The sequence below is a fragment of the Trichoplax adhaerens genome, genomic scaffold (assembly GCF_000150275.1).
Source record: "Trichoplax adhaerens TRIADscaffold_2 genomic scaffold, whole genome shotgun sequence".
NCBI classification, from domain to species: Eukaryota; Metazoa; Placozoa; class Uniplacotomia; order Trichoplacea; family Trichoplacidae; genus Trichoplax; species Trichoplax adhaerens.
In genome coordinates this window covers 2,447,116-2,519,204 of record NW_002060944.1, presented here as the reverse complement: position 1 = coordinate 2,519,204, position 72,089 = coordinate 2,447,116, and the positions used below count along the sequence as shown (strand labels likewise).

Genomic DNA, 72,089 nt, shown 5'->3' with positions numbered 1-72,089 from the left:
GACCTTTCTCCTTAGTGTCTCTCAAAACTACCAAAATAAAAATGCAAAAAACATGACACTATTTTAGTCACAGATTTAAGTACGGATGGTTGATTTATGAACCCAGAACTGTAGGGTCGATGCACCTAACAATTTATTAAACCACATTAATTTTCAACATAAATTATGCGTCCATTATACAAAGTCCCATTCCAAATCCGCGAATTAACTATCATAACAGTACTAGTACGAATATTGTAAAGTTAAATATACATAACGGGCAACGGAGTTAAATATCTGTTAGATGTATGTATAAAACTGCAAATAAAATAAAGTTAACGTAACTGCAATAAAGATATAGACAATCTGATTACTGCAATTACTAATAGACTAACCTCGCCTGGATAGTCTCGTATCGCTATCAGTATCAACGAAGACCTTCATGTGCATAATATTTCTAAGATCTTTATCGTAAAGGACTAGGATCCCCTCGAAAATAACCACATCAGCCGGTTCGATATGAATAACTTCCCGTTCTCTAACAAATAAGATCGTAATAGGGTACTTATTAGAGCAGTAAATATCTAAAAGTCATGAACTACTAACGATTTTTTTCAGTCAATACCAATTCTTAATAATAATAGTATCAGCGCCGTTAACATATAATTGTACCTTCGACACATCACAGCAATATAGCCAAATAACATCAAAAAAATCAGTGAACATATAAACTGCTAAATACCTGCTTTATAGTAAATGTAATAAATTTACCTTGACAAGAGCAGCAATTATTTCTATAGCTGTATTGCCTTATAAAACTACTTTAAGTAAATAGTATAATTACCAATTCCTGTTGTGATAAAGTGTCTTTTCAAAAATATAACAAGAACTACAGTTTCTTGTAAACTACAATTTATTGCATAAGATTAGGTTCGTCTCACAACTACTCCTGTTCACGGTTTATCTAACTGCAATCAGACTATCTCTGGACTATCTGAATTATTACAGCAATATTCACGATTTATATATACAATTCGTCACACAATGATTTCCCTTCAAATACAATCATATCTTACCAATTAAGTTGCAAGATCATATCTAAATTTACTATCGCGCTATCAATTCATAATTTAACCTATTCTCGTACAATCTTGGATCGTAATCTAAGTTATACTTGGGGCTGCACTACAGCTGTATAATATACAGTATATGACATTACATAATCACTTACCGTTTAAAATTAATTCTATCGTAAATAGGTAAATTGACAGGTTTACCACTAGCAATTTTCAGCATAGTTTCTTTCATCAAATCCTCATCAAAAGCATCTATCCAAGAATAGTACCAAGAATATACTTCTGTTAGACAACAATAGGGAAAATGTAACTACCGTCATAGATACATATTGAAACGAAGGTTAAAGGTCTAAAGCACGCGAGGTACAGTAGCACTGTCGTAGTGAAGATAACATCGCCGGACATTAATTAGTAGGCAGTACAAAGTATTCCAATAACATTCTTTACGCATTAAATCATATTCATCTTGCAAGATTTGATTTTAATGATGGTTTTTTGTAGTGTTGTAACGTTCATTTCAGTAAAGCATCGTACTACCTTCACGAAGTTTGTATACTTGCTAAGTCTACAAATTAATAAACTCTCAAAATGGTACATAGTGTTGCAATCTCACCCGGATGATCGAAGTTATATTCGCCTACTTTAGCCAAGTCTTTCTCATGTGGAGATAAATCTTTATAAAATGAATCCTGGGAAACAGCCACTACTGCATTACGATTTGAACTATTCTCGGCCAGATCTAGTTCTTCAATTACTTTCTTGCATACTGACGTCTAACAAACAGCCATAAACGAAGAATAATGAAGTTCAATAAACACTTAATAGTAATTAATTACAGTATTCCAACCAAGACAATTGATAAATAAATTTAAGTTATTGGCGCCACAAGTACATGATGCAAGCTGCTGTACAGTATCAAGGGTAATGAAATTTGTTCGACTAAACTATACACTACTGTGTTGAGCTAAATGAATAGCATTTCAAGGATCACTACCAAACTATAAATGTCCTGCATGTTGATGTACCTTAAAATTTTAGATAATAAAACAGACTATCTACGCTTTCGCTGTTAGATTGAAATCAAAGTCATGTAACAATTTCACCCAGATAAAAAGCAAAATGTAAGCCACAGCTACTGATGTGACTGGTTTAGTAAGTAATCCTGAGTTGATGAATTGACTATAATCACCGATGCCGCCAAATAAGCATCCAAAGCATCGAGCTAGTAGACAACATGATAATGCAGTTGCGCAAGCACACTGCTATTCAGCACACAACAACAGTAAAGTTTAGCAAGCCTTCCCTAGCTTAATCATATCCAACAAATCAATAATGCCTTTGGCTGGATTCATACCTTGCCAGACGCTGTTCCTCCTGCTATACCAATGATAAATGGTCTTTTCATATCCATGTGATTACTAGAATTGCGACTAGAATCGCTAGCATCGTTTTTCTCCACTGATTTTTGAATTTCCATCAATTAATTAGTTCTATCTACAGTACACTCGTATATATTATTATCACTGAGCAGTGAACAGTTTGAAATGAGAACCCAATTTAATGCTTAAATTATATATAATGTGCCTTATCTCAGGCTGTGTACTCACTCGTACTCGTACCGTATACGGTCAAGTGACTGTACTGTTCTGTACTGTACAGTAGTATTGTACTGTACTTTACCAGATACAGTACTGTACTGTACACTAGAGTGTACAGTACAGTGTACAGGTGCCATCGTGATCGCCATACCTAGCCATACAGTGTACAGTATACTGTACTGTACGGCTAAGGGTCTCTATTCTTCATCATACTGTACAGTACACAGTGTACAGTACAGTAGTTTGATCAGGTCTAGTCCGGACGTAATCTGCAGAATACTGTACAGTACAGTACAGTACACTTCGCTTTCCATCGTACTGTACTTTCCAGTACAATGTACTGTACTGAGGTAAAGAGTCAAAGCCTAAACAGTACCGTACAGTGTACTGTACATTACTGTACATTGTACCGTATTGTACTGTACACTGTACTGTACTGTACAGTATAGTACCGTATGGCTAATGGTCATGAACTCACAATGTACACTGGTGTACTGTACTTTGTGTCAGTACAGTACAGTATACAGTAGAACAGTACAGTGTAGCAACGTGTCCAGTGAACAGATATTTTCCACATTTCCCAATACTACTCTTCCCTTCCAGTTTGTACTGCAATTACAGACTACTGTACCCAGTATACAGGCAATGTGGAAAATATGTGTCCTGTACTATATAGGGTGTACACTGCGCTGTAGTGAAAAGTCTTCTGCTCACAGTATTGCGAACCAACAGTAGATACCTTTTTTACATACTGTAAGACTGAACACCTACACGAGTACAGGATACTCTACTCTATCGCTTTTAGGATACCTGAAAGATCTGTATCTTTATCACCCTTGATCGCCATGTTGTCAGATGCAATCACAATTTTGGTTATTTCGCTGCTAACTGCGTTGGCGTCGGAAGGTAGCTGCTAAATTTTTGGATGCAATAATACATATTAGATAATTATAATTGGAACTAGTACTGTACTGTAAGATAAAATTCAATTTATTGTTTATCAATTCAAATGAACGAGCATAAAACCCAGAGTTAAACTGTAAGCCATTAATGTATTACTAGTAGATCAACTTTACTTGTTAATACAGTTCTACTTTACTGAACTTCAGTATGAATTGTGAAATTAAAGCATAAATAGTGTCTACTGTATATTGTGATTTAATATCTATCTTGATAATTATATATAATGATTTTCGTTATAGGCTTAACTTGGCTCTTGGTATATCGAACTGACCAGTATAAAAAGTTAAAGGCGTCTGTGGAAAGACAATGCAAACGATGTTCGTATTCAAAATACATGCAATCGAAATACTGTACAATATAATACCAGTACAACGAGCCACTTCAGCTACAAACTTATCATATGCGCGTACAAAATACTCACTTCGTTAAATCAGCAAGTAGTTTTATTATACAAAATACTAAATTCAGAGTACCGTATTTACAAATAACGTGTAGTCTATGCAACAATTATCCAAGCTCTTTTATCATCAATTTATTTTTCTGTATTTTCTTAAAATATTGATTTTGATCATACAGTAGAAAAGAAGAAGGAATCAATGACCACTGATATCAATAAGCAAATCGGCCAAAAGAAAAAGATAGGTATTGTTTTTTGACAGTAATTTGTGCTATGCGATTCCATCAACCAAGTTGCTAATTGACATCAAGTAAACACTTAAATTTGAATGTTTGCCTGTTCACTGACCGATCACTTTGTTACCTACATGTGCAGGCGAAAAGCAATTAAAGTGCTTAAAATCTCTTGATAAATATTACACCAACAGCTTTCTTTACTTACAGTTCGTGTTTCTTAATCTAATCCCTGAATAACTCATTATTGCTATTGAAAGCACTAATGCACCGAGTATAGCAATGATACTCGGTACACTGTATATGAAGTACAGTAAATCTAGTACTACAGGACTGTGTAGTCATGTTGTTCATTTTTGGTGGCTTTTACTCTGCATGCTTGTTAGTTCATCTTAATACTTTTTTTTATCATAGAAAAATTCGAGGAAAAGCTAAAGGGAGATAACCGAGATTTGTCATTTGTAAGTAGCTTATATACGTGTAATTATGTAATTATTACGGTTTAGATTTAAACTTGTAATGTAAATGCATCATGATGCACCACCTTAATCTTGCACATTTCAGCGAATCTCGTTTTATTCATTGTACGCTTTGTATAGGTGAAAATGAAGAGCATGTTTTTTATTGGTTTTACCTTTACTGCGCTTCTTGGAATGTTTAATACTGTGTAAGTGGAATTGGAGTAATACTTCGCGCTAGTCTTAATATGTATGATGCAATGGCCATCTATATAAATTCGTAAACTATCTATTCCATTTATTGCATTTACATTAGCTTTGATGGTCGTGTCGTTGCCAAGTTACCTTTCGTACCGCACTCTTTCTTTCAAGGAATTTCTCATAGAAATCTTATGGGTCAAGATATGACTGATTGCTCGTTTATCTTTCTCTATATACTATGTACGATGTCAATTAGACAGGTAGGTTATTAAACCAAAAGTAACCAGAAGTTTGTTTATTTCTTGAAAATGTTATTCGCAAAAAAATAACTGATTGGAAGCATTGGACAAATATGTTCAGGCTGATTCGATCTTCACAATTTCATATTTATACCATTAAAAGAAAAAATACACGTCTAAGTTCCTTTACCTATATTTACAGAATTTGCAAAAGCTGCTTGGTTTTGCACCTTCAAGAGCAGCTAGTAGGGTTGGAGGTGGACTGTTCCCTACTGAACAACAATCTAAATGATTACCTTCAAATGCATTCGTTGCTCTCACTAATTCTGATATACGGCGTGCAACAAAATGTAAAGTCCTGTCCGATTATCTGAATTTGGTCACTAAAGTAGTAACTATTCGTCATTATGATTTTATATTATCGTACATGTAATTTTCTTTCAGTTTTTAACCACAATATTTCATATATTGAAGCATATCCATGGCAAGGATATGAGGTACAATAAATTTATTTATGCATTAGAGTATAGCTAAGAGAGTAAAGTATTTCATTAATTTTTAAGAATCAATTTTGGAGATTGTATGCATAGTGCGATCTTCATTTATAGAATTATGTTGGCAAAACGTTAAACCAGTTGCGGTATACTTTGAATAAAAAATTAAAATTCTAGGTATATAGTAAACTGAATTCAATGGAATAAGTTCAAAATCACTGCTTTCCGCACTTGATGCTGCTAGAGTAAAACACGCAGATCATATAGTTAAGTGCGAATAACATTAATAGCATCATATCAATAATGTGCAATATTAATTCTATTAGTGAAGATGTGCCATATGACATCGCATAAACGTTAATAGCCTTTTTTAAGTCATATGCGTTTTGGATACTGAAATTAAACTGACGTCATTACCATGTTAAGGCAACTATTCCAGTACCTATTAGGCTATTACATCCATAGTACTGCACAACCCAAATTTATCAGTAAATTACACGCTACAGATTGACTACAGAAAAGTGCTGTCCTATCTGGATGTCTGTTCAAGTCCATAGGCAATAGAAATAAAGCTGTTTAGCTATGGGCAAATTGAAATACGTATAAGATTTTAATATTCAAATTTATATTAGTACGTATCATTATATCATGCAATAGCTTTGTAAAGAAATGATACGCATTGCAACTACAGTCTTAAACTGATGTCCGCATAAATAAGTGAAAAATAGACAGCCACTCACATATAAAATCCAGTAAATTAATCGACAGTAATCGAAATTGCACTACTCGGCAACTGAGGCATGTTCATGTACTAGTATAAACAATGCGATATGTTATTAGAGTTCTAACAAAAAAGAAAGACTCTATGGTACATATTAAAAGCTATAAATAGATTTAAAAGGTCCATAACCAAAATGGGAAGCAATGATACTCGAAATAATTAAAATTTACTATCTTCACTAAGGATTATGATGGCATATTTCCGTAAATACCAAAATTTGTCTATACGATCTGCTCGTATACTTAAACGTACAATACAGTAATTAGAATCTATCAAGAATATCATGATACATACGTATGCAGGTTGAAAAATAAACTGGTAATAAAGTCCTCAAGGTGAGAAATCATCGAGGATGAATACAAGTTCATAACTTAATTAATCTACTAAGAAACAGAAACGCTGGAAGCCGAAATTTTATTCGCGGAAAATTAAGGTTTACTTTTTCGCATCCCCCTTTTGACTTTCAACATCATTTAATGGATCCAATTCTTGCTGATCAGGTTGCTTCTGACGAGCCCCGCCCCTGTTTAATGATGTAATGGTGTAATTATATACCTAACTTTCACGTAACAATATTATGCCAATCTGAAACATTTTAGGAAACCAGAGTTATACATAAGCCTAAAATAAGCTAATCACCTTTTTCCAATTGCCATTAGGCCATAAAATACGCCGGTAATAAAGACCATGCCACATCCTATTAACGTAGTAATTCCAAAGCAAACAAGGATTGGAACAAGAGATAATCTACGAGTCATCAAGATGTAAAAGTATGAGAAACATTAAATAAAAGTAGGAAACTTCCGAATTCAGTTCTCAAAACAAAGTTACTCACAAAATATAGATAGCAGCTTTTTCAATAAATCGACGGTTAGAAATAAATTCATGGAAGGTGCGAGCACTTTCTGCTTGCTTACACAAAAGCGGAGCTTCAAATATGAATATTCCAACTCCCAGTAATCTGATCGATACAAAATATAAAAATACAAAAAGGGAACCATTATACGACTATTCTAATACCTCCTTACTTCACTTATAAGGTATATGAATTAGCCTAAGGATTGATATACTACTCACATCATATATGCCCCCATAGCTATGCACAGTGGACTTACGGTGATGACTGTGATGATACCATTAATTATGCAAACTGCAACAGTAAGTTATAAAAAATTTAGACAACGAAAAGTATATACGGCTAATAAGCATACTCAATTAAGCTAGAATGCTTATAAACTTTGCTTTTACTAGACAGCATAAAAATTAGATATGGTAATGTTGAACAACATCATAACATCGATGTTATTAAGTTCTGAATACAAGTAAAAATGATTGCAATGCCTTGCCTGTAATAGGTATACAGTAAGAAAAATTTGAAACTAAAATTAATAATTTTTACAGATTGCACTTGTCACATGTCAATTAACCCTAACCTTGAAATCAGTCTATATTTCAATTTATGTAAAATGAGCAGTAAATGATACGAACGCACTGATTCATTATTATAAAAGGATAAGTTCACATACGGTAGCAATGTTCTTTTAATTAACAATTAATTTTTCGATCTAGACAACTCTACTATCAAACATGCTCTTATAAGCAAGTTTTACATTGCGTTGTATTTTCGATTAGCAGCAGGACTACTATGATTATCACTCTAAACTGATCCAAGGATAATATTGAACTAAGATAAAGGCTTAATTTATCATCACTTTGGTAATGAATATAAAAGGAGAGATACGTTGAATATGATATTGTTACCTATAATTGTAAACTGCCTAAACAGACATCAGCAGTTTACTTAAATCTTGATAATATATAATTCATTCAATATTGCTATAATAGGCTATTAATTCAGTAACTGCACTAGTACAAAGCTCGCAATATAATAATAAAAATACCATCTTTTATCAGTGCGATCTAATAACTAATTAGCAGGCATACATGCGAATTACTACAATAAGCTTTAGATCTATAATTTAATGCAATAAGCTACCATGACATTTACGAAGACTTGAAGTACGAATTTACTGCGCTTAACGCATACGAGCATGAAAGTCATAGCCGCAGATAGATTTGTTCTCAGATAGCATGTATTGCTGATTGTCTACCCATCATGCCTTACCCATAAGATATTCTAAAAATGGTGTCCTACACTGATTAATATCTAGATAAACTCTTAGTTTGACAAACATAGCATGATATTAAGTAATACGTCCTCGCCATAAAAGTATAAGAAAGAAATTTACCTTTATGGTCCTCGAATATGAATATGCTACATGCCGAACATACCAAACCTACATACTCGTGTACTTGAACTTAAAGTGCTAGTAATTACAATGATATAGGAGTCTGATAGTTCCCATCAACCCCCAACGGGATTAACCACGTACCGTACATAAGAATTTGAAACAAGCAGAAATATACTAGATCTTACAGAATTAGTGAGCCAGCACCATGTTTAATACAAATCATTACTTGTTGTGCTAATAAATTTTTCGTTTGTTATGATCACTAAAGTATAGTATGTAAAATGTCAAATAACTGACACATTAGCATCAAGGTTTATAGCTCGATGAAATGGATAAAAGATTAAACTATAACTACCGGAAGTACGGGTATATGCAAATCTCTCTATACCCGCACTTCTTTCCAAATGGATATTATGTAAATTAATTACAACTAGCATCGATATGCACTAAATACCGTACGTGTATATTAGGAATAATTTAAGGAGTAGTACGACACATATGCAATAAGATTTATCGATGTTTAGTAGATGACTGCCTTTAAAACAGGTCAAAGAATTCAGAAAGCGCATGAGAAACAGTCATTTGATATTAGCAAGTGTTCTAAGGAAAAGGAACTATAAAAGTTTTACAAATTATTTAACAAAATACACACAACTTTTAAAACAAAATTCGGCTTATGAAAATGGCCTTTCAATGAATGTGACAGTAGAAAGTAAGCTGAGTCGAAGCTTCTTAGCAATGATGATGCGTGGACATACGAGTACAAAGCAGTATTAATCAGGGCTCTTCGGAAATTGATTCTTTAGTAAGGCAACAACTGTAAACAGCTAGATCCTAGTATATGCGATTCAATTATCATTAGGAAATAATATTACGACCATGATTAGAGCTCTTCTATACAGTATACGATAATAAAATATCCGATTTCTCCATTAAATGTACACGAATGAGCATACTGTACTGTACTACTATTATCGATAAATGAAACTATTGCATATGCGCGTACATCACTCGTATTTCACACGTACACTTACAAATGTAAGTTACAACACAATACATGGAATACTTCAATTTTCCCTTATCTAGTTTCGCTGAAAATAAAAGCTGTTTACTGAAAAAAATTTGTCTTAAGGGATATAGTGATACGTTGATTATACCATTAAAAAATACCCTCTAACTCGATTTCTTATTTTAGCCAATGCATTAATATTACATCTCGAAGACACACTTAACGATATGATTTTACTCATTCTATTTATGCAAATCGTCTTAAAAATTAGCAATCTTCTCCGCCTTTTCACCTACAAGGTAAATTGGTATTTATACTGTACAGTATATACAGTATATTACCGATTTTCTTATCCAAAATGATTGACTCCAACGTATAAGTACTTACCCACAGCTGCAAGTGTACCAAAGCATCGAGCGCCACACTTATACGTCTTGTTGAATTCATCCTCGTTATTCGGTAAGCTACCAAGTACCCGCTTCATTTTATAGAAATTTTATTGATCTGATTTTCAATGAAGTTCTACAATGATAATTTTACATACGCAATTTTTGCTTTTTCGCGTGCTATTTCTTTGTACACCGTCTGTTACTATACTGTACTTGCTGATGCAAATTTACAGTCATTACCGTATACTGTACAATGTATGATGCTTCTGTATTACGAAAGGACCGCTAATACCAACAACATGCGGTGAATTAAGTGAACGTTATGTAAAACTTAATTCGTCATCTGGTCTCTTCGAAAAAGCAAGGAACATCTGTGACTGCAAGGATTGCGCATGCCGATGGTGTGCAGATATCCATATTTGCTGTCACCTTGTTAATGGTTTAATGGAGATAGCTTGTTTAATTATAATCAATCAATCAATATTGTGCAAGCCGAATCTCGATACACACTCGCATATACCTATGGACAGTATTGCGCTAACACATTTTTTCTTTTGTACCGTAGCTCTTGGGTGCAATTTACTGTACGATAACTAATATTCAAGCTTATTTCATTCATTTTCTGTCAGTATTGTTTTAGCAGTACATCGGTGTCTACACGGCACCAAGGACTACTAAAAAACAACCAGGCCCCTTACGGTGTATCAGAGCTAATGCGTTGCTATAAGTTTGCCTTCTTATTCTGTGAACTTATGAATCTATTTCTAATAAAAATTATTTTAAGTTGATTATGATATAAATTTAATTAAAACAATATTTATTACTAGACATATTCCACTGTATAAATGCAATTAATATTAAGATACACTTTTTCTCACATATTCTTTTGCTTTTACAACATACGTTTATGACAATATGAAAGATAGGTATTAATAAATTACAAATATCGCGTAATTTTATCGCTCGGTGATGTAGTAATATCATTTTAAATTGAATATTAGGAAGTGCACATAGTATCTGTAGTTCGTTAAGGTCATAAAGGAATTATGCTGGTATAATGCATTTTCAGAGCATTCCTGATTTTATAATGAACTGGCACGCGCTACACAGTAGTGACTATGTAATGAAAATACTAGCAACTATGATACTCTTGCGGACGCTTCCTGTTTTCTGATTAAAAAATGTATAGGTACGTTGCATGCTTAATGACTCGGCTGACTTCTATAAACAGCCCGTTTGAACCATAATCCTTTAAATCTTATTTAATTAATATAATTTAATAGGTTTCTCTATGAAATTCGTATTTATAATTTTCGATCTAAACTAGTGATATTATCCAATATACATTACTAGCGTTAGATCAAAATCAATTCAAGTACCATGCAACTTACTATTTTAAATTGAGTAAGCTCGAATCTAGGAATTAACCAAATAACACCACAACATGGATTACTACGGCTTCAGTAAAATTGCAACGTTGACATCTTTACAGCGTAGTGTGCAATAGCTGCTCTATGACGTATTCCGTACAACACTTACAGCACTGTGTGGTGCAGTGTACTCTCACAGTTGCTGTACTTATCTCGTTTAATAGTAAAAATTACGGCATAGGCCATTATATTCTATTCTCGTATACAAATTTAACGTACTTACCTGGGTAACTAATACTTCACATTCTACACTACGTTGCTTATCATCTTCAAAAGTCTGCAATTTCTGAACTACGTCTTCATTTATTGGTTGGTACAAAAATGCGAATAGTTGATTAGTTTTCATCTATTAACAATCTACTTGAAAGCAATAGCCTTGCGAGCAGGCAGTAAAATAACTGAAGTATACTTGAAGGTGTAAGCTTAAAATGAATTCAAAGGGAATTAAAGATAAAATCTGGAGTATGCGCGTACGTAATATGATCAGCACAGCAGTAATACTTGTAGAATAATGAATATGTATTCCCGAAGAGTTAGAACAAAGATAAAATACAATAGAAGAAAACGGTAAAATAGTATGGAATTATATATCATCTTTCTATATTTCTTACTCGTTCGAAAATTTCGACAAGTTAATTATTGTAATAATACTGTAATCGAAGATATCGTAATTTATAGTTAGTTACATATAATCTTAGATTTTATGCAACATAAAATTTAATGTACTGTACATATTTAAATTTGACGGAATTGCTTACGTATATAAATTAATTAAGACAAGCATTTTTTAATTAGTGGCCGCCTTCTTAAATAAAAATATTACTATTATCCTTGGTTTTGCAGTTATTACTGATTGATTCAGTGAATAAAATATGCTCTATTTAGCATTGAGGAGTAAAACTTTAAGTTTTCCAGTAATTGCAGCTTAAGATTTGTCAAATCGTAATGGTACTCTGTGTATTGATACTGCAGGATTTGAAGATACAAGATGCTTGTAAAGTTTAGTTCAAGAACAAGTAAAATGTTAAAGTAAATGAGTCAAATTATTGTAATTTGTTTGTTAAAGGAACTATCACTAAATAAATAATTCAACGGCGTACAAGTACTTACTACTAAACAGCGATGTAAGACAGTCTGAACAACTCCAGCAAATGAGCCCACATGAAATGAACATGACAAGAAATAGTTATTTCGAATGGTAGAGTACGCATATATCGTATAACCGTTATGTTACGTACACAAATAAGGCGAATGGATAAAACAGATTCATACATAAATAATATAAAAGCATAAAGAAATTTTTAACTAATAAAATTATACTTTAATTTTCAGTTACTCTTAAAATGAAAAAGAAAGACTGGGCGAACTTATAATTTCAATAGCATAAATTAATCAGTAATACAGTTTTCTTTTGAAGTAAAAGTTAATATTTACAATTTTAATCATAGTCATGCTAGCGATGTAACTTACGGTTGGCAAAATTAATAACTGCACCCAATGAATAACAATAAGTAAGCGTAGCCAACATGATAAAACTTTTGATTATGAATACTATAAGATACGACAACCGCCATAATATAAAGATCTAGATCTTTTGCATCAACATATAATCAGAATCGAAATTAAAACTGTATAAGTTCACATGACATATTTAACAAGATTTCTCATCTGTACTGATACCCTTCAAAGGATTAGTTAACTATTTACAATAAAATTAATCGTCAAGTTGTTAATGTAATCGTCAAATAATTTCATTCGGGGATAAGAATTAGAAATGGTTGACAAGTATCTAAATGCCACAAAGAGCTACGAATATAATAAAGAAATATAACAAAATATTTCAACTAAAGCCAGCACACAGCATGATAACTTCATGATTTCTATCTCTCATAAATAAAGCGCTTATAATTAATTATATTAATTTTTCAATGTAAAATGTGACGAACACATCAAATATTAAACTATAGCACGTAGTCAATTGTGAGCTGAAATCAATGATTTTATGATTTTATATCCATATTGAATCACGAAAACAAAATATATAATAATTGTGCATTATTGTGAGTTTACTTATTGGCAGCAGCTTTTAGTTAAATGTAATCAGCAAAATGATAAATCATAATAGCAATAATTAACTATTGACAGTTTTCTGAACATAAATTTATTATCTAATACATTTGCATCCGTATATTATGCAGCAACTCAGAAAGTCGAATTTTATGTAATAAATAATTTGCTACTAAGTCGAAATGTATACTCCACAGTGGAGCAGCTTACTTCTGAAAAGAATTATTTAATACGCGCATGTAACATACAAAAATCAATTATCACTATTAGTTTCACTATTTTCGTTAGTATCATCACAATAATTAACAGGAATATGGGATTCATGCTTATTACTTGGTTTAGGCGAATAGCGAGCTCGAAAGTCATTTAAGACTGATATGGTTTTAGCATTAATATTCTCTAACGTACGAATTCTCTTATCTTGCATCTCAATTACTTTTTCTTTAGCCTTGACAATAGCCTTTAGCTCAGCTTGCTCTTTGCGAACATCTTCTTCAACTGATAATAATCGACTTATAATATTTTTTAATTGTAGCTCTTTCTCCTCAACTTGTCGTTGTAAATGAGCTTCACAATCATTCATTCGCTTTTTCCACACGGCATCAACTCGTTTAATAGTCTCTTCATATTCTTGGCATTGTTTTTGGGTTGAAATAAGATCATGTTGATATCTACTTAATTCTAATTCCAAAATTTTAATGCTTTTGGAATCCACTATAGCAGTGGCTGAGGCATTTCCGTTAGCCTCATGCCCAGCATTGGCATTGTTACTAAGGCCACCAACTATTGCCTTCTTCTCTGTTAACGTTGACGAAGTTATTGCTGTTATTCCACTTAGGCATGTTGCTTGTTGAAAGCTGGCATTACGTCTCATATTACCAATTTGTTCATGATTGCCTGCAGGTATTGTATAATACCGAGTCTCTAACTGATTTTGCGAAGTATTAGAATGATTATCTTCCGATGACGATTCTGTAGAATCCAAATCAATGCGGTATACTTTAGCTTCATTTTGTGTCGTCTGACAAAAACCGGGATCTTTCAATAATTCGGTTTCTTCGATGTGATGTTGAGAAGTAGAAGGATAGCGGCGGAAACGATCGTGTACGTTCTCATTATTCTTTATCGAACTAGGTGCAAGATTATTAGCGTTAAACTCTATGTCATGGGGTTGCGAAAATTGTATATTAGTTGAGCTGCTATCACTATCACTGTGGCTATCTTGTGGCGAGTGTTGCCAATTGTTAATATAGAATTCGGGCATGAGTAAATTTTCCGTTTCTACTGAATGATTTTTTTTACTCTGTTTTGTCCTTGATTCTTTGGGGGTTCCAAAGCTTCCAGCCAATGCATTAGCACTACCGTTCGGCGACATCAAATGAATCGGGACAGGCTGTTTTCTATCCATACTCAACATTGCTTCGGTATAATTACTGTTATTACTGCTTGTATTAATTGTTAATGGAGAATTGATCAACAGTGATGATGCATCAAGGTGTCCATGTGAATAGCTTGATCCGGGTATATTTACCGGTTGTGTTGCACTTTTACATGTTGACATGGCACTATTATTTACCAATGGATGACTTGAAACTAATTCATCAACTCGGCTATTAGTAGACATCAAAGTATCATTAACCAATGAACTAGTTTGATTAGTATTTGCATCAGGTCGATCATCGCTCATTCGTCGATCATGACTTGTAGTTAGACGCTTTAATGAGAAGTAACGAGGCCCACGCCTGCTTTTCACTGGCTGGTCATCAGATTCTAGTGAACGCGATAGAGCAGTTTCATCTGGTAATTCTTTGTGAATGTTAGGAGTTGAATGGAAGCGTTCGCTTGCTGCAACAAAGCTTGGGCTTAACATAAAGTGAGAGAATATAGATATATTGGACCTTTCTTTAGATGTATCGCTAGCAATAGTATTATACATGCGATTGTCACTACTGCTACTGCTGCCGGTCCTTCCACGACGAAAAGCTGATGAAAAATATAACATAGAAGAGCTTTCAGATACTTCCACCATTCGGGTAATATCACTTAAAATTCGCGGTAGTGAACCAAGCAATTGCTGCTCTTCCTAATTCGTAAACAGTAACGAAATTATCATTTGCATTCTCCTGATTTAGTATTAAAGGATAATTTTCTTACTATAAACAATTCATTAATGACCCTTAGAAATTCTAATTTTATCCATTAATATTTAATAATTAAGTATCATTGCAAATGAAAATTTTTTGCGTATCCGATATAATTTTTATATTACTTTAATCATTGACGGATATAAATTAGAAATTTTTATCTCATATATTGCTGACAATGGAATTATTAACGTAACAAATCATGCCCCAGCTCCTTAAACATGTACCTCTTTGAGTTGGATTAAACTCTGGCTTAATACTAAATGAAGGATAGCTAATTGTTTGCCTATATCAACGGTGAAGAATGGTATAATGATGTCTTCTTCATCATCTGGTTGACCACGATGCTCCTAAAATAAAAAGCTATTTAATATTGATTTGTAAATACGATACCACTATAGCACTATCAAGAGTACGACTTTATAGATTACAAAGAATATGGCTAATCTAAAATACTCGTATGTACTAAAAGTTACCGATATTCGATCTAAAAAATATTCCATTTTAATCGCTTCTTTATCAATAAAATCATTCATAAATCCCATATACTTTTCCTTATTATCGAATCTGTATATTAAATATTCGAATAGAGATAATTATAGTTAAAATATTAAATCTTAAAATATCATCTTACTTAAAAGTAGTACTCCCATTTACCTAGTACAATTTGCTAAGTTCTGTATAACTTTAGCTACGAGTGTTAAATGTCGCGAAGCTTTCTGATCAGGACACTCTTGCATCAGCTTAAAAAGGCTTGGCGATAATATTGCGGGACAAAGCAGACGGAGAAAGATGGAACCACTAAAGGTGTACCAGTCAGAATAATGAATAAAACGATTAAAAAATTTAAACAATTCCAATACGATAACATCGAAATGAAATAATACGATGCTTCAATATTATGCGGTATCTTTTGAAATACATTCACATAAAAGATACTGACGATGGCTACAATAACGGAAAGTATCTAGTAAAAGAAATCTATTGTAATGCCAGCGACATAGTTCATATTTTGCTCTCACTCCAGCTATACTATAACAAACGATATTGATGATAAAATCATTAATCTACCTAATTAATTTTCGATATAAGCCACTTCGGTTATTCCGCTGAAGTTGTTGCCTAAGTTCATGAAAAGTTGCGTTGAGATCCCTAAATCGGTACATAAATACCCAATGGTGTTAGCGTTAATTTATCCATTTTCCCAATGCCATACCTTGCACAATATACAAATATTTCTGCGCTGCGGCATACATGGTAATATACGTATGCAAGTGATGAATGTTATCTATACAAGGTCATATTCGCATACTTTGGAAATGATGTATAAGAAGAGTAAATTCGGTCCCAAGCATTTTCCACCATAGATCTAAGATTTTCTTGGTTGCTATCAATATTCGCGTTAGATGGCATCCTGTTTTCATCGACTTCGTAATTTTCGTCTGACTGACAAACATTACCGACAAAATTTGCTAAGGTTTCCTGAATATACTACATTTCAAATACAGAATTGTGATTAAAAAAGCACCGGAGAACTATATTTTCGCAACAGCAAATGTTATCAAAAAAGAAATCTAAATTAGTATTAGCTATGTGTTAATTAAAAGAAATTTAAGCTTATAGTGATGTACATTAATTTTAGGCATAGATAAGTATAAAATTCGAGCATAAATTTGATATTTAACTACTTTGTTCACGTATGTGTCTATAATTGTAACTATAATGGTGTATAAATGAACAATTACAAAAAAAAACAGCATTTAAAACGAGAATTTGCTGATAAAGTGTGAAGGAACGATAGAATTGTCATTTTTATGTACTATAATCAACGAGCAGTAAAATGATACTCTGATTCATACTTGATTGTCTGTGGTGTCTATAGAATAATTCATAGGTGTTACCGATTCACGATTAGAATTTATACAATTAAATAACTAAAGTAATTTGTGGGTAGTAGCGTTCTTCTAATACAGCAATTAAGAAAGATAACTATGAAGCACATAGTTCAATATATGGATACCGGTTCAATGATTTCTTTGGTATATCGAGAATTGTATACGACTACAAGTACATACATACATACAAATTCTTTATCGCGATGAATGAAGTATCCATTATTACTGGAAGCAAGGGTACTATCAAACTATCATAATTTTTATAAGTTTGTATCAATTAACTTCTGGTTTATAGCATCGGTTTTATAGCGATCCTTACATTTGCACATATTGTCTTTAAATAAGTTTCCATTGCCTTTGTAGCAAAAGTATTGCTTCGAAAGATTAAGTTTTCATCACCTAAAATACAGATAAGTAGTGAGAAAATGTCGCTGCTTATATTCTGATAATATTTAATTATAATTATCCTTTTTTAACACAAAAATTTATTTAGCAATAGTATATTGCTATAACATATAGAGTTATAGAATCGTGTAACTGATTGTCGGAAGCTTAAATTACTTACTTAGAAGCTATTTCATTAAGAACACTCATCATAACGTCTACGGAATTATCAGTGATCTTGAAGATATAGTACTACTATACTCGATATACAGTAAAATCCATAAATTCATCTTGTACTAATATGAACTGCCTAATTTTTTATCGTGATCCTAAAGCTTAATGAATCTAATTCAACTTTTTATAGTATTGCAATCAGCTAATTAAAGGAACTAATTTATTTTAGGAATACTTTACTACATCAATAATCCAGAATTTTATTACGAACATCAATAAACTCATATAAATTCTACATTTACCTAATCTATTAATATCGTATAATATAGCGTCGGCTAGAAATGTCCTATATTGACCAGTTTTCGATAGTATTTGTATTAAAGATTGAGCAATGCGATCCTATAACATTAACAGATAATTAATCACTTTAACTGTAATAAAAAGATACAAATACCGTTATAACAGACCTTTAGTTTGGTATTAACATTTTCAAATGCTTCAAGGATTAGTTGATGTTCGTTCTTAATAAACTATATATGTCAAAAATTTATTCGAATGAATTAATAAGCCACCTTGATCTTATATATACGTTATCAATTTCCTTACTAAAGGTTCTACGCAAATAAACTTACGTCTAAAAATTCATTGTACTTCCTTAGCGGAAGAATCCAAATAGCCTTAGAGGAAAAAATCATTCGTATATTGCATTAGCTGCAGCAGTAACGTCTTTTCCGAAATTTATAAATACTGTTTCAGGGTTCATGATTGCATGCAAAAATTTATACCTGATATCTTAATTTTAATCTTATAGCTGCAGTTGTAGAATTTCGGCTATCAACATGAATTTGAAACCTATCATTTAAAAGTTTCAAAATTAAGTATATTTCACTTCTAGTTTTACTTGTAAGCGTAGTCTTATGGAAGGAAGATTCGCAATTATTATAACGCATTGAAGATAATTAAGCAAGTAAATAGTATTATTGTGACTCATCATTGTTTAAATAACCTGTATAATACAGCAATCACGATTATATTTGACTCAGTAACCATTAAAAAGCATGAGCTAATTGAGCACAAGTTAAATATTTGAGGTATTAACTCATTTTTGAATTGATCGCAGAGTAAGCTCATGCTATTTATTCTAAATTTTGCAACTAGTTGAAAGGCTCAAGTACATTATATAACTTAATTTAAGCAATTATATCATTTAGTCTATAGTATAAAATTTAAAAGCTACTCTATAATGTAAACTGACTAGCCATCAAGTAATTTATAGCTTTAAATCGATTTTTTAAGATAATTTGAAAGAAAGGTGGTAAAAATTATGGTGCTAATTGCTACACATTATATGAATGTTTTACTTAATATTATCAACTACGATCGAGGAGTTTAAAATTTGCTGAAACTTATTTTAATATTTATCTGACATCAAATCTGTAACAAATATTACTAAATAATTATTACCATTTTTCAATAGTGTGACCATCCTGATCTAATGATTTAACGGGGATATGTACAACACCTATTTCAAAAGCGATGAACAACAAATTCTCGTAAATCGGCCTAAACTTGTTTGTTAACCTAATTTAAGCATAATACATGATAAGAATCGCAATTAAAAACTATTAATTACTTTACCATATTTGACACATTTTTCTTTTCTTAATTTCTTGTCGTCTTCTTTGTAAATGTAAATGCTTACGGTAGAAAAAGGAGCTAAATTCCTTTAAAATTAAAAAAGCGGCATATTCGTTAATTAAAGGTTGTTAAGATCAGCCAATAATGATATTGAATCATTCTAACTAACTGAAAAGTAAACTCTTCGCCCCAAAAGGGCATACTGGATTTGGATTTGGTAGTTGTTCGAGCACAAACCGTGCTATCGCAAACCACTTCACAAAAAAATCTTTAATAAACATAACCAACAAATGCAAGTTAATTAAAAATCACTTATATGCAGCCTTTAAGATACATATGTATCGACGATTAATTTCGTTATCATATAAGAAAGAAGAGATAATTGGTTTTACTTTTTTCTGGTCATATTCTTAGCTTCCACAACTCCAACCGATAAGTTAATGGAACGCCGATGGCAGTTATCCGCATCAGGTGATATTGAACTCTGCAGGCTAATTAAATATAATTAAAGTAGAATATGATAGATTAATTTAGTATGTTATTACATTAAAATAAAAGCGTCTTTAAAGTAGTATTCTTAGCTAGCATCCCCACAGTTTTAAATTTAATTCCATTTTATAATAAAGTACATAAAGTCTTATACTGTAATCTTTTTATTCCATCTAAGTACTGTAAGGTACTAGTGAAATAATAGAAACAGAGGCATTTGTAAAGTTTATAACCTAGCATCGAGATAAAATTTTAGGAATAAAGATATAAAAATCATATTCTCATTTACGTGGGTACAAAATTATCTATACAAAAGGAGCAAAGGATTTTATAGTTCATCCGCTCATGTAATCCCTGAATATATCGTTCTGAACAGAAAACTGAAGCAGTATCAAGAATATTGCAATAAAATTGATGGATGGATAAATACATTATAATCGCAATTTATCCATAATTATAATTAGTCTTAATTTTAGTCAAACTTAAAGGCTGGAATCTAAGATGAGGGTAAATTTTGGGCATTCATTACATTAATAAAGAAAAAATTTAATTTTTAATCTATTTTCAGCATTAATGCAATAAACACACGGTCAGATGAGATAGTAATCCTCAAAATTAATTAGGTTAAAGACTATAATAACAGCTTACTTTCATCAATTAGCGCATACACTTTTTAAAAGAGGAATTTATAGTAATCTTTAATATAATTGCTATTAATAGAATATCAGCTTGTTTCGACTCCATTAAGGAGTAATGTCATTAACGGTAAAAGGGAAAAATTAAAAATAAAATTAAGAGAGTATAACTAATAAAAGAATGTATAGCATTCCCTATGTTTAAAAATAATAAAGTACTTAACTAACACACGCAAACACGGAAAAACTATTTTATATGATTAATAAATCAGTAGATAAATAGGATATGACGCCATCGTGAGGCTACATTTTAACTATGCATAATGAAGACGTGATGATAGATTATATACAGGTACAATGAAAACATAATGGTGAATAAGATTGAGACTACCGGTTGAAATCTCAATCCTCTCCGTATTCACTACCATGGGAATAGAAAGGAAATCTTTTCAAACAGATTCATAACTTATGAACTGCTTACTGATAAGAAGGTTAAAGTCAAATTTTATGACCAAATACTGAACCATATCTGCATTTAAATATCTGCATACCCGCACCTACACCAGTATTCAAAATAAACTCGATTGCAGCTGCAGTAATTTTCCTTGTGGAAGTATGATTCGTCGGTATAACGTTGTAATACAGAAGTAATGCTCAATAATTAACTCTATAAATGCTTTAAATTATTATTTTTAACGTGTAGTCAGCAGCTATTGATAATATTTTCAAAATTATTAATAACTTACTAATAGGAAAACTGTGCTAAAATGAAATCGGAATATATATCAATTGTAGGCTCAAACATCTTATACCGAAAACCACTTATTTCGATTGTAATAAAAAATTGATGAGTATATGGGCTACGCAGATCTTAATCAATGTTCATGCTGTATAATTTAACTAAAAAATTGAAAGATAATTTAACTCTTTACTAAATTATTAACCGCCAATTATTCAGGAAAGCGATGCAACAATAGCTATCAAGTCTATTCCCTGACAGTTAGCCTATGAGGTGGAAGTTACCCAGATAAAATGGTCAATCATACGTACATGAAGGGAATAAGAATATGAAAATAGCTTCCCTTAATACTTTGGCTTTTTAATGTATTTGTGAGTTTACTAATGGAATCAAGGCCATTCTTTATCCTCTATAAAACATGCTCATTATTAACATATAATATATTAAAGTCTATCATATGCTCATGCTTGCAGATAAAATCAAAATTCACTATCTGAAAGAAAATACTGGCGTACCAATATCTTATAATAATGAATAACTGAGTCTACAATTGACTTGGCAAAGTCATAAATCATTGTGAAGATTAAAAAGACCTTTACTAGATACGTCTACAAAATTAACAATTAATACTAATTTCAAAGTCATTTACCAATGGATCCAAGCTTCTAAAACTGAATCTGAAGAGCAGGAAAAGTAATGATATTCGCCATTGCTGCAGAGCTGAAAACAGTGCTGCTTTTGTTGAACAGTACTTGCATGAATACTTTCAACTTTAGGGTTACAGTCTCTGGACAAATTAATCTGTTAAACCAAGTCAAATTTTAAACAAAAGTGATCATTCTTTTAATCCAAGTATTACCTAGAGTAATACTTTCGGAATTGATATTGCACAGATATAGCTACAGATTTTCTTACAACATTAATAACGTCTTTAGTATTTTTAATAATGTCAAGAGATCGACTTCGGTAAATTGGTGGCCTATTATTTAATCATACAAAAAGTGAATACTGATATTTATTTCTAAATTTCTAAATTTAAGTTTCGATACAGCAGTATACATCATATTGATGACCGAATATTTTAATACGATCCTATTTTTAATGCTACTTCGATAACAACTTTCAATTTTCTTACTTGTTAGCAAATTTAGAGACGGGTACTTTATCATTATCATCAGCATTGCTAGATGATCGGCCAGATCTTTTGACGCTTCTCTTAAATATTTGCTAACAATCATATTTAAAGTTACAATTTATGAAGACTTTGAATTTTTGCATATTTATGATCGTACCTTAAATTTTGAATTATTTGAGTTACTAGCTCCTCCATCAACAACACCAGTGAAAGTTCCGCGAGATGTGCTACTAGTTCCACTAATAGCGGACTCTATAGAATAATATGCATTGATTAAATAGTATCATTTAAAAAAGCCGTTAAAAAGGAAAAATGTTCTATTCACAATCTCATGTATAGTTAAACATTATCTTCTATTCACAGGGTTCGAAAATACAGATTTTCTATAACACTACAGTACAGTTAGTAAAAAAGAACAATTTAAGTCACTGAAGTACGCTAGTCCATTAGAACTAAAGATATGAAGGATTAACATAATGGATTTCATTTTATAGATTATTGAAAGTTGGCCAACACAAGAAATTCAGTAAACTTTTAATTTTCAAACACATCTTTTACCAAACAAAGACTTTAAAAAATTTACAAAGTTACAACTATGACGAATGTTATGTCGTATTTACGAAATGGGTAGAACATAGAATCTAAGGATATGAAATAGTTCACTGCAATTTAAATTTCTCTATTAGATGATTATCCTAGTTAGCTTACAATTAATATAGTGAATACGTGATGCCATATTCATCTGATGGCAAATGTTATATGGTATTTGAATTTAAAAGACTTTATAGTCGAGTGCCATATATAAAGCTCCATCCCTAACCTGTATTGGCTCGAAGTCTAACTTCCTCTTGCATTTTCTTTTTAATAACATTTGTAGCAGATCTAGAATCGATTTTAATTCCACTTTTCGATGAGCTAGAATCATGATTACCCGTACCGCCCTTATGTAGAATATATTAAAAAGTATCTATTTTAGCCATACGAATAAAATGATCAAATAAAGTACTATACTATGATGGTGAACAAAAGCAGTAAAGCCGATCGCTTAAATAACAGATCTAATCTACACCATAATTTTAAGGATATACTAGCAGATCTCATACTACTGATTACTCGTTGCTACTGATAAATTAGTACATATCTTATTCCAGTAATATATTTCCACTGCCTAAATTTATTACCCACAATAATGACAGAAATCACTGAGCTTAAACAAATGTCTGCAGAAAACATATGCTTAGCTAAGATAACCTACAAAATTGGGAGGTTTTAATTATTTTACAAAACGAGACAAAAGCACCAGTATATCTAGGAATTTGGAGACATTAACATAAATTCCTAGTAACATATTAATTGAAATTTATAAAAAGGACTAAATTTTTTTATTAGTAAACATATTTGATCATCCGGTAATCTTCATGTTTAGAAGTTGAAATATGTTAAATTAACATACTGATGTATTTAAGTTAGTACGGAAGAGCATGGTTTGTCAGTAATGATAGGTTTATAATATTTGTAAATATCGATGAAGTTGAGAACGTATGTGAAAATTCTAGGTCTCCTACTGTGACACTTTTAACCCAAGGAACTTTATAGTATCAGTTACTATGCAGATTAATTTATAGCTATTCTATTCATATTCTAATTTAGAAATCAATATATAGATAAATCTAGTAGACGATTAGATCGTATTTAGCCATAATTATGATTCGAACCGTCTGTTAAAGTCAACATCATTATTAAAGTACTGTTACTAATTTAGTTCTATAATAATTTCCAAATAGGAAACAAAATGTTTATCCACCTTCATGTCGCACTATTTTAAATTAGATAGATATCGATTTAAATAATATCGAGATTATAATAATGAATTGATAAATGCTATATTTATCTCACAGCTAATAATTCGACAGCTAAAACAGAAATTACATGTAAGCCATCTTACATTTCAGAAGCTGGAAATCTACTTCAAAATCGTTTACCTGTTGTCGTTGTAATCGCAATTGCTGTTCCACCGGCAAAAGGACGACATAAATTAAAGTCCATTGATTAGAGCGAATGCGAGAAGAGTCTAAGTTTAATAGTATATAAGAAATATGATATATTATTGATGATACCGCTTCCTAAGTTCTCTTTCATTTCAAATAAAATACTTCAGTTATCGATTAAAATTTATGAATATAAATACTGCTAGCATAATTACTCATACAAAGAATTGGCAGTGTTAAACTTTTTCTACTTTCAAAGGAAATTTTCACGAAATCAACATAGATATAAATCAAAAACTTAATAAGAGTTTTTCATTTCATGTACTGAGAGAAATTAAGTTCCTTGTAACACATAGAAAGCATATATCTCTAAGAATTAATAGCTTGCATAAGTCTGTTCCGGACGAAAATAACTTCTTTAAAAGAGCTTTGAAACCCTTAAACATCTATTCTTAATAACTTAGAATTAAGATTACTAATAAGAAAATCGGTAATGTCTTAAAATCCTTGTCATACTCTTCAATCTTCCATTACATTCCAATTTGTCAAATATATCATTAATTTGTGAGTATCAAAAAAATATAATGTATAATAAATAAAAATTTATCTCTTACTGAATAATATGTGAAGATCTTGTTTTATTTCAGCTCTCGATCTACACGGGTACGAATACTTTATCACCATTAATGTACTACTAACTTATCAATTCGATCACCAACCCGATATGTATCAAGTTCGATTAAGGTACAGACAAAATTTGCAATACCAGTAGTAAATAAATGATCATTAAATAAAGAACTAGGGATGCATAAAGACTGCTTATAATACATCGAATAAGAGCTAGGTTCAGGTAACTCAGAAAATTAGTACAAAATTGCTTTCATTCCTATCGTTACTGGAATCCTCATATCGATTCATTCACTTAAGATCACTGTTGACACATTCATGCTTTTACTATAGACCAAATTAAAGACAATTTGGTCGCATTCCAATGCATTTTAATGCGAGTTAATCAGTAAAATTAATTGACTTGATGAAGGAGAATGAACTAAAAAATATGTCTTTAATAACTATTTGCTGGAACATTTACTAGATTCTAGCATAAATCTTAATAAGACGCGTATCTTAGAAAATACAAACGGAAAAAATATCATAGAAATAGTGTAGCGATCCATTACGTATTACCAAAGTTTTAAGAGTCCAAGGTAAATCAGTCAATTTAACATTATGACTTCTACTCATTACAAGTAAAATAAATACGATAATACGAAAAAGATTACTTTCGATCTTCATCATCACTTTATCAACGCTGCTGATTAAAAATACTTTATGATAATAATCAAATCGATAAAAATCAACTTTCTATAGGTCCCAGGGAAAACTGTGTCACTAAGTAATCGATTTCATATCTAAATACAACGACATTTTGGCTTTTTGTAGTTTTATCACAATATAACATATCCTCCGGGTTTTAATTGTATAGAGGTTAGTAAATAATCTATAATTCAACTGTAGAGCAATGGACCATGATACAACACCAAACATCCCTCTGTACTTACTAGTGTGTTGTATCCATTTTCAACTGTAAATGATCATAAAAAAGCTATGAAAAGACGGTAATAAATACATTTCCATCGTTATTGGATTATAATAAAATAAAACTGCCGACTTAAAATAGGTTGTATTTAAAAAGGGTGAACTTGGAAAAAGTACGTAGCGATTAAATAGCGTTATAAAATAATAAGAACGAATAATTGAATTTATGTGAATAAAATTTCTTAGTATTATCAAATCGTATACACAATACACATTGTATGTCAAGATATTTATACCTACCACAATATTCTAGCCAGCCGTGGACTTTATCCGGGAGATTCATGATGGCTCTTTCTACTACAGTAGTTTAAAATTCACAAAGATGCAATTTTACTATTCTACGATTCATTGTACTACATTATTACTAACATTCGTTTCATCGGTGCTGTTACTGTCTTTAAGTCTTTTGTATGATATCTATCGTTAAATTTATTTTAACTTGATTAAACTACTTTGAAATAAAACTAAATTTACTTGAGCTGATTAACTTGACGCTTATAATGATCGCAATTACGGTGAATTTCTATTTCTTTTACCGGAAACCCTAATCTATTCCTTTAACGTAGCAGGTTATTCTTCTCTCAAGGTATCTTGTGTGAAGATATTAAGTAGTTGCTGATCAATCGATTCAACGCATGCAGAATTATTGATAGTGTTTAGACCAAGATAAAGGAATGACAGAAAATAAAACTTAAAAAATAATTACCATATCAACTATATTGACTACTTCTACCATATAAATTTGATTAACAGTACATACCTTAGTAATTAATCTAGCAGAACCATTCGAAGCAAGCTTAACATTAGTAATTATTACATAGGCGGCGTACGTACTGCGAGATACCAATAAATGATTCAAATCTAGTAAGTAGCCAATGATATTGAGATATTTAGTAATAAGCTAAAAACAGTACATCCACTGAGATGATTGTAACTCTTTTTCGTTTAATTGTCTCTTTCTTGGTTATGTATCTTTAATAAAAACTTTCCAACTGCGATACGTTTCCTTTGATTACCATTCAAGAAAAAAGAAGCTGTTAGAGAACCGTTTCAATAATCTGCAGTAGCTAGGATAATTTACAGTGCATCTCATATTGCAAATGGCATTTTATCATGATCAGCTTATATCACAGTACAATTTTTCTAGAGTGTAAAGGTTTATCATGTGAAATTGGCTAAATACAATCCTTTTCTGGAGTAATGCATTATGATATAGAATACTACTGTCTACTTATAGAAAAGAATTGCGCCTTTGATAAGAATGATATACACGTACCGTTACAACAAGAAGTAATTTGAATAGATCGCTTAACAAAAACAATGATAACAAATAAAAATCGTTTAACGGTAACGCATATAATTTACTATGCATACACATAAGGCGGTCTCTGAAGTCATCAATGGAATAATACTGCTAATGTAGGCATAGATAGTCGATGACAACTGTCTGTATCCAAAAAGTATAAAACTATCCTTAATTAAACAATAGTATAGAGTAATCAACTTTTTTTCCAGTAATATTGATTTTGTCTGCATAGAACAAAATGATGTTACCATCCCTGCACGTGACGATAAATAGCTTATACTTCTATGAATTTGGGTCGCTAAAATAACAGTAATTTGACCCTAGGTATACACAGGCAGTATACTATTTGATCACCAACATCAAAAAGTGCCGTCATCACCTGAAATGGAATTTAATTTGTTCGATCGCTGATCAGAATGTACGTCTCTATGAGTCATGAATCGATATTAGATAGCGTAAAATGTAGGCTGATCAACAACAACAAAATAGAACACTTAATATGCCGTTCTCTATGTAAAACAATACAGCATAATTATTCTGACATATGTGTATTAAATTATGAATCAAAACTGGGACAAAAATAAGTTTCTTGTGCCTCTAGTATAGTACAATGTAGTAAAATGGTAGTAACGGCGAAAATTTCAGCCGCTTAAGTTATGAAAATGCGGTCTGTTCAACGATAACAACGTTTTCGTTATAGATTTGACTAGTAATTGCAGGATTTGTTATGCCTGCATAATTCTGCATTTATTATCTTATTCTGTAAAGTTTTCCGCACTGCAATTAATGAATACAATTCTAATCTGTCTGTAGTATAATAAGGACCTTCGACAACTACATCATAGTGGTTAAATCAAGTCCATTAATACAGTTTAACAACAATTATTCAATTACTCAATACAACTATGACATAATAAAAGAAATGGTTTACTAGTAATCATGATTCTCCGAATACTGCATAATTGAACCTTGCCTCTATTGATCTATAGCACGCATAGTAAGCATAAGTGCATAATATAGAACTGTGAAATGTTACTTAGTACACTTAATGTAACATAATGTACGTATTAAACTTTATAGTATTACAGTGGAATCGCGGATTAAACCAAATTTACATTATCTCTAGACAATAAAAATGATAGAACAAAAGAAAAGTAAACTGTAAAGATGCTTATGAAGTCTGTTAAATTTCTTTCGTAAATTGTAGGATTACTGAATAGTGTTATGTATCTACTTCATTGCGGCAAAAAAATCATCTCGCTAAATAAGAGGGATGAATGTAAGACATGCAAACTGCTTAAATATATTTTTATTTGTAATCTCTACCGCACTTTATTACCTACACTGTAGCCTAACATTTATTGCATATATTTTTAGCCCTAAATATTAAATTCATCATTCTTATACGTATAATATCGGTACTTTATTACTTTTACTTGTATAATACGCTGTTTACTAGAAGGTTAAGAAATCTTTAGTGAAAAATTAAAAATACGAACGTAAAAATGTACACAATTATGCTATAATTCATTAATTATATATAGTAGCAAATTCTCTCGATCGTGTAAACACCTACGCCAAAATGACATACTAAGTTGCTAAACTACTGTAATCGTAGAACAGTTATTTGCTACGTAGCAAAAGCATAAGCTATGAGTAGCAAGTACCATTAAAGTTCCGATGATTCTTAAATTTTTAGTTTAGTTTTCGAAGACCCCAGCAATGCCTAGTAAAGCTATTAAAGCCTGTATTTCACTCAATACTGTGTGTGTTGAGTTTGTAAGTTTGATGAATAATAGAATTTGTAAGTTTGATGAATAATTGAATAGCGCTTTCAATGAAAAATAGACTACTTACTCGTTGCCTCACATCACCAGTTAATTGAACTGCAAGTAATCTAAGTTTATTAACCATGAGAACAGTGGGCTTGATAATAAAGAAGCTTACAGTATCAGACGGCAAGCCCAGGATTGGTCGAACAAATTTGTAAATTTAAGATACATAAAATACCCAACTGTACGGTAATGTGCAATGGGATACAAGTGAACGATTGCAATTTTCACTGAGGTAACATGATACGCAAAATACGGTATTAACACCGACTTATACCGCATGTACCGTTCTCAGATATAAAAAGCAATTACATGAATTAACAAGCATTACCGTACATGCTCGTAATAATATAAATTGGCTCAGTAACATTACCATTATTCGCCCAGTAAGAGAGAAAAACGGCTACTTTTTGAGTCATTCAACCCTAAAAAGGGCTTTTATCAAACATGATATTTACGTAACATATCCGTATTTTAAAAATCAATAATAAAGCATCATTAGTTTTGTTCGTCACATTTAAAGTCGTAAACCAAATGAATTCAAGCTATCCAGCAACTCGGTGCTAAATCAAGCAAAGATATTGCGCGTACAACATCAATTAATGGTGTTTTCATGATACCCGTAACAGTTTGTCAATAAAGACAATTACTTCAGCGCTCACATAGAAGAGAACCAAGAAATCTCACATTGTTAGCTTAACAATGCTAATTTTAAAAGGCTTTCCGAAAGCTATTCATCTTGACAATTTAATCCCATGCTAGTGTAGTTAAAAACTCTTACTAACTAATGTACGATTTGTTATCTCAATCAGATATATATTACAATCATAATACTTGAACAATTAATTATAATTATTAAATTTAAGAATATTATTACCAAGCATTGATAAGTATTATCAAAATATAAGAAATAAAGAGGTACCAAGAAAATTTCAGCAATTTGAAGCGATCATTTCTACTGTTTCCAAGATTTAAAACAAGTTTATTTTAATTTTACTAACTTGCAAGCCAATCGTGAGAAAATTTCATTAGCCTTGATAGGAAACTGGGTTACTCTTCAGGTAATATGTGAGGCATTTGATAAACAGCAGTAACAACTACACCGGCACATAACATAAATTAAATAAAACATGGAAATATTTATCAATATGCAATTGGTATTATACTCTAGAATAGATTGGAACATCTACGAAAACATAAGGGTATTAATAATATTAGATAGTCAAGTGGATCAATATTTAAGGTGATGGCAAAATGGCCAATCTTGTATGAAAGTCCTTAATAAGCGTAACGCTGAAGTGAATTAGTCCTAGATTCAATAAGTGCTTTCTTTGGTAAATTAACCGACACGGCTTACAGATTTAAATAGTCAAGTAGCATATGGCACGCCCATATATCATACTCTAAAAATGAACTAGTAGTGATTTGTAGTAGTTCATGCTCTAAATTACAACACCTTAAGATTCATTCAGGTGGTCTGAACGAACTTTTACGGTGAATAACGTATTACCTCATCATATGAACGAAGCTTTTAGAGACCCTAAAATTTAGGGTTAGGGTTAGGGTTAGGGTTAGGGTTAGAGACCCTAAAATTTAGGGTCTCTACAATACCTTAGGTATGTTATTATATTGTTTGTAGTTAACAACTAAACCAGTTTTATAATCTGATTAAATTTGATAGATTGTATTCCTTGAGAAACCTAAATTATATCGTAAATATTAACGTTTGGCAACACTATGTTTGTAAGCTAACAAAATCAGTCCCTACTATTAGTTTAAAAATCTCTATTTATAACATTTTCATCAATGATTGCTTATTTTTCAGGACTTACCAGCGTAGTTCAGTCCCAAATTAGCTCCAGATAAGAATTATGAGATTGTACACAAAATACAGTAAGCGTTATGGCTATAGACATTTTACGAATATCTTAAAACTTTTAGATATTAACAGATTACTCCAAGTAAGATAGCATTATGAAATTCATTATGACTCTTTAAGAAGATGTGATTAATATATAATACGTCGCGCAATGGTAAATTTATCTTGATCTTGCGACTTAATCGGCAAGATGTGATTGAGATGCTAAGTATAATCTTGTAAGCAATTGCATATAAATTATGGATCTTTTGTAATAAGTTAGACAGTCTTAAACTGAAGGTAAAGATAGTCTTTGGTATTGTTAGAAGGACCAACTTTATGCAATGCAGTAAAACTTACAAGAAATGCCAGTTCTAGCTTTAGTATTTCAAAAACACTTTATCACAACCAGCCACTACAAATTTACATAAGTTTAAGTCTCGTTATGATGATAAATTCAAGAATTTATATTTTACCGAGAGAATCTTATAAATCTCCTAAACGATTCACAATTCATCTTTGTCTACAGCAGTGGAGCTTTTTCGCGTTGGTCAGAATTGAGCACAATCTCCAACATTTTTAGTTATAGTAACGTTACTACAAGATTTCGTAATTCTTCGTATAACTTATTTTAAATTTACGAGATATGTAAGCGAATTTAGAGCTAATATTATCGATTATCACATGGGCTAAGTTATTTCTAGCATGATTAATTTTTACCAGTAAAATAAAGTTATGTTCTTAATCATCTTTAGGTATTTACTGTATTAAAAATTAATGTCTCTCATTGCGTTCCAGTCCTACGATTATATAACCCATTATATTACCTACATATTGATTATAGAGTTAAAACTATGTTGGGTGACCCAATTTTACCTGTTTACTTGCAAATATAATCGCTATCAATAATTCAATTATGTAATTTATATTAAAATCATCCCAATTACTGTTCTAGTCAGTAGATATCTATAACCATCAAATACAAATTTTGTCTACTAAAAATTTATCTGTTACGACGTTGTATTCAATTTTAATTAGTGGTTAAGTATACCTATGACAAAATATTTCACACTTAAAAAATGCTTGTCAAAGCATAGCCAAGCGATGCTATACGTAGGAATACCAGTTAATTCATTAATTTAAAAAACAAATTATTCAAAGATACAATTCTTAACCTTAGCAAGCATAAAAATATTTATTAATTTTTATTGTCGTTAATCCGTTATTTGGGACGTACAGGATGTTAACGAACTACTAGTAATAAAGCCTGTTCCTCTAACCTACTCGAAGAATGGTATATGCATTCATCTAGATTGTGTTAAAGTGCAAACCTACACTATGACTATGGATCGTCTGTCAAACTGGAATAAAAGCACTAGGAAATATTATACATCTGACACCACCATACATATTTCAAAATAATAAATTCTCAGAATTACACAGCACGCCTCTCATTTTGTGGTATATATTTAATCGTATTTTTTTAACTTACAAGAAATTTTCTAAAATGAATTAATTAGTTTAATTTTAGGTTCTTGCTTTAGCTAACTAACCTTAAGCATAGATCAGCTTGTATATATCTTGATCTAAACTGCATCAAAATCCCGAATTATTTGCAGAAAAAATCTTATCTTTATTTCTAACCAAAAACGTAACTAATTATTTATTGCCTTCTCCAACCATACATGGAATAATATAGATTAATTCAGCGTCTTCAATCTTACGAGTAGTTACAATGCAATCGCAATCAACTTAATCAGACTAGTTCCGCGATAATTTCGTAACATGAAGCCCTCATACAATGAAAACTCATGAAACTCTCTGAGTCATACTTTGAATTTATTATAAAAACGTCGTAAATATAAAATTAGATAATTTTAATTACTGTAGCCAATAATAAACATTATGAATAGCGAAAACAATAGCATCAAAAGACTAAATCATTGAAGATCAGATATACGTCATTTAAACTGATCACGTTATCAATGTCAGACAATTTTTTGTTCCCTGTGAGCATAGACTTTATCTGTGTTTGACATTTTAAGATGAAAACATGGGTGTTAGAGAAGAATAGGACGATAAAATACAGTCCTTACTTCATTACCGCTTGAATAATTATCAGTTTGAAATCATTCCAATCGTGTTTAGTATTGATCTGAGATCAAAGAATTACCAAAAAAATATGTACATAATTACAGAAATCAAATAAGTACGCCTTAAAGCATGACAACAATAATATTTGAAGGTTATGTTCATTTAATTAACGTGACAATATTCTGTCGTATCAATAAAATCGAATAGAGAAAATCAATCAAACAACTCACACACTAATGTATAGTAGCTTTAAAAAGCTATATCAATATAGTTTTGATCTTAAGTTTTGTACTGTTAAAATGAAAGAATTTATCAAAATTGTAGTTCTCAAATTTATTAGAAAGCTCGTTATCCGACGATGGGTACAGTATGCACATAAATCCGGACTATAACCCTTACAATATTTATTAGCCCAGCTTTCGATAGTGTATTGTTATTAAGTAAAGATCGTTTCAATCGCAGCTATACTCAAGTTAAATGATGAATAGAAGTCAAGGAAAGGTAAGAAAAGTAACAATTGTTAATTAAACCAAAAACTATCTCAAAAACTTGTATATGGCATGCCCGGACTAAAAGATTTTTACCAATATAATCTAATTTAGCACTTACTCGATATCAGACTAGTCATATCATGCTATGCCTGTATAGGAAATATTTATTTTCACTATTGGTAAACAATATCGTAATTGTTTTCGCTACTTTCCAGTAAGGATCATGAAAGATATTCTTCTGTAATGTATAATGATATTTATGGAACAGTAGGCAAGTTTATGTTTTAAGCATAAAACATACTAGAGCTCTTTCCAATTAAGTTACTTAACCTCGAAATACAGCCGTAAATAATTACAGAAGTAACATTTCTGATCAGTTCTAAGCACTATTATACCATGAAGTCTTAGCATATTTTCAAGTATTACCTGCAATCCTATTGATTATCTATATATATATAATTATTATTAGATGTTGTTTGTTACATTAACGTGGATAATAATTTATTATCTGGATACTACAAAATCATAAAATTGATACAATTATGTAAGAGTCTTATAGCTTCGATTTAGCTTAAATATTCATTTTTGTATTCCAAAACCTGTTTCAACTTTCATTTTCTATGCTCAGCATATAAAATTTCTTACTTAATATATAAAATTTAGTATGTCATTGCTATCGCCTTAATTACATTCATTACTATAAGGGTAACAATTCATCAATAGATTAAGGACCTTTAATTTACGCATTATCAGGTCCACTGACGTCAATACTATACCGAATAAAAAGTATTACAACCTACATAGCGCAATTAAAGCTACTTAATAAGTACTACACCACATTAAATTCTATTTTTAGTTATTTATGTCATAATTTTTATTATTTTCATTTTTATCTTAGAGGCAATATTATCAGTAGCTAATCTAAACTAATACTAAGTGCCATCTTACTAAATCCCTTAAGTCTAAAGCAAATTCCATTAACTTCAAAATTGGTTCTTAATCATATTATAATACGTAAACGTCTTTCAAAAATTTATACTTTCGATTGCTAGGATATAAAATCCGCGGATCTTCTTGAATTGAGACTGTTATAGCAATTTAGGAACGAACTTGTACGCAATCTAATTACAAAAAAGCTAGAATTTGGAAGTTGATAGGCAAGTGCGTATTAATGACGCAAATGGAACGCTTCAGTTATCACGAAATATCATAATTTTATTCCTAGAATAGCAATATTTTCATATCTTTTGTCACAATTCATGTTGCGGTTACAAGATGTGCTAAAATGAAGATGTGCTGTACAGCCGGTACTATATTACATAAATTCTTAATCGTTGTCAATAAAAATTCTAATGCGGCAAAATTATCTTTCATTAATTAGTAATAAAAATTCGAAATGATTAAAAATGATTGGAGCTTTCATTGCAACTGGTCAAGATCAACATTACTTGTTTATTTTTAGTTTTTCGGCAATATGATTGAAGATATACGTACATATGACCGTAAACCAACTTTGGAAGAAATATAGTATGCATCTAGTAAAGCTGCATGATATCAGTAAGTATTGCAAAATGAATAGTATAGCAAGTACAAATTGACTGATACAATCAAGTAAACTAACAAAGACTGAATGAAAGAATATCAAAGTTGTAAGGTTATTGAGTTATCTAAAAAGTATTCTAGAGTAACCTATTAAAAGTGAAGAATATTACCTTATTTTGAATTTCTATGTCAACCTCTTGTCATATAATTAATACTGATCACAAAACAAAAAAATTTGACTTTAATCCGAGAGCACTGTATCAAAAAATTTATCTTACTACCATTACCGTACTGTTTCTATATTTATCAAATGGATAAGCAGGATCGAATAAATCTCATGTTATTTTTTTAAATGCCTGTTCTAGCTGATTATGCAAAATGTTATGGTTTGTGTTACCTGAGTTAAATGTAAATAGTTTAGTGACTTTATTTTTACAATTAAATTTGCAGTAAATGTTAACTACACGTAGCCAATGTTTAATTAACTCAATTAATTGTTTACGAAATCTTTCTAGTTACTAATTTCTAGATATTTATTTTTTGGCAATCTTAATCACATCATTGAATTTTGTATGACTCATGTTCGACAGTGTTCATTCCTCAAGATTACGTCTGGCATTTGCAATCACGTATTGATCGAAATGTCGATATTGAAAAAAGGCAATTTTATGATGCGATTTATACAGAAAAACTATGCTGCCAAACTTATGCATCTACAGCCTATGGTGCGTCGTACGTAGTATAATAAATAACAACTTTATTGAGTTATTGACGTCATATAGCATAATAAGAATTGTTTACTTGGGATACAGTATAATTATTACTACGACGATATAGTAAGTTCACGTAACAATATGCTCTTTATAATAATACGCTAATTAATTTGATTATAGTTATTAATTACTTATCTAAAATAGAATGAAATGCAATTAATTGCACTGAAATAACTTATCTTGCTGAATGATCTTAATAAATAGTCCAAACAGTAACAATAATGCAATATTAATTGATGTCATTTGCCTTGAGTCATAGATGTTGCAGGAAAAATGTATAGAATTTTATTAAATCTATAGTTCATAAAGTGCAAATCATACCAAAACAGACGTTTTGCTTACTCCATCGCGTTACACATTGCAGTATTAACTGTACAAGTTAAGTTGATGTAATTAATGTTGATAATAAATCTTACAATTATTAGCCTTGAACAACCATGGCAAGAAACTAATCCGCTATTTATAATCAACACCGGTAAGAAGTTTTATTGTCAGTCACTTTGCAGCCATATAACCTGAAAAGATCGGAAAGAATCTATAAATAGCTTAGTAGCATTAAATAATTGCATTTTATAATCAGTTTACACTAACAACTAAAAAGGATGATCGTCTATTTATGTTGCGAATATACTATGACATCAACTAAATTTGTAAATCACTAATGATATTAGTGAGAATTAATGTCTCTTACATTTCATTGTTAAATGATGACTCATAATTATTGATTTAAGTTTACTTTCTGCATAAAGGATTAGTCATCTGCCGTATAATCTGCAGTTAGTGCAGAATTTGAGTTTCTGATGATTTGGCATATACTCACTAGGAAGTTTCCCAAAATTTAATAATGCCACTTATTAAGCTATCTAAGACTTAATTGCATAATTAAAAGTAATATCATAAGAATTTTATCGTGTTTGGTTTCATTTCTGCATTTTTGAAAATTTATCCATTACATAAAAATTACTTTCATGTACAAGTACATTTTACGAAATTTAAATTGCACTAATGGAACTCACTTTGTATTGACAGTATTTTGCTCTCTCGATACGAATGTAGCTAATAAATTGGTATCGTAGTACTACAGTAACACTCATATTTGTAAGATGTGGAGTACCTTCCAGCAAGCGTGAAATGGTTAACTTGAATACCTATATTGCCAGAGTTTTTTGGAGAGTATGTCCTAGAAACTATAGTTGATTGTACATTGTGTCATTGAAGGTATAGCTACGCTCTGTACCGGTAATTGATAATACAAATTATGTTATAATTTAGTTTATATGGGAATTACAGTAACAGTACTTAGCATCCACGGCAAAGGCTTAACTATGTGTACAGTAGTGTAGACAGTCCACATTTAAGATGGGATCAATAAATTTGTCAACTAATTAGTTAAATCAGACATGTTAAAATGTGAGAACCACTATCGATAGGTCGTAATGGAAATTATATGAGAATATGCATTACTATTGAAGTGACAATAGATTATGTTAATGCCTGCAAAATTATTAGCTATAATAGGATTAATAGGTTATTATATTGAAGTGATGTTAAGTAACATTTTTGTCTTAGAGTTGGATGATTTATTATGCGAGTTTCAGTGATTTATATAGAAAAACGGTACTAAGCCGACTTTGTGCGAATTGTATGAAGATAGATACCTGCTGTATCAGGAGATGTTTATTTGAAGCTGATCTAAACAGCATAGGTGTATAAAGCATGATTAGATGACTTGGATAGATTACAGAAAGAGAGAAATTAAAATCCAGATGAGAGGTACTTTACGACAGTAGTTTGTCACCTGTTTTACTGCTTCCACTTTATTCAGAACTGCACACCAACCATTTTAATGTACGAAATAAATATTACTTTTACCCGAAATTATTAACTGAAATCACTTTAGGAATAGCAAAATGCAGTTTAATAGCACTGGTTACGACGCTGTAATAACGTGCTTAATAAATGTTAAAAAATTAATGAACCTGAGGGACAGGGTAAGTGTAACACTGGGATCGCATATTGCATCTGGTATTTCCATTAGAGCTAAAATAGAAATCTTCTTTTGTCGATAATGCTATTAAACGAGTTAATGCAATTACCGATCCTTTCGATATGAAATATTATAATATAGAATTTGGACGAAGTAAATGTATATACTTCTACAAATGAATATAAATCATCTAGAAATAAACACTTGTTTCATTTACGAAATAAAATCAAATGCTATTAAGTATTCAAAATATTTGCTATTAATGCTCGAGAATTTAACATTGCATGAAGCAGTAAAACTTAGGTAAGGCAATATCTTCGTTAAGGTAGAGACAACTCTCTCAAATCTAAGCTGGCAAAATGATCAATAAACCGCTGAAGTTATCCATCAGCCTGAAAATATCTGCACTCTATCAACCCCATTTATTCGGCAATATTAGCATCGCCTCTATCCTCCTCGCTTATACCAAAATCTGTACATCAATATATTAACTTTTATGACATCATGCAATATTGATTTTATATTTGCAATTACATACTATTCCTAGCATTGTATTCTAACGTGCTATATTGTATTCTCACGTAGTTGCTTCTACATAATCATCTAAATCACATGCCGTCTTGCCCTTACGATGAATTCTGCAGTAGATACAGCAATATGTTAAGCAATATACCTCAACAAACTTAACTACAATTTTTAGTATGCAACACCATAATTAATCCATGTTACTTAAAGATTTACATAAAATTTTATTTCATGTATCTATAATAATTGTAATCGATAAATATATATATATAAACGTATACTCTCATTTGGCAAAATTTACAATGGTTTAAATGCACAGTAGATTTTTATAGACCGATTTTATGGAATTACTCAGTATCAGTCAATGACCTTTTTGCAGTTCGATACTAATAACGTCAATAAAATTCAAGCTAAATACAGTGGTTTGAATTATTATAAGAATAACATTTCGTCAGATAAATCGTAAATAAGAAATATTATACTCAATCAAAAAGTTCGTATTAATAATCCATTAATAGCAAGATTTAGCTCAATAGTACGTAATTTTCTATAGCATACCATCTTAATTTTACAAAAATAATCTGACGGTGGCATCCTTTGTCATACAGTATATCAACATAATCTTAATAACAATATTTCTATTTAAAGTAATTATGGCTTTGTTCTTCATTCAATCTAAAAAGTTTTAAAGATCGACATATATAGTGGTATAGAGTTAGTGTCAACATGACATGCATTGACATGCAAAATTTTGAAACTAAGCGTATTTACAAAAAGAGACATCAACCAGAACTCGAACAATTTGAGTATTTTAGCATAATACTTAATATTGTCTTCATCTGTTTCTCTTAAAATTATCATAATTAGTAGTATAGTTGAATAGATTCTTAAAACTATCATTATTCTTGAGATAAGAATTTTCATTCAATATTGAGGATACAGTATAATTACCCGTTCCAGTTAATTTACTAGGAGCGGTGCGATTTCCAATGTTTCTTGTCCCACTTACATCGGTTCTAAAGCAAAATGAACATAATGAACATTTTATATCCTTATCGCGAATCTATTAAGTCATATATTTTAATTATCTGCAAACGTAATCTCATTTAAATTTACACTCTAAAATCTCTCTGGTATGTAATCGATTTACTATAGCACTAAAATGACTTCAACTTTTATATTTGTAAGAGGAAATTCAGATATAACTAGTACAGTATTTGATATACAAGCAATGTAGCATATTCATACATGATCACGAATGACCATTTTAATACTTACTCTTTTCTTTCAAAATTCTGAAAATTTATCTTGCAATGCGCAGATCGTGTTGAATTCATTCGATCGTTACGGTTACCATGATCTCTGCGTTGAGTAGACTTGTTGAAAATATTAGGCAAAGATGAACCGTAGCGACTATACATATTAGCTTGGGCTGATAGACCTATATTTGCGGAGTTTTGGTCAGGTCTAGAATTTATGGCTAGCGCATTGGATTGGATATTTCCATGCATTTCCATACTATCAATGAAGAAAAAACTATGAGCAGACTCGTAAACAAAGATCTTTGCTTTCATAGCGTCAACAAGATCGCTACGTTTCTAAATCATAATCACTGAACAAAGTATCAGATAAGAAATACGCTCGCATTTACAGTCCTTTGGTCATAATATATTCAAGTGTCTTAACCTCAATGATATTTGATTCTTTGGAGGTTTTTCAGTAAATAAGGAAGTGTTTCCTAAACCTTAAATTTTGATCAGATAAAATGAACTATTGGTAATATGACTTATAAACAACTATGAAATATGGTTTAAATAGAAGTACCACTTAATGCGTTTGTAGAAGTCGAAGGATGCCATGTATGTTCTTGTCTATTAAAATCTATTGCACATATATAATGCTTAAAATATTATTGGATAAATTGTAAATTAAATGCTGATATATTTTTATGATATACGCGTATATTATCGTGTCTGCCAAATTGTTAGATTTAGGAAGTGCATACATCGCCGCCCTGTAGGAGGAATTGGTGGTTTCAAGCTAGTAGGCTGATGTTGCGTAATTCCGCCTTTGCAATCAATAAAACAGTTAAAACTCGTTTTTTATCTGTAAATTATGGTATCATAGTGAATAGCAAGTAATCCATCGAAATATTAATTCATATTATCAGCTATCCATATTAAATGTACCTGATTTCTTTTTCCTAATTAAATTAAATAAATCTTCGAAAACGACAAAATTATTAACTTGCTAAATATAAAAAAGGAGACGCATTTCATTTATCATTAAGGTAAAAGAAAAGGTTGATGAGAAACGAACAGAATAACATACCTTTGGTAATGTATCTCTTAAACCATAATGCTTTTGTAAAAATGATAGGAATTTAAACGATGGTCTATCAATTGCAAGGTGTGATGGGGTTACATTTTCAGCCTAAAAAAGGCATGGGAAAGCATATCATAATAAATATAATAAATAAGAAGGTCCTCGTAGTAGTGTGCTATTTGCAGTGATACCCTAGCAAATAGATTACCTTAAGCATGTATTCAAAAAGGAGTTTTCCATTCCCAGTCCGTTGTTGTGACTCATGAACATAAAAATCGAGCACGCATAAAGGGAGGCATTCGTGTTGTGCTCCAGTATAATCCTACATTAGGGATAGCAGTATAAATTGATTGCGAAACCGAATATTTCGTAATTAAAAAAACTAGATCGTGTAATTTCTCCAGCTAACGGACTATCAGTGTGACCTATTTCTCGCATAAGCCTATCATGGAGCTTACCACAACAAATAACTTCTTTTTTCCAACTTTTAATATACCAACTACCTTCCCTAGCCCTCTATAAAATGAAATAGTATTGGTAAACTGATTGGATGAACCAATGATATACCAACAATTATGTTGAAGCAGCAATTGGATCTTAATCCTTAATCACGCAATAATAGCTGGTTAACCTATTCACTTCAGTTTCCTTTAATATGTACAATCGATGATCAGATATTCCTAGCTTAGCTGCAGTTGTTATTGCTCCTTTCAGAGACTGAGCCTAGAATGAGTGATAAATTTGTGAATTTCAACGTTAATTTAGAGCAGATTTTACTCTGAACAAATTTGTATCAGTCTTATTAAAATATGAATTGCTAGTCTACTGTAAATACTATAACTCTTATTGAACTGCTGCAATCCGTCGTTCACGGTACTAATACATCTGTTTTATTTTAAATGATTATACGCGTGTGTATGAAGCATTTGTCTAAACTAATGTATTAGTTGATGAAAATAAAGTTTTACTGATCTTTATTGATGTTATGTTTTAATCTACTATACTGTAAGTCGTCGGAGAAGTCTTGCCTTCGCTGATGCCATTCCCATACGATCGATAATGACGATTAAATTCTGTTGCAAACGCTTCCTGCTATAATGTGGTAAAATATAATTAAAATGGTCAATACCGCATGAATTCATCGCCATTTTGCTATCTCCTTGTTACAATACCAGTATACTCGTACGCTGATAGAACTATAAAATATTTACTACCAGAATTGTGAATCAACACTGTTTCGGTAAATTTATAGTAAGAGCGTATTCATTCAACTTGTAATCAATTAACGTACCTCTTGCAAAGAAGTACTAGACTGTTAATGACGAAAGTTCTTGTCACTAACCTGGTAACATCCAGTTGTCGATTAAAAGGATTGAGCGTATTATCCACTTTAGTAATAAAGTCTGGCAATGACTGACTAATATCAAAATCGAATTCCATTTCCAACCTTAACCCAATCCGAAACAGTTACAGCTCTCAGGTTTTTAAACTGAACCTGCCGTTGTTATGACAGCAAAGATTGCCTGTTGAGAAAAACCTTCTCTCTTGACATTCGGTACTGTACTCAAAGTATTGGTGATAGAAATATAAAAAATTTTTAAATTTTAGGTCTATTTGCTTGAACCTGAGCACCCACATGTGCATTAAATATACAATCGTGGACTGTAAACTCGAACAGTACACTGTACAGTAGACACCATGAAGAGAGGACTGCACCGTGAGCGTACAGTACACAAAATCCGAATACTGTACCCTACAGTATAATGTACTGTGGTGTACTGTACGCGCCATTGGACTGTCCACTGAGTGTCCAGTAGTTAAATCTCTACGTTTATAAGGCATAGTATTAGCGCTGCATATTAGCCCTAACAATTTTGTGTATAAAGTAATTTATGCAAAATAGTTAGGGCTACTGCAGATTCAGGGAACTGTAACGCGGTCTGCGCAATGACCAGTATACGAGGTAATAAGGAAAATTCTCGAGTCCGAGCGCAACGTTGGATCAAGGACTGTTAGAAAAAGGAATCTAGATTCCTTTTCATAATTTCTAGTAGTCCTTGACTGAAAATTTCCATACGGTATTTTCTATTAGAATTTACTGATGACTGGCATGGACCACACATTTCTACACGGTTATAATACAGTATTGCGGGTACTTCCAAATGTCAAGAAAGATTGTAGACGTACCTCCTTTAATGTATGACTGACTATATTCTCGTACGTACGATTATCACTTATATCATTTTAGTTTTCACAATGGAAAACTAAATCATACATCAAAACTGTGTACGAACTAAAATTGGAAACTCATTTTGTTTAACGTAAAAGGTAAAGTTGACTGCCTTGCTTGAAGTATTTGACAGAACCGGCAGTCTCAATATCTGTCAATCATATTGAATTCTAGAAACTTGGTCCGTCTATTGGACTTGATCCTCAAAGTGATTAGGTAGACTAAAGACGGCTCCTTATTTCATCACTACACTCAATCAGATTACTAGCGAAGATCTAAGCTGAGAAGTGTTATTGTTGTTAAATGAACCCAACTAAAACCTTAAGCTTCTGCTAGAATTAAGCTTAATTACAATTTCAAAATCTATCGAATACCTATAATTAACTACTATACGTATATATATATATCATACGCGTATACATCAAAAAGGTTCCTTTGCCGTCAGCTATGTATCTATTTAAAATGGTACTTTCCTATTTGTCTATATCCTTATAATTCCTGTAATTCATTAATACGGACATATAGTGTAATATATATATTAGGTCTACATAATCTATTAGAATATCACAACGCTACTACAGTTTGATATAGCACTAAGATACTTCCGTTCGTATACGCGTAATTGAATTGGTACAGTTATGGTATTTCAGAAAATTTCACACTTACATAATATAATGTACGGAATAATCTAAAATTGAATAACAAATTAGCTCTGCTAGTTTGCTGTATCCATCACATTTCTATGCCGGTAAATTAGAATCTGAAATTATTTTCGATCAAGTAATCAAATTCCAATCACTCAGTTCTTTATCAGTAGATGTTTTAGCTCTGTCTTCAGTCTTTATTGTCCATGCTAGAAGCTAAATCGATATATATGTAATATATGTTTTTAATTTTATTCGTTATGTTTGAAATGACCGAGTAATATTTTCCTGCTATTACTGTTGGTTCACCTACATAACTGTAATGACCGAGTAATAGTCTCCTGCAATTACTGTAGGTTCACTTACGTAACCCAAAATTTGAATTAACAAAATTGAGTAATTCCCTAATGTGATACAGTCTCATACTAGAAACAGTACAAGTGCGCCGTCTCATCGTATTAGCCACCCTACAGTACTGCACTACTATTAGCTGAAATCATTACAATGTTAATTAGCTTAATCATCAATTGCGATGCACCAATTGTGCACTGCACAGTGTGCACTTTGTTTCTAATTCTGGCTACCGATCTATATTCCTGAATAGATGAAATTGTAGTAAAGGACTAAAAGCGGAGTCCATTATAGCTTTTAGTATGAATCCATTATTACTTTACTATATAAAATACCTACAAAGTGATAGTATGTTTAAGTTTTACCGTACCAGATCATGATGTCGCCATCTTTTTTTCTTCACTATTTTACAAGGTTTTATATAGATTACTATAGAAATGACTTAAGAGCAATCGCTTAATCTAAAGAAAGGGCGTTTGATAGTCTATTAAGATTGTAAATAAATGTGACTCAGTAACAAAGCCCCATACATATGAGAATAGAAATAAAAAGTCAGAAGTGCTATTGTATAGCAAGCAACAACCTTTTTAGGAAATTTTTAATTAGTAGAGATTATAATTGTCGATTAACAGGATTTTAAACATTTCCCAACATCTTATATCATATTTACGAATGTACTGAATCCTTGGTAGTAGTGAGATGAACATAATCTTATGTAATAAAGTGAAGCTTGCAAGAAATTGTAGTTCTTGTTATATTTTTGAGAAGACACTTTATCACACATTATAACCGTAATTATTTACAGGGTGTATTATTCAGGTGATACCACTTTCATAAATTTTTCAGCAATGACTTCTAAAAAATACTATCTTACCTAACAGTGCCCTTAATTCTTCGATATGATCAACTAACTACTATATCCTTTGATTATGAATACTAGTCGTTTTTAGTATATCTGTTGATATTATAGTTTAATAGTTTGCTCTATCTTCTGAATAAAACTTTTAATCTTTACATACAGTACAAAGTAACATAACGTGTTTATTTAAGAACTTGATATTGTTAAATTTTAAAAGACATACAGTTACTATAACCATTAAAATAATATAATAAATTGAAAATATGTACAAATTTAATTTTATCATATAAAGAGATTATCTTCCTTTAAAATTTGAATGCAAATATCGTCCGGTTTCAATAATCTGGTGCTACCAATGATAACCTAAAAAGAGTGATAAAAACAGAAAGAATTCTAGATTGCTGTATGATCAATATAAGATACTATTCATCTTGGTAGCTCATGGTGACAGACCTTTATATTCGGATACTGAGAAGTCACCAGCTCATTAAGACTTTTTAATTCATCACATGTTATTCCACCAATGACAAATAAGAACAATAAGGGATGATCATTTGGCCTAGGCTTGCTTACGTTCATGAATAAACTAAGTAATTGGTAATTAGTTATAAATAGTTTAATCAACAATAAGCGCATTCAAGAATTAGTGTAATCATTCAATACTACCTAAAACCACTTTTGATAAAATCTCGTAGTCCGGATGACTTATTTTCAACATCGATCAATTCAACCTTCTTTGGATCGAATATAGCATTTAATATCTGGATTATGAATTGTTAATATGAACATATTAGAAAAAGCATATAAGTGATTTTCTAGTATAATGAAAGTCAAATTATGGCTTTTGCATCGCTGTTACAAAATAGACTAGAGGATATTACCTGCTTATTTATTGACTGATAGTTTAAGTTCTGTTGGCCACCAACTTTTAGAAGGTCTCTATACATTGAAATTGCGAGCTGAGTAACAAATTCGTTTAAGATATTTAATGAGCAGATTTATTTATTATATAATTTCTCTTCTTCTACCTAAACTGCCTCAATTGGCTGCGTGCTTCACTTAGGCCTAGAACATTATTGTGAAAAGTCTTCATATAACTCTTAAAGCTTTCAATTGATACATCTTCTCCTAAAAAGTATCAAAATATTTCGTTGTTCTTCAGTTAGAAAAGTTAGAAATGATAGACCTTAGCACATAAGATTATATAAGTACGTATCAGCAGAACCTACCAAATAATTGTATACTTTCATGGGGATTTTCGTCTGCGAAAGCCACTTTGAAAACTAAAGACTATACGTATAACAATCATGTTATGTCAAGATATGTGCATCCACATTAGTTGCACTATAGTAACTATGAACAGGTAAGAATATGTGCAATATGTATGAAAACCTCCAGTTCGGAATATTTCAAACAAAATTCTTCGCCGACAAGTGAGCAAGAGAACAGAATTAATAGCAGGATATCCTCAACCGATATGCCTCTTAAATGAGCAGTAAGACGCCAATTAATAGTGAGCTACCAGTATACAACACTTACATATACAGCAACAAAACGCTCTAAAAGGATTTTTTAATGTTTACCTCTTCAACTTCTTCACATTTAATTCAACTAAATCTTTTAAAATAGACATTGCTTCCGATCTATCTGAGGTATCGGACAGGCGTAAAGCTAGCATCTTTAAAATATTAAAAGGGGCTGTTATTCATAGCGGGAGATATCGTTCACACCTGTACAACATTTAATGTAATTCTGTTTTCATTATAAGTATACGCAATCGTTATACCTTTTCTATTCCAAGTAATTTCTCCCACGATTTATTTTTTTCTATTGAAGTCGCATTTGTAACCGCAATTGCATATTGAAGCAAATCGGCATATTTAGAATATGCTACTGAGTTATCCCTATGGATTTAGTTAATAGTAAAGTAAATACTGTAGATCTTATAATTCAATTAATGATATCAAAATTTTATCACTGTAGGAGCAATAAATATAGATCTCATATTAGGGTATACATACTTAAATAGTTTTACAAGATTCAGTAACTTTTCCGATGTAATTTGCCCAGCTTTTGGTGAAATTTCTAATGGTAATCTTTCATCACTAATGGCGCTGACTAATGCGCGAGAGACTTCCATTATGGACTCCTGAGTTACGGTATAAGAATCAGATATCAGTTATTGCACCTTACTATGTTGATGGTAAGAAAGACGCATTGACTAACTTTACTACGTTTTGTTAAAAATGATTGCAAAAGCGTTTTTCCAATTGGACTATCTACATGAGCTAAACATCCAGGTACAGCATTAAAGCTGTCATATAATAAAAATTAGTTCACGAAATACTTTAACGTTGCGATAAACGAAACAAAGAAATACCTATCATGAGCACATAAGCAGCTCATTTCGACTGCTACGTCACTATGATGACCAGGAAGTGTTGGTAGAAGACCAAAAATTTTATTACCGAGCGTCTCGCATGTATGGTTAACGCTAGTAGCAACGTCGAGTGTTCTATCAACTAATATAATTGATGCTTTTTGTTTTGCAATCTATAGGTGCGATTTATATATTGTTAATATATCTGTATCTTCATAATGAAATTTTTCTGGAGAATAAGGTTTAAGAAACTGTAATTTACTTTTTTTTTGCTTCTTTGACTTTGTAAATTAGCAAGCTCAGTAGCAACAAAGCGACTAGTAGCTCCGACACAGTAGCAATCTTCCGCTATAGACATTTCATCAAACATTCCATCCAAAAGTGCAGCAAATACCTAAAATATTCAGTGCCTTCGTCATTACATTTTATAACATAATTTGAGTAGTAGCGAAGAATTATGGAAAGTAGATGCTAATGTAGAGAATTAAACAGAAATCATGGACTGATTACTATTTACCTTGATTCTTTCCTGTAATGGAGGAGGCAATAGTGTTAAAGTAATATCAGAGAGACTTTGGATATTCCTTTTATCTCCCTAAAAGTGGTTGTTACAGGTGATATTGTCGAAATTAGTAAAAATTACAGTACTCGCTATTTTAGCTAAGATGATATACTTAATTGTAGAGTAATATCGGATGTCCTTTACGGATAAGACTCGGAAAATAGACTAACCTGACTATTATAGAATTCATTTAATCGTTTCGCATCTGTTGGTAGCAAGGGGAAAAATGTACTGAATGTAGGTGTTATAAAGAAGTCGGAAAAGATGTATGTATGAAACATTGGCAAGAAAATAATCTCAGCCATAGCCATCTATAAGATTTAAGAGAATAAAATCTCTTTCATAAGTTTTCATCATAGACCTTACTACATATTCAGCTACTTTAAGATTTGCGTCAGCTTATACTGAAAATATCCTAACATACATACGCGTATAAAATTATCGGTAAAAGTATATCCATTATTTTAATCAAGACATATCGATATATATATATGCGAGTATATTTAATAAGCACTAACGCAATTGAAATTATTGTACATACCGGTTTGCCCATCCGCCTTTCTAATTCTTCAGCTAGGAAAGCAAAAATGCCTTCATCTTCACCAGACTCATTATACAAATACTCCGGTACAGAACAATATACTAGGATTCGATTGAAATTATGCGATTCAACAATTTGTCTAACTTTATCCATGTTTGTACCAGTTAAAGTTTCGCAAATGCAAAATATAGCCTTGTTCGCTTGAGGATCAATCTGTTTAGAAGTACAGTACATCAAATAGCAAAAACTTCTTATAACCCAATTATTATCAAGTGCTGAGAATATAGTAAATTCTACGAAGTTTTAGTCATACTTAATAAGTATTACTTATGCTCATTTGGCACTTATTCATGCCAAATATTTCCTAATAAAATATACTGTACGTGTATATCTTCATAAAATTATGCCATGATATATTCAGAAATATTTATATTTATTTATTTATCATGATCATCTGTACCACAGTACTAAATACCGATACAAAATACTGACCGAATTCATGTCTAAATCCTTGATAGCTCTGACATTGCCCCGCATTAAGATCTCTTTCACATGACCGGACCAATGGAAGTATTCTACGGCCAAATTGTCCATGTACACTACCCCGCCATCAAGTGATTTAAGAAAGGTGCTCCAGGACGAGGAAGAATTCAGCGTCATCACTTTGCTCGATCTTGTGTATCTAACTTACTGCTGTTAAAACTAGTAGTGAGGGACTCTTGATCTGCGAATGCTTTCAAAATGAAGTTCTTGATAGCAAAAATCAGGCGAGTGAAGATGCTCTGTTTAGAGAATTCTTCTCATGAAAGTCAGAAATTGAACCTTATTTCGTACGTTTTTAAAGGAAGATTTTAGTAGTCCACAGTTTTATAGAGCAATCTTGTTTAGTAGTTAGGACTAAAAAGAGCTAAAAGTAAAGGTTGAATGAGACTTACAAATGGTCTCTACTTACTGTACACTTACAACAGTACGGTACTATACTGTATGACTTTTGAACTACTGAGTATTAAGTATCTTTTTCTTAACTGTACTGTACTGTACTGTACTGTATGGTTTTACCTCCATGACCTACAGTACTGTACTGTACTGTACTGTAGTTGTCCCGTCAATTACGGTACAGTGCAGTACAGTACAGTAAATTTATTTATCCTTGATTGCACTCGATTTAATTTACAGTAAAAATTAAATTAAAATCTATTTAATTTTATTTACTGAAACACATTTTACTGGCTACTTCATTGTTATTATTTTCAGCCTAAAGCAGTTTTTGTATTTTGGAGATAGCAATGGACTGCATGAATGTGTTTATAGATCGTCGACAGGTTATTCGGTTAATGCTGTCCCAGTTGCGTGAATGGAAGTTGTATGCTGCCATGGTGGCATTAGAAAAGGAGAGTGGTATCAATGATTATGATTATCCCTATAATCTCTCTTTCCTTAGAAGTTTAATTTTAGATGGTAAATTTATGGAGGCCATAGCCTTTATTGAACCCTTGCAAGAAGTACCTGGGTTTAACTGCAAACTCTTCAAGTTTATATGTTTAAAGCAAAAATTTCTAGAGCTGTTAAGTGATTGGAAAATGCAAAACGGCCGTTCAGTAAATATATTACACAACTGTTTGGAAGAATTAAAAATATGTTCTCCTGATAAAGACCAGTTTAATAGGCTATGTTGGTTATTAACTCTAGAGGATCATCGAAATTTGGAAGACTATAAGATGTGGACTCCTATCAGTGGTCGCGTGGAGTGTTTTTATCAAATTTTACCATTAGTTGAAATTTATTTAAATCAATCTCCAAGTACTAAACTCCAGAAAGGAGTGCAAGACGAATATGAAAGAAGTAAGTTAATAAATGTTAATCGATTAACTACTTTATTAAGCAAAGGATGCTTACAAGATATTTACTCAAATTATAATAAAAAAATGGAAGTTGCTAAAGAAGCGATGATGGACTCTGCTAATCGAAAATTAGATTTACTAAATCCGCTTGCAGATCGTAACTGTTATATATACGATGTAATGAAAAAGATACCACCAAATGCATGGCCATTCAAGCTCGGGGAAATTCAAACCACTGTTATGAAAGAAGCTATTGATAATCATTACAAGGAGCTAGATACTGATAGCTATGACAAAAGACTTAATAACCAATCATGCAAGATGCGACGTAGTATTTCAATTCCAACAAACTCACATTATTTCACCAGCAGTGAATCTACAAATCGCAAATTTAGGAACAGATCAGCTTCCTTAGAAAGGTTCTACAATTACAAAGTGTTATCCGGAATGCACTTGCAGTCTAAAGCGTCTACGTAAGTGTACTTGCAGATTAGAGGATGATGATAAACTAAGAAGTACAGTTATAAATGTCTATAACACATGTATTGGGTGCTTTACTTACTGAACAGGTCTCTTTGTGTGCACTTCCTAGAAATAATTAATAGTCCATTTCGAATAGCTTTTACGTTTTCAGTTATTCTCTTGATAGTCTGCCTTAATTGTTATTGTATCTTTAACTTCATACTTCAATTGCAATCAGTAAGTTATCAATGTAGTAATACTTTTTCGTATTATATCTTGTTTTTAATCCTACATAATTGATAGCAGAAAGGAAAGCCTGCCGTTTCTCATAGATAAAGCAGAAAATTTGCCAAGAGAGAACTTAGGTGAACAACCTTTACAAGAAGTAGCAACCACCGTTAGCAGCGCGAACAGTGATGGTCCTCATAATGATGCTCCTCACATTGTGCCATCGAGTTCCTCTATCATCACTGAGGAAACAGATAACGCTTTGATTGGAAGTGAAATCACCAATCAAAGCCATACTATGAATGAATTACATTACGGCCATGATGAAATAATAGATCGCAACGAGGAAGTAGAAGGGACTGAGGTAATGACACGTAATGAGCCGTTTAGCAGACATGATATGAATTTTTTTTTTAATTACATGGCATATCTTAGTGACTGTCTTTAATCTTTATCGTTTGTTGCATTACACTTTAAAGTCGGAGCCTGTTAGGCAGAAAATTACAAGACCACTGTTTGCAAATATTGCTACTATGAACGCATCACAGGCTGTCAGAACGGTTGCATTCCACCCTAACGGCGAAGCTTTTGTTGTTGGTTCAAATTCGAGAGTACTGCGCATATGTTCTGCGGAGCTTTTACATGCAAACGGCGAGTAAGTTGAATAGAGATTTATATGAAAATGTTTCGTATTTATCATATCATGTGAACGTGTGTCTAAATTGCATTCATTTGCTTTAATAATGCAGATTTGATCCTAACGTCCCTCCACCAGAACCTAGAGTATTTTTTTTTAGAGAGAGACACCATCGTGGCTCTATTTATTGCGCTAACTGGAATCGGTCTGGTGAATTGCTTGCAACGGGTTCTAACGATAAATCTGTTAAATTATTGCGATTTGATAATAATGACTTTATCCCAGCTGGATCAGTCCAAGATTTTAACTTCCACGATGGAACTGTCCGCGACGTAACATTCGACACAGATCATTCGTCTTTTCTTATATCAGGTGGAGGAGGCGATTGTGCTATAAATATCATAGATTGTGGAAGTGAACAATTACTAACGTCCCTAAAAGGACATAGCGCACATGTCTTGGCCTTATATTCCTGGGGTTATCAAAAATTAATTTCCGGGTCTACTGACGGCGTTGTATGCATGTGGGATATCAATAGCGGAAAATGTGCGAAAACCTTTAAATTGTCAGATTCTCCAGTAAAACAAGGAATAACATCCTTATGTGTTAACCATAGCAATAATTTAGCTGCCATGGGGCGTGAAGACGGTGTTTGTGTTTTATACGATATAAAAGCAGATAAGATTTTGCATACGTTTCATCCTCATAATGAAGATTGTAGATCTTTGAGGTTTTCACCAGACTCTAGGTATTTATTATCAGCTTCATACGATGGTACTTTAATACTTACCGATATGAATGGTTATGAAAATAGCTATCCATCATTTGTCGTCGGTCAACACGCAGATAAAGCACTAAAAGTTTCATGGCATCCAGAACAGTATGCTTTCGTATCATCTAGCGCAGATGGAGAAGCATCTTTATGGAAGTTGTTGACTGTATAGAGATATTGTTATATTTGCCTATAAAGGTTTAACCTCTGCTATCATTTTTGAAAATAGTCGATAATCTAATTTATTTGACATATTATGCAACCAGTATTAGTCGATCATTTGAAATGATCTGGGTGCATATCATTATTAATTATAATTATACCTGAAATGTTAAGATTGTGAGGGTCATGCAGTCTGGAATGCAAATTCAGGTATTGTTGCGAGTATGCGTTTGTTATTATAATTCATTACAATTTCTATTGGTATATTTGTTCATATATTGTTAGATTAGATATACCGTAGCATTATCACACTATGTGTTACTTTCAGGTTGATTTGTAGATGTATAGCTACTGACAAGCCTAGTAACAGCAATTCGCTGTGGTGTACATCATCTGCTAGATGATTAATAGACTCTTGGTGCTCAACATAGTGTTTAAGTTACGACAGTAATTAAGTAGAATAATTGGAAACACCTACAAGCTGCAGTACGTAATTTCACGTATACTTTAGTTAGCGATAAATGGCATTGATTGCATACTGCCCAACAGCGTTTTTTTATATTGCCCTTTGATGATTTATTCCTGGATTCTGGATATTCGCCTCTTAATCACTTAGCGACATTACACTAGAACCAAGAATTTCTGGTTAAATAATACCTAATTTGTTACTGTGCCTGATACCCTTTTGTGATAGGGAAATTTATGCTATGAGAACATTTTCTAATTTTACCATTGCTATAGCTCTCATATATATTACATAATTAAATAATAATTCGCTGAAATACTATCAAAATGTTACCAGAGATGTGTTGATAATATGCATTGGTCAAAAACCTTCGAGGAACTTCTGATGGCGTTTTATAAAATCGCCAATTTGTGTCTTCATGTACAATGTAGCAATTAAAATAAATGCTTACAGTTGCTTCGGATGCAAGATTTATGTTATATGATATCATTCTGTCATTAATGTAGCTCGTTGTGCGTATTATGAGCTACTATGGTAATAACATATCTGTCTGTATATGATACTGCACTTAAATGAGAGTACATGGTACTAACAGCACCCCCATTTGTCCATTAATACCTCTCTGCCTTTCATTACTCTACATTTTATACTTTTACGTTGTAAATTAAACATACGCGTATAAATTCAGTAAATACTGCTTGCGAGATGTTAACTTGTTGTGAGTACGTGTATAGACATCAAAAGGAGGGCGAATTATCAAGATACATAACAACATAAGCAGGATCATTTTGATACAAATGATTACGCAGCGGCTTAAATTAAGTTATATACTGTACAGTACGAATTAAAACGCTATTATGTTACGCAGGAATGCGGGGGATGGCTGCGTTTGGTAAAACCAGTATCGTACGTCAATTTTTCTCTTAATAATAGAGTTTAAGATGTACATTAGCTTTATATCCTGGAACTTATGAACTGGCCGTAAGGAGGGTATGAAGGAGAACTAAAATTATGGAATGGGTAGGTGAGATTAAGGTACATAAACACAAACCATTTAGAATAGAGATGAAAGGCTGTCATGTGAAAAACCGTAAGCCGTTATTAGCATTCAACTTTAAAATGATATGGAAAAAATTCAATGAATACATAATTATATAATGAAGAATTAAACTTCTATTATTCAAAATGTGCCTATTCAAATCATCTTTATTTCAAGGATGCGTACATGCTGATGGTCCTTAAACTAATTTATACTGAACGCTATTCTCCAAAGTTTAGACGTGTTACTAAATCAACACGAGTATATTTACATAACTGACAAAATATGAGAGAACCTTTAGCTAAAAGCTATTTACATTGTAGTGTAATACGCGAAACTGATGGATACGCGTATATACTTTCAACTTATCTGAAAATTGTTATGGACAATAACTACAGCCTACAGTAATTACTGTATACAATATTTGGTAAGTTTAGAATGGGAATTTAGCCAGAAATTAGGTTTCTGAAATCAAAACTTCTAAAGCAGCGCATCACAACGGCGTGATTGACTGAACGGTCATGGCTTATAGTATACAGCACATACAACACCTTTTACGCTGAACAGTGTGTAGTATTGATTTACAGCATCGTGCAATATTTACATTTTGGGAAATCGCTTTTACTGGTGTGTTGAAATCATTTTAATAATTCGGAAAATTAAAAATCTTGTTGTCGGTTAATAAAAAGAGAAATGCAGGAACATAAACAGATCAGGAGATAACACACGTTCTTCACAACAGATCATAAACAAGGGGTTAAAGTATAAAATTGTTGAAGATTGGACTTGATCAGTAAATTGTTATAGGTATCCCTACGCTTTTATTGAGCTCGGCTCGAAGTCGACTTCCGAATCGAATCGCCCGTTGTCAGTGCACTTCTAGATAAGTTAAATATACTAGAAAAGATGTCGGATCATAATGTACTTTACACGTTCGTACTAAACTTAATACTGTAAATCAAGTGTACAGTATAAAAAGTGAAGTGGATTTTACTGTACTGTAGTTTCCAAAGTGCAATTTTGCTCTCTAAGCTAAATAAATAAAAAAACGATTAATGATGAATCGTAACATTGCAGTAAATAAGCGACAATTTTAAGTTCATTCATAAATGTACAGTGATTTTTATCTTTACTGTATTGCATCGTGCTGTTCCTGTACCATTTCCAGCATACATATTATATTATTCCTTATATTATTTACCGAAAGACTATAAAAAATCGATTAATTAACTGTAAAATCAAAATCGAAATCAAATGAGAGCTACAGATTTATATACAGTATAATGACAAATAAACAGTAAATACACATGTAAATAAATCTCAATTTACAGTACTAACACATTCGTTACCATACAGTACTGTAGAGTACTGTAGAGTACAGTACTGTACAGTATTTTACAGTACTGTACAGTATTTTACAGTACTGTACAGTACAGTATAACCAGAGCCACCAAGATACAGTACTGTACTGTACAGTACAGTACTGTACAGTACTGTACAGTACAGCAGAGTGCAAATTCTACAGTGTAGAGTCCCACAATGTACTGTAGAGATACCTGTAGGCTGTAACAACTCTGGAACATACTGTACAGTACACTGAGTGTACAGTACAGTACAGTACAGTACAGTACAGTACACCTGGCGAGAGTCACTAAAACAGTCATCTCTACGACCAGGACTGTCAAGGTTAAAAGAGTGTCGAAGCTGTCTAATTAGAAGATTGCAGCATTTTGCAAGCGCTCAAAATGGAAAGTGACGTGATCTTCATTAGTAGTAGTTCGGATGAATTAGATAGCCAACCACGATCAACATTGATCCAGCAGCCAAATGATGTTTCAGGTTCGAGGTCAGAAAGCCATATTATTAAACCAGATACCTCGCATTTACGAGCGAATACCGCGATCAACACTAACGATCCTAGTGAAAAGTTGAAGCTTTCGTCAAGTTATGTATGTCCTTCATCGTCATCTTCGAGTGCTAGCGGTAATGTTACAACCAGATCTACAGAAGTTAATGAAACTTTGCCACCTAATACTACGCTAAATGATGGCGATAACAACATTCAAAGTGATCAGTTACCTGAATGTGGCTCTGATTTAAATGTAGAATGGAAAGAACTCCTTGATGATCAGACACTACAGAAATTAAAAAAATATGAAACGGATTTAAGGAAATATAACAAATTGATAAACAAGCATGAATACGATGATATGTCGCTTGAAGATTTAGATAATAGTGGGAGTATATACATACTTATTTCTAAATTGAAAAAGAAAAGTGTTGCTATCGTAGAAAAAATTAATAAGCTAGTTCGAAGTCGTTCTGTATTAGAACCACCATTTCGTCAGTTTTGCAATACCCGTTATCGTGATATTAATAAGGAGGTGACTAAATTTTTGAAGGCACAATACTATCGTAACCACAACAGTACCATAAAAAGCAGAGCTAAACATAGAAAGCAACAAGCACTATTAGTGCAATCATTATGTATGCCTGATTTTGTTGATATCAAAGATATTGTTACCTCTGCCAATCGGAAATATAAATTAGGGCTAACGCAGCGACAGCATGACGATATAGCAAAGGAGGCATTCCGTGAGGTTTGTCATAAAATACGCAAAAGACGCTTGGAAGAATTAAATCTGGAGATAAGACATCACCTTAAACCTAATGAGCAAGACCCTGCCATTAACAATCCAACTCTGAAAGAAGATCTAGATAAGAGTTTGAAAATTGGCCAAGAAAGAGAAAAAGAAGTCATTCTAAAGTTTTCTAAGATTCAAGATGATATCCGAGATAGTGAGTAAAGAGTGATTCACCTTGTTGATAACTTTAGACATGTAGACTAGTAGTGACCTGTCTGCTATACTTTATCTCAAATGGTGAGCGGACAGTATTTACACAATATCTACTTCCAGGTAGCTGTAGTCACAATTAGCGATAGAACATCACCGCCATTTATGCTCGTACTGCCTAGAATTTATCACTTTTGCCAATTATATTATACTTACTAATAGCACCATCATTTTACAATAACTAACGCAGATAAGTCTGAACCCAGTGAAGAAAGCGAAGATGAAACTAATACTGAAGAAGAAAATAGTGACATTGATGAAGAAAAGTTACTACATACATTGAAGAGAAAAAACGATGAGAGAATATCTTCTATTTCTGAACTGAATCCATCAGAGAATGAAGAAGCTTGGACTATCAAAAGAGCTAAATTAAATTCCTAAATATATAAAATAAATTTTACCTTTTTTGAAATATCTCGATCAGGATTACTGTCGATTCATATCGACTCACTGTTAACGGCCATAAACTGCTATTCTCATAAGTTAGCTAATGTTCTTAGTGTATTTTCTGGTATTAAATGGTCGATGTATTTACTATAGTAATTATTTAACTAAAGCCTTTGAATATCTACTGTACAGCTTACTACAGTATGTTCGTGCGATAAGCGTTTGTAAATCGAAGAACGTAATGAGTGTTCTTTAGTTATGAAATGTCAAGACCATTAATTATCATAGTGTATTGTAATATAGTAAAAGACATTTATTGATTCTCTAAATTATTTGGAGTTAATTAGGTAATAGCTGCTAGTAAAACTTTCATATTACGGTTTAGTGAATGAATTTACTAATTTGCAATTTTGCAAACTATACGAAAATGATTATTTTACTACTTACATCGTACGGAAAGTTTTACTTCTACTATGAAATCCTTTTATGAGTTCATATTTGAAGTTGGTTTATAGCGAGTTGTTAAAATTTTTACTGTTATTTATTGTATGTTTTGTAGTCAAACCTTAGTGTTGACTAATTGTAATTGTTGTGACAATGATAATTGCAATTTCATCGTATATAGATGTTCTTACTCCTGGATGCTTATTCCTATCAGTTAAGGTTCAAATACAAGATGTAAAAGAATTTCAGAGATCTTTTTCATTTCTGTATATGCTACTAGTTTATCAAAGTCTGCATGCATCACTATTGATTAATACTAAGACTACAAAGTAAATCAAAGACATAGGTAGAATATCAAAACTTACATGCAGATACACACACTTTAATCATTGGATCAAGCAACCAATGTATTAAATGCCATTTATAGGATTAGTACTGCATATCGCGAATTAATATCATAACAAAATATTGTTGCTAATAGCTGTCATCATAGGGATGATGCTAATATTACTGTATTGTAGTCTACATTACTTCTCAGTGTCTAACATGACTATTACGAGTTATGAGGTCTAAATTAGGATCATGCTAAAAGATTAAATTTCTCAGATAGTTTAGTTCATCTTCAGTTCAGTTTTATTATTGCACTCAATAAAGTACTATCTTTTGTAAACTTAGTTTGTAATCATACCAACAAGTAATATTCGTAGTTTAAAAGTATAAATACGTAGAGAACTGATTACAGACGCAAACGGTATTTTAATGATTGTAAACAAAATATATGATTTAATAGATACAAGATACTTATAATGTAGTTTATGAATATTTTTATGGCTAATAAATTTTCCGAATACTTATTCAATACAGTGCATAACTTCAGCAAAGGTGAAAACGTTTGAAACCTTCTTAAAGATCAGATTAATTGCTATAAGTACAAATATTTATATTTATTTAATATATTCAAAATATAATTAAAAATTTGGCTAAAAGTGAATAGCGAGCGATATTACAGTAACATGACATATTAATTAATTATTAATAGGAGTCTACTATTAGCATAAATACTCGTATTTCTCTCTCGACAATTTCTAAATTTTAAATCTATTTATCTACAGTAAAAAGATTACTGATTTAGAACGATTATGTTGCTTAATAAAATTTTAGAAATACTTATTATATATAGGTACAAATTAAGACTTAAATTTTACGCTCACATGTGTAGCATAAGCTCCTCTGATGTTATTCTATAATGCTAATATCAACTCCGTCTGTAATTTAATATCATCATAGCGTTACTACTGCTTACCGTATGTTTAATTAACAGCATACATAGATACCGATTGCAGCTATTCCAGCATTGTTATGATCAAAGCAGCTGTAACTTATAATCAAATCTAGTTTGATGAAGAAAAGAAATCAGAGAAACCCACTGTATATTTCAAATAGCATAAATGACTAATATGAAAAAAATACTAATCATTTGGTATATAATTTGGATCTAAGTAACTATAGCCTGTAGTGTATCCGGTTGATTGTTCAACATGTCCACTTCCTCCAGTATATCCAATATAATCGTCGTCAACATAGAACGGGCGATTGAACACTTGCAATTCATGATTTAGTTTATGCAATCTGATTTCCATAGGACTAAATAATGTTTGAAGTACGAAAATCATCGAATAAGTAAATTAATTAATGCAAAGATAATCTGAAGAGAAATTTTATACCTAATAACACAGTCTTTACAAAAGTCAACGGAATCGTCAGCTGGACAATCTTTACAGTGAAACCTAGGTCCTAAAATGGGCTCCATCCCACAGCGATCACACTAGAAACAATATAATTAAATTCTTCTAGTGATCAAATCGCAGCTTCGTTAACACCCACATTGCAATGGTGTACGAATAATGTATAGAATTACCTGATATCCATGATGTTGTACTTTTCTAACAGTAGTTTGCATCTTCTTAATTTTCTTTAACCTGATTAATTGTTTGTACTCGTCACTATTTTTCAGGGTAAAGTCGATTTCTTCATCATCCTAAGAATTAGTAGACGTTGTTAAATGCATACAGCACGAGATTAGCTATTACATAATACAAAAACTAAGTATCAACTAACAGATACAGTTTCACTTGTGGATAATGAACGCTTAGAATCTGCGCTGCAACTAATGTCTTTATCATTTTCCGCCATATAAACAGATGGTCGACAGAAAGGTTGGTAATTAGCCGGATTATCGGTTAATTTTTTTGTCCCCTACGACATTCCAAGTGTCAGGCTTAGTCAGTAGCGCAAGTAATAGGCTAATAAATTCATAGGATATAACTTTAGTCACAAATTTACCTTCTTATAAAATGGCATATTCGGTACTCGCCCAGGTATGGGTAAGCCAAGCTTAGCTAATCTAATAAAGTATTTTTGAACTCGACTTGCAACCTATTTTCCGTCATTTTAAAAAACACCATTTTAACTTACACAATTCATCTTGATCATAATCCTTTTGATAATATGAATGTAGATTTTACGAAAAAGGCAACATATCTGCAACTACTAGTTAATACAGGTCATGACAAAGAAATACGTTCATATAATCATATCCTAATTATTGATGTAGGCCTAAGATAGTGGAGCACTTGTATATCTTTAGCATCGATCCGATATATACCAACCTGTTTTGGTGTTCTATTTCCGAGAGCATTTGCAATTTTTTCCCATCGTCTAGATTCAATTTCTTCACTTGGAAATACTTCAAGAAGTTTCTCTAGTCTTAACTAAAGAAATCATTACCATCACATACTATATATACGATAAATCAGACCATCACACTTTTTTAATTTAGTTGACATAAATCAGATAATGGAAAGCATTAAATACTAACTTGTTCCTCTGGAGACCATAACTGATTAAAAGAAGAGGGTTTCGTTTCATCATAAATTCGCCCCCTCACGATCGCACCAGCTATAGGATACTGCATAATAGATGCAAACAATTGTAAAATTATCTAAATCTCTGTTACTTCTCAGATACCGATATTCATCAACACAAATATCACAATTATAAATACCATATATCTCGGGAGAAGCGACGAATCAGAAGATGACAACCTAATATTATAAACAATTTAAGCATGACATAAAGCTACTAATTGTTCTTATTCAGAATATTCACACACTCTTTATAGGCATTCGAAGACAACTCTGGTTGACTAGCATCGATCAACGGTTGCAGATTGTGATCTAGATTCATCAAATAAGATAAATAGATGGGGATTAAAATTGCATCATATCACTCTTCAATATGAAATATTGTATTCAGGGATTTTAAATTAATTATATAAAAGTTATTACAATTAAATTAGGGATAGAGTGCTATGTATTCTTTTATCAATTTAGTAAATTAGCGGTTAGATACTATACAAGAACCTTTACCTTTTAGCGGTGTGGATCGAGCTGAATGGCGCTTAAGTAATCTATCGTTCTCGCTTTGACTTAGAGTCGATAAAGCCTTCGTATATTCGTCCCACTTAATAGTAGGAATTTGCAATACAGCTTGCAACCGCGGCATACCAAGGTCTTTCTACTCAAATAGTTAATTTAAGCGACAAAAATATATAAGAAGAACGATAACAACTTCTTATCACCACGAAATTGTAATGCTGTCAGCTAGATCCCAATAGCTTATCAGCATACATTTTCGGTGTCCTTAATTTTTATTATAACACAGCAAACAGAGTGCAATGAACAATACATATATAATACACTTACATCCATTTGTAATTTCTTCACGAACGCAACGGGATCATTGAGAGCATCTTTTCTAATTTTAATTAATTCGCAAATATCCTATTAAATCAATAATAAACACTTTAATTTTGATTCAATCTTAATTACTTTATAGGACAGTATCAGTCGCAGCTTAAAATGCTGTAATCAGTCATTCACAGGTAATAAACTATGAATATAGCCAACTTAACCGAGACTACTTGATAAAAGTAAGCTTTATACTTTATGGGTAGTCTCTGACTTAGCCTACCTATTCTTACGTAAGATAAGCTGAATATATATATAATTACCGAATGGGTTTCAGTAACAATTTATCCTTGTAGGATACTTAAAGAATACCTAAAACAACTCGAGTGGCATCACTAATGTCATCTTACATTACGCTGTATGCACTTTCAAGATAATTTTCTCAAAGTAAATCAACATTACCGTATTATATAATTGTAAGCAAGTACTCTTGAGCACACAGTCGTGAAGAAAAATTACGGGACAGAATATTTATATGCTTACTGAATATGAAATGATCATATTATATTTATAATTATAATTCAATGTATTACAATAACAATATAGCGTAGCTCAATATAACAGTATCATCCGATATATTCAATGCTACATCATTTACCTGACATGCCTGCGCCCTTTGAGATTCTAAAATAGCAAGTGTACGAAGTAATAATTGGTAGCTAGAAAAGATACGAAAATATGTACGAATTTTTAACTGATACTAAGAATACGTAATAATATCCAGATTCATAACATTCATACGTTCAAAATAAGATTTAACGGCTTAGGGCAATACCTAAGAAGCATGCATATAATTCGTATAGCACGTGTACATAAATGCAACTGTCTTGAGGTGCTGGTTAAAAATTCCAGTAATTATCTATTGTTAACACATGTAATTTTAAACTGTTGATCATTACAAATTATAGTGCTAGTTTTCAACCGTGTATCGTATTATCAATTTCTAGAAATTCCGTATGGAGATGTTCGATCACTTTGTAATTACGCGTATGTACAATATTATTGTTACAGCAACTAAGTATAATCTATATAGCATAATAACAAAAGACACCTTTCGTCTAAATCATCACTGGCGCATGATCGTTTTCTGTTCGCATTTCTACTTACTCTTCGTTATTTTTCAACGCTAAGTGATCAGATTCATAAAAGAATCGGCCTTCAATGTCAACGTCATAGTGCTTGTCTTTTTCTTCCATCTTATCGTAACATGCTCCCAGTAAAGATAACGAACACTCATTACAATTCCCGAGAAGTTGTTCATAGTCCCGTTTAATCCCAACATCACTTCCATGATCATAATTCTGTATTGATTTCGTTTGATTTTCATTGTCTAAATGAAATTTCTCATCTTCAGCACCTCCAACATCAATAATCAGTCCATCATCGTTATCGTTACTGCCATCATCATCCTGAGATTCAAGATACGCTAATTCTAATTCTTGCCCTTTAGTATTGTATACTCGTATATCATCTGCAAGTGAGTTACCACTTGTTGAAGCTGGGAGATTATCATGAGATGAATTGTTTGCAATCATGCTTGAATCAGTGTCACCAAGTTTGTTTAATTTATGGTCTATACTTTTATCTGGACAAAACCGATCTCCTCTTTGTGCAATCATACCTACCACTGCTGCACCACTGCTTGTAATTTTAGCTCAAAATTACGTATAGGTATGATATTCTCTTCGCATGTCTTCAAGTAAATTTAATTTAACATATCCAATTCAGTACAATTTCCAATTAATTAATTATACGTATCATGCATGTTATTGGAAGTATCATTGATTACCTTTAGCAAATGATTGGTAGTGAAAGTGATTCGTTGCTACACCTCTACTTTATTTTGATGAACAGAGATGGAAATCAGGTTTTCTTTCCAGTTGTCATTGCAACCTACAGTACAGTAATACTGTACAGTATTCCGAAATAGCTTATAGCTTTTACAATCTTGTGTAACTTAATCACTACTGCACACTGCACAGTACACTACAGTGTACAGTACAGTACTGTACAGTATTATACTGTACTGTACACTGTACTGTACTGTACTGTATCAGTATTTACAGTACTGTACAGTATAAGCAAAACGTCCAATATTACAGGAAGTAATTTTGCTCCCTAGAGCGTATAGCTATAACTTACAGATTGGTAAAATCTAAAATAAGGCTAATTTTATCGACTACGTTACCTAATCTTATGTCTACAACATTAGTCTCATTACAGCAATTATATAATTAATCAGAGAAGTCATAATAACGATAGCTCTGCTAATCAGACCAAGAACTGCTGTCATACCGTGCACTGTGTGAGTGTACATTACAGTAGAATGTACTGTAGAATCTAGTGACTCATTGCGCATGTACAGTACTGGATGTGATTAGGTATGACATCATACTGTACTGTACTACTGTAGTGTACAGAGAACCTGTGATTCGTACCGTACAGTAGTTGGCAAAGTTTTTACACACGACCTTACAATACTTGGAGAAGATCCCCTTTCTCTTTCTCGTTACTGTACTGTACTGTACTGTACTGTACAGTACTGTACAGTACAGTACGTACTGTGTACTGTAAATAAGCGTACAGTACTGTACTGTACAGTACATTATACTGTACAGTACAGCACACTCCAGTACGACTGCATTGATATTGGAAATACTGTTGCTGTTAATGTTTCGTGCAGATGGCAGCCGAAAAGTGATATATCGATAACATATGCGACTGACTCACTGTGTATACTGTACTCTGTACTGTACAGTACTACTACAATGGAAGCGTGTATAATTTTTATAATTTAACTTGTAGTACTGTATACTGTATGTTTTGTTAGTGAGTCTGATTTCGCCTTTAGATCAGTACTTACCTATAGTTATAACAGTAGTCCCTGCAGTATATGATCACAGAGTGTTTGCAGTTTTACATTACGGTTAAAGTAAAATAAATTCTATCCATTAGTTACGCTAATAGTGTAGTAGTACTGTATATCAATTATTATAATTATTATTAAATAATAAATCATTCAACTTGGCAGCATTATGTCGATAGAAGATCCGTTTTTCGTCGTTAAAACGTAAGTAGAATTCGAAGTATGTGAGCATGAATGTACTATCATCTTTAAGAATGCTCGAGATTTGTCAGTATTAAGTTGAAATTAGATTTTACCTTTCGATCGTAAAATACTGTAAGTATAATTATACTCTTTAATGATTTCTAATATTGGGTTTCGTAGACCATTTTAGCTACTGAAGATGTCGGTATTGATGTTAAAATACCATATAAATTGCTTAATAGCATTACTTGATACTAGCAGCGGATTTCCTTTATACTGTACGATATACTCTATCATAAATTCAGTACGGTTATCATGTCCATTGCTGCCACTATATAGTACGTATACTGTAGCAATAGCTTTTAGCTTTTATTGCTCCATCTAATTCATAATGATTATATAACTATTATACATGAATATTAAAACTATCATATTCTACCGGAAGTTAAGACTGCTAGTAACAGCTTCCTTCATCTATCACAGTCATAGATACTGCCTTAAGATATACCGTTATTAGCCTATATCAAACCATCACTGATGGCTAGCATCGCAAATGCAGTAACTTCTCATCATTTCACAAAGTACAGTACAGTACAGTACAGTAAATCGAATGCAATCCTTTTCAAAATACAGTACACTACTGTACATGTACAGTAGCAGGGATTACTATTGTAGATTTACCAGACACACGAGTATACTATCTACTATCTACGAAAATATGTTAACTCGTACAGTAAGTGAAGATAACATACCTAATCAATTTTAGGCGTACATGTAAATTAAGTTATAGCAACAGTGACTTGAGATTTGGCAAATTCATTTTTTTAGTTCTGTACTCCTGTTGTTAGATTCATTACAGTACAGTACTTAATAATACAGTGTGCTAGTTACTACCTAGAGGTGTATTGTACAATACTATACGTGGTACCGTACGGTACAGTAAACTGAGTACATTTATGGGTTCAGTAATTAAATAATTACTGTACTATACGGTATAGCAGAGATTGATTTAACACTTTCAAAAATAAGAAAATGGAGATTTTTAGTATCGTTTCTTTGAAAGAATACTTGATAGTAATTGCATGATATAATGTACAGTACTCTTACATACAGTATAATACACTACATATTGCAACTCGAATTTCACGAAGGAGTAGGCATTTATTAGTGCTAAGTTATACTGTAGGCTATAGCTGCTGCGTGTATAGAACGTACTGTAGATTGCGTTTTACGAATGTAAATGAAGGCTGTAGACCTATTTACATGAAGTTTAAGCATGATCTACTATACAATAATCGATCGATTGGATTGCTTACGATTATAGTTGCCAGACATGCACGTAGCTGGAGGTTAAAATTTAAAGCTTTTCTTACATATGAAAGTACAGTATGTAATACAATATACAGCATATAATAAATTGTGACGGCCTGACCTAAGATGGTGATGTTACCTGGTTGATTATAAAGTATTCTCTAAATGTAATAACTAGAAATAACAGTTCATGAAAGAAAAATATTGATCAATAATTAATCGATGCCGTTTGGAAAGACTGGAAACCAGTCACACTGACACCCTACTCATTGCACACTATGTAAAAAGTGATGCAGTCTGGTTTATAGTAAGCTGTACTATACAATAGTAACCTATACATTTAATAACGTAATTTATTTATGCCGTAGCGGTTTTGTAAATGTTTTTCGTATTTGCTTAGGGCTGTTACTGTGCCGTATTTCGCAGCGAACTATAATACTATTCATATACATTGGGCTGCTCAATCGGGAGCATTACTGAGCATACATCACTCATGAACATTGATAGTACGTGTAGTTACTGTTTAGTCCTGTAGAACAACAGAGTATCGAGCAAGCAATCTCTACTTGTAAATTTATAGACCACAAGTCTTAAATTACGGTATTAGTGATTAAGAAATCAATCGCTTTATCGGAAAAGATCAGTGATAGATTATGAAAGTATCCCATCGAAAATCACAACTTACGTTACAACGTGTTGTTGTGGTACTATTGCTAATTCGAGCACTTATAGTAAATCGTAATACTAGTAAATGTAAAATTTTCCTTTACTACAGTATGATAACATAAATGTATAATATCATTTTTTAGTTGTTGTATTACATCTGTTGTGATCTAGGGAAGTACAAAAGAATTTAAATAACACCACTGTTCTGCATAAAAAATGGCGTGAACTTTCAGAGGATGGTCGAAATACCAGCAAAGAAGACTTTACTTGGACAACCAATGAATTAAAGAATAATATTAGAAGCATGGAATGGGATTTAGAAGATCTTGAAGAGACTATTAATATCCCATACTTTTATACTTTTCATAATCAAATGACAATAGATTTTAAGTCGAATATGCCATTAGGGTTAAATAAGCCGTAGATAAGCGCATGTAATATCTCTATTGTAGAATTATATATATATATATACGTACACTATTATCCTTAACCTGACTGTACCTATAGTAGAATCGAATCCAAGTAAGTTTAGAATAGATGATTTAGAGATAAACGAAAGGAAATCCTTTATCTCGCGAACGAAGAAAACCATTAAGGTATGTAATACTGTAGCTATTACTGATATGCATATCTCAACTTCAATAAGCTTGAATCATTTTAAAGCACTCATTTTTGTATTTATTATCTTTGAATAGGAAATAAAGGAAGAGTTAACAAGTACATCTAGAAGAGCCAAAAAGGAAAAACATGAAAGAGAGGTAGAGTTGTAGTTAATTTTCACTTTCTCAATAGTGATTTATTTTTAAGTGCTTCTTGAAATATTGTTAGGCTTTGCTCGGTAGTAAAGGTAGGCATCAAGATAGATACACCCGACTAGATAAGGAAATTGAGCAATCAAATCAAAATTTCATAGAAGAAAATCAAAAACAGCAGCAGGTTCTATAACACTTAAATTACGATTATTTTATGATGAACAAAGGAAGGTAGTCTCTGATCATGATCAATAATACTTCAGCAATTATTTAGACAACAAGATGATCAAATTGAAATGATTAGCAAAAGTGTTGGAGTCCTGAAGCAGATGGGCCAGCACATCGATGGTGAACTAACTGAGCAAGCTGCGTAAGTCAATTTATAGGTTCAACAGAGAGCAACTTGGTACGTTTGTAAATGTACGTGTATTCCTAACATAAAATTTTTCAACATTCGATCAACAACAGTCTTTTGGAGGACTTTGATCAAGAAATGACCGACACTAAATCCCGATTAGATAGATCGTTAATTAAAATTGAAAAAGTATTAAAATTATCCGGCGGTAAGAACATGATGAAGCACTACATAAATTTTTAATAGTTACTTAGATAGCTGCCAGAAAATCCTTATTTGCTTTCTTTTTTCGTAGACAAGAAACAAACCTGCATCCTTATTGTGTTAATTATAATTTTAATAATTTTAATAATTTTATTCTCAGTACTTAAATAGACATATAAAATATAATGTAAATACTTATAGCGCTATATCTAATCTAATAAATCATGTTACGACTGCAATATCTTACTGCTTTTAAAATACCTATAAATTAAATTCGACTATCCCTTGTATGCTATTTTATAGCATTAACAATTGTTATTTAATCTTACATATCCGCAACATAATGCTCTTGATTCGTTAGTTTGTTTTAATTGCATAATGGTTATATTCCCAAAGGATAGTATAGAGATAATGACTTCAAAAAACATTGTTCCAGAAACTGAATGGATTCCTGGCTAGGGTTGCTATTGAGCAAATGTGAAATTATTTCCGCAAAAGTGATGTAAATGTATAAAAAACCGCAATAAGGCAGTTCAGCTGGACCACAAGAACAATTATATTCGAATAGCAAACAGAAATTAAGCCACTGTTTCAAATCAATTTTATATCGATAGCGAATTTCACTGTAAACAAATGTTTAAGTACGCAGTATTATAAATTGAAAATTGATTAAAGTGATTAACTGGCCAATCTCTATTCTATAGTTTAACTGCATATACAGTAAGATAATGAGCTAAATCGCATTGCTGGTTACGGATATATTGTATATTACATGCGATCATGATTAACTTAAATTAACAGACTTGCAAAAAATTTATTATCTTCATTAAAGATATTTTAGGCTATTAGGCGGCTTGGACTTGTTTTATTGCAAATCATCGGCTTGATAACTTTTGCAATTCTGTAATAAATTTTAAAACATCACCAAATTTTACTATTCCTAATTTACTTTCCAAGAGTCTATGTAAGTATTCGATGTGGATAGGATCTAGACTTATTCGCAATAATTGTTCAAGAGAACTTCCGCATACTTGTTGATTTCTAAACATTTCTCGATACGAGCCTAGTCCGATTGAATTTAACCAAAGACCTACATTTTCAACATTCCAATCTATGTAATTACGGGCACTAGATGTCGCCGATGATACTCTAAATGATCGATCATTAGGATAAACAGATCCTAATTTCGAAAGTTTATTTGTATAGTTCAACCGGACGTCATCCACTGCAGTGACTGTAGAAAGCGACGAGCTTGGTGTCAGCATGAAGGTTGACCGTTCACTAACATCATTAGTGATCACAGACTCACTGTATTCACGGGGTAATGAGCTATCAGAGTCCCATCTATTTAAGCTGGAACTATTACTGACTGCGTAATTCTTATACAATTGATCGCGATCGCCGCTACTCCGAATCACTTCTTGTTTTAAGCTTTTCATGTTATTATCGATATCATTCCCGTCACTGAAATCCAATATTGGTATAGAACCGAATAGATCACCAAGCCACCCATGTAAATTATAATTAGCTTGCAATAATATTGGAATAACTTTCTTCTTTTTCTGAACGGCAAAATGAGCCTGGCTGTGACAATATGGAGATTGCTTGTATTTGTGTGAGAGACATACAACAACAATATTGGATTCATCTATATTTTTAGCAATGGATTTTAGGTTAAATTCATTTTTAACATTAGTATTTCGATCAATATCAATAAATGCTCGGAATCCAGCATATTTCAAATATGAGCGGATTTTTATTGCTATTGCAAGATCATTTTGATGATAACTAATCCATATCTGAAATTGTGAGCTATGACTAATTAGACCATCACTTGCGCCACTTTCCAAGTTTTTAGCCAATATCGTCAACGGAATGTAAGGCTCTATATCAACAGGCGCACCCAATAACCATAAAGCTCCCTCCAAACAACCTGAAACAACATAATCTGCGAATTTCTCTTCGACTTGTTGCAAGATGTTAATAACAGTCGTTCGCTGTACTTGCAGTTTAACGGAGTCATGAAATAGATAATTCCATAAAATTTTAACAGCGGATTCCTTAACTTTAATAGAACTTTGTTCTGATTGCAGAGTATTAAGCAAAAGGTTAACAATACCGGCCTCTTCAAAATGCTTCAGAGCAATTTCACCGACAGATAAATCACATAAAGCTCTTAGAATGCTCTCATTTTGTTCACTTACAGATGTAAAAAATGGTACTGTATGCGATTCTGTCAGTAACAGTGTTAATATTTCAACAATGTTACCATTAACTAGTTTAATCTCGGTTTCTTCATCTATGCTCAAGTTTACGATAGCTAAGATTGCCGGAATTCGCATTTCTTTAGCGAAATCTTTACAGGTAGCATAGAAAAAAATTTTATCAAAATACTTTAACGGACGAATAAATGCGCAAATATCTGTATCTTTAGTAGCATACGCCAATACAGAGAAAATATCAGCCCCACAGGAATCAGTGTATAAAGTCAGTATGTTAAATAGTTTATCTAATAAATTATCTTGTAGACACGATTCATAGAACACTACCCGAAAGACTTTCTGTTTTACATAATTCGCAATCGCTGTTAACGCTTCTTTTATGTCTTTTAAACGGTTGATAGCCAACTTATCGAGAAAATAATGCAGCATTTGTTGATACTTATTCATGTCTGGTTTCGCTCCATTTGCAATTAGCAACATGACCGCATCTTCCTTGCCCAGCTCAATCGCATAGTCTGCAGCTTTCTTATCAGAATGTGATAAGGTCATATCAATCTTAGCTCCATTATTTAACGCCTTTTGAATACTATATAGATCGTTATTTCTTATTCCATCAAATAATTGCTTTTTTAATCGTTCTTCAGCCATGGTATTCCTATCTGCTACGATGAGCGTAACTTCCTTCGCAAAAAATATGATCGCATAAAGAGATTGGTAAATTTCGTCTTAAAAGTTCTCCTTGAGCCAGTACTGCTCAGACGATTAGGAAAATAAAGTAAAATAAAAAATAAAATACGGTACTTTCTGTATGCACCGCGTGATACTTTTGATATGATTACTAAGAACTTCTTAATGAAGTATTTTAGATCGTGTACTTAATCTTGCTTATAAAAATTTTTTTTATTTTCTCTATGGTATCATCAGAACGAAAACTTTCAATTTTTTCAGTTAGTCAAAAATATTACTGGATATTTTACTGTACTTGAGCAACTAATGCAGTAATGGTACGTACTGGTAAGCCAACAGTATGGACCATAGAGGTTTCCTTCTACCTCTATACTGTAGTATGGACTAGGTCATAGGCTTCTTCTAGTAGTCCAAGCCTAAGTGGACTATGCAATCTATCATTTTAAATAATTTATTTACCTCCCCGGGCGAAACGAGCGGTAAGGATTATAAGTTTAAAAAGATCTGCATTGCATTATACTGTCCAATTGTCTATGAGTGTCGAGCGGTATCATTCCCTATCTTGCTTATAGTTAATTAGTTCATTCTTTTAAACGTATGTAAAATGAGGATAATCAGGACGTATGAATTTTTTCGTATAGAATACTATGAACTGAAAGATAGACTAAAACATATGTTACTTTAAGAACTGTGCCACCTGTTAAATTTGCTGAATTTGATCGTTGTAAAACTTAATACAGTATGTTACAAATCATCTAGAGACTTTACTACGCACAGGCTTTATCAGTTTACCAAGCAGTCTGCAAAAAAAGTACGGTACAGACGTTTAACACTGGTAATTAAAGTGTCTCACAATAATTGTCTTATTCAAATGGTATTTCTAAAAAGGTTTTTATTACAAGGCTTTACGAATAGTAGAGCAATAATTACAAGAATCTAATCTAAAATTTAAAGTATTCCGAGCTCAAAGCGAAGTGAAATCTCTTCACTCCTTGTGAGCTCATCTCCGCAGTTGTTCAATACATTTCGCTAAATCCATTTATGACAACTTAATTAAT

At 32.0% G+C, this 72,089-nt stretch overlaps 11 protein-coding genes across 11 annotated transcripts in view; 5 read left to right on the top strand and 6 right to left on the bottom strand.

Annotated features, from left to right (window-relative positions):
• The window catches only part of TRIADDRAFT_20888 (uncharacterized protein), a gene marked incomplete at both ends in the record, with an annotated part of 3,231 nt that extends 765 nt beyond the window's left edge, over positions 1–2,466 (bottom strand). Inside the window, 5 exons of the mRNA XM_002109240.1 lie at positions 1–27; positions 375–517; positions 1,211–1,307; positions 1,669–1,828; positions 2,410–2,466. The exon at positions 1–27 is cut by the window's left edge and continues 71 nt beyond it. Of these exons, the coding sequence (XP_002109276.1) occupies positions 1–27; positions 375–517; positions 1,211–1,307; positions 1,669–1,828; positions 2,410–2,466 (484 nt within the window). The remainder of the gene's footprint in view (positions 28–374; positions 518–1,210; positions 1,308–1,668; positions 1,829–2,409) is intronic.
• A 1,032-nt stretch (positions 2,467–3,498) lies between these two features.
• On the top strand, positions 3,499–5,436 carry TRIADDRAFT_20690 (uncharacterized protein; the record flags this gene model as incomplete). The annotated part of the gene is made up of 7 exons (XM_002109808.1): positions 3,499–3,559; positions 3,856–3,933; positions 4,193–4,258; positions 4,661–4,707; positions 4,846–4,913; positions 5,021–5,165; positions 5,347–5,436. 7 exons carry the CDS (start codon positions 3,499–3,501, stop codon positions 5,434–5,436), a joined length of 555 nt encoding a protein of 184 aa, XP_002109844.1.
• A 1,418-nt stretch (positions 5,437–6,854) lies between these two features.
• TRIADDRAFT_53141 (uncharacterized protein) lies at positions 6,855–11,845 on the bottom strand (the record flags this gene model as incomplete). Its single annotated transcript, XM_002109239.1, has 6 exons — positions 6,855–6,942; positions 7,059–7,166; positions 7,255–7,380; positions 7,497–7,569; positions 10,068–10,158; positions 11,723–11,845. The coding sequence occupies 6 exons, from the start codon at positions 11,843–11,845 to the stop codon at positions 6,855–6,857; spliced, it is 609 nt and encodes a 202-aa protein (XP_002109275.1).
• Positions 11,846–40,755: 28,910 nt separating this feature from the next.
• TRIADDRAFT_53139 (uncharacterized protein) lies at positions 40,756–42,556 on the bottom strand (the record flags this gene model as incomplete). Its single annotated transcript, XM_002109238.1, has 8 exons — positions 40,756–40,859; positions 40,981–41,041; positions 41,123–41,224; positions 41,325–41,438; positions 41,575–41,632; positions 41,748–41,839; positions 42,121–42,208; positions 42,459–42,556. The coding sequence occupies 8 exons, from the start codon at positions 42,554–42,556 to the stop codon at positions 40,756–40,758; spliced, it is 717 nt and encodes a 238-aa protein (XP_002109274.1).
• Positions 42,557–45,482: 2,926 nt separating this feature from the next.
• TRIADDRAFT_53138 (uncharacterized protein) lies at positions 45,483–49,277 on the bottom strand (the record flags this gene model as incomplete). Its single annotated transcript, XM_002109237.1, has 17 exons — positions 45,483–45,563; positions 45,654–45,786; positions 45,867–45,961; positions 46,082–46,139; positions 46,229–46,328; positions 46,430–46,490; positions 46,593–46,683; positions 46,784–46,878; positions 46,987–47,104; positions 47,222–47,349; positions 47,427–47,514; positions 47,581–47,753; positions 47,843–47,974; positions 48,098–48,175; positions 48,313–48,453; positions 48,684–48,896; positions 49,176–49,277. 17 exons carry the CDS (start codon positions 49,275–49,277, stop codon positions 45,483–45,485), a joined length of 1,887 nt encoding a protein of 628 aa, XP_002109273.1.
• Positions 49,278–49,978: 701 nt separating this feature from the next.
• On the top strand, positions 49,979–50,446 carry TRIADDRAFT_21540 (uncharacterized protein; the record flags this gene model as incomplete). The annotated part of the gene is made up of 1 exon (XM_002109807.1): positions 49,979–50,446. A coding segment is annotated over one exon (468 nt), but the record flags the coding sequence as incomplete, so codon positions are not given.
• A 1,274-nt stretch (positions 50,447–51,720) lies between these two features.
• Positions 51,721–52,795, top strand: TRIADDRAFT_21162 (uncharacterized protein; the record flags this gene model as incomplete). Its single annotated transcript, XM_002109806.1, has 2 exons — positions 51,721–51,869; positions 51,964–52,795. Coding segments are annotated over 2 exons (981 nt in total), but the record flags the coding sequence as incomplete, so codon positions are not given.
• A 3,240-nt stretch (positions 52,796–56,035) lies between these two features.
• TRIADDRAFT_53136 (uncharacterized protein) lies at positions 56,036–57,526 on the top strand (the record flags this gene model as incomplete). Its single annotated transcript, XM_002109805.1, has 2 exons — positions 56,036–57,089; positions 57,336–57,526. The coding sequence occupies 2 exons, from the start codon at positions 56,036–56,038 to the stop codon at positions 57,524–57,526; spliced, it is 1,245 nt and encodes a 414-aa protein (XP_002109841.1).
• A 1,919-nt stretch (positions 57,527–59,445) lies between these two features.
• TRIADDRAFT_53135 (uncharacterized protein) lies at positions 59,446–63,404 on the bottom strand (the record flags this gene model as incomplete). Its single annotated transcript, XM_002109236.1, has 13 exons — positions 59,446–59,620; positions 59,701–59,801; positions 59,895–60,014; positions 60,095–60,232; positions 60,320–60,412; positions 60,646–60,747; positions 60,855–60,944; positions 61,041–61,080; positions 61,149–61,212; positions 61,405–61,552; positions 61,741–61,818; positions 62,384–62,444; positions 62,893–63,404. 13 exons carry the CDS (start codon positions 63,402–63,404, stop codon positions 59,446–59,448), a joined length of 1,722 nt encoding a protein of 573 aa, XP_002109272.1.
• A 1,324-nt stretch (positions 63,405–64,728) lies between these two features.
• Positions 64,729–68,274, top strand: TRIADDRAFT_63630 (expressed hypothetical protein; the record flags this gene model as incomplete). Its single annotated transcript, XM_002109804.1, has 8 exons — positions 64,729–64,855; positions 66,983–67,152; positions 67,313–67,407; positions 67,507–67,569; positions 67,640–67,747; positions 67,827–67,933; positions 68,032–68,126; positions 68,214–68,274. Coding segments are annotated over exons 1-8 (732 nt in total), but the record flags the coding sequence as incomplete, so codon positions are not given.
• A 723-nt stretch (positions 68,275–68,997) lies between these two features.
• Positions 68,998–70,992, bottom strand: TRIADDRAFT_53133 (uncharacterized protein; the record flags this gene model as incomplete). Its single annotated transcript, XM_002109235.1, has 1 exon — positions 68,998–70,992. The coding sequence occupies one exon, from the start codon at positions 70,990–70,992 to the stop codon at positions 68,998–69,000; it is 1,995 nt and encodes a 664-aa protein (XP_002109271.1).
• Positions 70,993–72,089: the final 1,097 nt, after the last annotated feature.